General features: G+C 46.7%; 2 protein-coding genes, 1 long non-coding RNA gene and 1 pseudogene across 4 annotated transcripts; 2 read left to right on the forward strand and 2 right to left on the reverse strand.

Annotated features, from left to right (window-relative positions):
• Positions 1-24129: 24129 nt before the first annotated feature.
• Positions 24130-24268, reverse strand: LOC123088966 (uncharacterized; annotated as a pseudogene).
• A 4300-nt stretch (positions 24269-28568) lies between these two features.
• Positions 28569-31492, forward strand: LOC123082638 (uncharacterized). Of its 2 annotated transcripts, none has more exons than XR_006439083.1 (5): positions 28569-28834; positions 29120-29220; positions 30425-30489; positions 30890-30955; positions 31214-31492. It is a non-coding gene; the product is annotated as an uncharacterized lncRNA (long non-coding RNA). The 2 variants fall into 2 exon arrangements; XR_006439082.1 differs by having other exon boundaries at positions 30428-30489.
• A 10937-nt stretch (positions 31493-42429) lies between these two features.
• Positions 42430-44232, forward strand: LOC123087609 (uncharacterized). The gene is made up of 4 exons (XM_044509647.1): positions 42430-43096; positions 43317-43387; positions 43492-43590; positions 43701-44232. Exons 1-4 carry the CDS (start codon positions 42505-42507, stop codon positions 43806-43808), a joined length of 870 nt encoding a protein of 289 aa, XP_044365582.1. The 5' UTR covers positions 42430-42504; the 3' UTR covers positions 43809-44232.
• Positions 44233-48996: 4764 nt separating this feature from the next.
• Positions 48997-55874, reverse strand: LOC123084075 (aspartokinase 1, chloroplastic). Its single transcript, XM_044505867.1, has 11 exons — positions 55597-55874; positions 55445-55527; positions 55260-55342; positions 54999-55144; positions 53880-53996; positions 49954-50058; positions 49762-49860; positions 49547-49672; positions 49337-49453; positions 49115-49177; positions 48997-49002 (listed from the first exon to the last, which is right to left on the reverse strand). The coding sequence occupies exons 1-11, from the start codon at positions 55723-55725 to the stop codon at positions 48997-48999; spliced, it is 1074 nt and encodes a 357-aa protein (XP_044361802.1). The 5' UTR covers positions 55726-55874.
• Between the last annotated feature and the right edge of the window lie 15360 nt (positions 55875-71234).

Below are 71234 nucleotides of genomic sequence, written 5' to 3' on the forward strand. Positions count from 1 at the left end.
CAAAATTCTTAATGGTACTTTCAAATGAGCACATACCTTGACATGATCTTGAAGGTGTTCAAGATGGACCAGTCAAAGAAGGAGTTCTTGCCTGAGTTGTAAGGTATGAAGTTAAGACTTAAAGCTCGACCACGGCAGAAGAAAGAGGAAGGACGAAGGTCGTCCCCTATGCTTTTGTCATAGGCTCTATACGGTATGCCATGCTGAGTACCGCACCTGATGTGTGCCTTGCCACATATCTGGCAAGAGGGTACAAAGGTAATCTAGGAGTAGATCACCAGATAGCGGTCTAAATTATACTTAGAGGAACAAGGATATGTTTCTCGGTTATGGAGGTGATAAAGAGTTCGACGGAAAGAGTTACGTCGATGCAAGCTTAACACCTATCTGGATAGCTCTGAGTAGAGATACCGGATATGTATAATGGAGCAACAATTTAGAATAGCTCCAAGTAGAACAGTTATTTGAAATGGCTCCAAATATAGCATAGTAGCTGCATCTACAAGATGACATAGAGATTTGCGAAGTACAAACGGATCTGAAAGATTCAGACCCGTTGACTATAACATCTCTCACAAGCATAACATGTTCAAACCCAGAACTCATCGAGTGTTAATCACATGGTAATGTGAACTAGATTATTGACTCTAGTAAACTCTTTGGGTGTTAGTCACATGGGGATGTGACCTTGAGTGTTAATCACATATCGAGTGAACTGGATTATTGACTCTAGTGCAAGTGGGAGACTGTTGGAAATATGCCCTAGAGGCAATAATAAATTAGTTATTATTATATTTCCTTGTTCATGATAATCGTTTATTATCCATGCTAGAATTGTATTGATAGGAAACTCAGATACATGTGTGTATACATAGACAACACCATGTCCCTAGTAAGCCTCTAGTTGACTAGCTCGTTGATCAATAGCTGGTTACGGTTTCCTGACCATGGACATTGGATGTCATTGATAACGGGATCACATCATTAGGAGAATGATGTGATGGACAAAGACCCAATCCTAAGCCTAGCACAAGATCATGTAGTTCGTATGCTAAAGCTTTTCTAATGTCAAGTATCATTTCCTTAGACCATGAGATTGTGCAACTCCCAGATACCGTAGGAGTGCTTTGGGTGTGCCAAACGTCACAACGTAACTAGGTGACTATAAAGGTACACTACAGGTATCTCCGAAAGTGTCTGTTGGGTTGGCACGAATTGAGACTGGGATTTGTCACTCCGCGTAAATGGAGAGGTATCTCTGGGCCCACTCGGTAGAACATCATCATAATGTGCACAATGTAATCAAGGAGTTGGTCACGGGATAATGTGCAAAATGTGATCAAGGAGTTGATCACGGGATGACGTGTTACGAAACGAGTAAAGAGACTTGCCGGTAATGAGATTGAACAAGGTATCGGGATATCAACGATCGAATCTCGGGCAAGTATCATACCGCTAGACAAAGGGAATTGTATACGGGATTGATTAAGTCCTTGACATCGTGGTTCATCCGATGAGATCATCGTGGAACATGTGGGAGCCAACATGGGTATCCAGATCCCGCTGTTGTTTATTGACCGGAGAGTCATCTCGGTCATGTCTGCATGTCTCCCGAACCCGTAGGGTCTACACACTTAAGGTTCGGTGATGCTAGGGTTATAGAGATATTAGTATGCGGTAACCCGAAAGTTGTTCGGAGTCCCGGATGAGATCCCGGACGTCACAAGGAGTTCCGGAATGGTCCAGAGGTAAAGATTTATATATGGGAAGTCTTGTTTTGGTCGCCGGAAAAGTTTCGCGCATTATCGGTATTGTACCGGGAGTGCCGAAAGGGGTCCGGGGGTCCACCAAGGGGGTCCACCTGCCCCGGGGGGCCACATGGGCTGTAGGGGTGTGCGCCTTGGCCTATATGGGCCAAGGGCACCAGCCCCAAGAGGCCCATGCGCCAAGAGATAAGGGAAAGAAAGAGTCCTAAAGGGGGAAGGCACCTCCTAGGTGCCTTGGGGAGGATGGACTCCTCCCTGGCCGCACCCTTCCTTGGAGGAAGGGCCAAGGCTGCCCCCCCTTCTCCCTTGGCCCTATATATAGTGGGGGGAAGGGAGGGCAGCCGCACCTAAGCCCTGGCGCCTCCCTCTCCCTCCCATGACACATCTCCCTCCTCCCGCAGCGCTTGGCGAAGCCCTGTTGGAATCCCGCTACTTCCACCACCACGCCGTCGTGTTGCTGGATCTCCATCAACTTCTCCTCCCCCCTTGCTGGATCAAGGAGGAGACGTCGCTGCTCCGTACATGTGTTGAACACGGAGGTGCCGTCCGTTCGGCGCTAGGATCATCGGTGATTTGGATCAGGACGAGTACGACTCCATCAACCCCGTTCTCTTGAACGCTTCCGCGTGCAATCTACAAGGGTATGTAGATCCACTCCTCCCTCGTTGCTAGATGACTCCATAGATTGATCTTGGTGATATGTAGAAAATTTTGAATTATTGCTACGTTCCCCAACAGAGCGTTGGCAGAATAAGATAAGGCACTTAAGAAGTTTCTTGCATGGGTGGGCTAAGCATCTTAGTGGGATTTATAAGGTTGAAAAGTAAAGGCTCCTTACACTTATTCAGTCCCTAGATCTAAAAGCCGAGTCCATGATTCTTCAAGCCAAGCTTAATGCAAAACTTGAGGCGGAGATGAGATTGAAAGAGCTTCTCCATGAGGAGGAATTGAAGTGGGCGCTGCGGGCTAAGGTTCGCAAAGTCATCCAGGGGGACGCAAACACTCTATTCTTTCACATGATCGCTAATGGCAAGCATAGAAAGAAGAGAATCTTTCAGCTTGAACAAGATGAAGGGACAATTCTAGGACAGGAAAACCTAAAACTTTACATAGCTGAATACTATAAGCAGTTGTTTGGACCGCCGGAGGATAATTGTGTATCCCTGGATGAGTCTAGGATTGAGGATGTTCCTCAACTGGCTGCTGATGAGAATGAAATTTTGACCGCCCCATTTTCAGAGAAGGAGGTGTTTGAAGCTATTTCTCAGATGAAAAATAATAAGGCTCCAGGGCCCGATGGATTTTCGGCGGAGTTCTATAAAAAGTGTTGGCATATTATTAAGGGGGATTTGTTACCGATGTTCCATGATTTATTCTCTGTGCAGCTTCAGCTTTTTCACCTGAATTTTGGAACAATAACCCTGCTTCCTAAGAAAACAGAGGCTGTGAGGATTGAGCAGTTCAGACCGATCTGTCTTCTTAATGTTAGTTTTAAATTTTTTACCAAGGTTGAGACTAATAGGCTCACGCAGATTGCGCATTCTGTGGTGCAGCACTCCCAAACTGCTTTCATGCCGGACAAAAACATCCTAGAAGAGTTTGTGGTCCTTCATGAAACGCTCCACGAAATCCACTCAAACAAACTACATGGAGTGCTTTTTAAGGTGGATTTCCAGAAGGCGTATGATAAAGTCAAATGGCTTTTCCTTCAACAAGCCTTACACATGAAAGGTTTCAATGAAGCCTGGCGACTCCAGGTAGAATCTTTCACACAAAAAGGGAGTGTTGGAATTAAAGTGAATGACGACATATGTTATTATTTCCAGACACATAAGGGCCTGAGACAAGGTGACCCGATGTCTCCCATTTTGTTCAACATTGTAGTGGATATGTTGGCAATTCTAATAGGAAGACTAAGGAGGCTGGTCAGGTGGGTGGTTTACTGCCTCACCTAGTGGATGGAGGTGTCTCTATCCTACAGTACGCTGATGATACGATCATCTTTATGGATCATGACTTGGCGAAAGCGAGAAATATGAAGCTGGTGTTATGCTTATTTGAACAATTGACTGGGTTAAAGATTAACTTTCATTAAAGCAATTTTTTGTTTTGGAAGAGCCAATGACGAACTGAGGGCTTTACCTTTTACATATAAGCAATTGATTGCGTGTGAATTGAGGGCTTTACCTTTTACGTATTTAGGTATACCAATTCACCATCGTAAGCTGACAAACAGAGAATGGAGGTGCATCGAGGATCGATTTGAGAAGAAGCTGAGTTGCTGGAAGGGCAAGCTCATGTCATACGGAGGCCGATTAATTCTCACTAATTCGGTTCTCACGAGTATGCCTATGTTTCTCTTGTGTTTTTTCGAGGTTCTAGTTGGAGTAAGGAAAAGGCTGGACTTCTATCGATCCCGCTTCTTTTGGCAGAGTGATGAGCTAAAAAAAATACACGTCAAATGGGATATCATTTGTCGACCAAAAGACTAAGGGGGTCTTGGTATTGAAAATCTTGAAGTCAAGAACAAATGTCTTCTCAGCAAGTGGCTGTATAAGTTATCTGTTGAGACTGAGGCCACATGGGCGCAGATTCTCCGCAGTAAGTATCTTCAGTCCAAAACATTGTCCCAGGTGACAGCGAGGCCAATGGACTCGCCTTTTGGAAAGGGCTCATGAGAGTTAAAGCAGCCTTTTTCAATAGGACAAAGTTTATTATCGGAAATGGCGCCAACACACGGTTCTGGGAGGATACTTGGCTAGGAGAGACACCCCTCGTGCATCAATACCTGTCTCTTTATAGTATTGTTCAACGACGCGATGCTTACGTTGCAACAGTACTTCAGTCGCTCCCCCTTAATATTCAATTCAGAAGGACACTAGTCGGCAATCATTGGGAAGCGTGTCTCCATTTAGTGAGTATACTGATGGAGGTTCAGCCGTCTCAACAGCCTGATAAGTTACGCTGGAAGCTTACTAGGACTGGGGAGTTTACAGTTAAATCAATGGATCTTGATGTTATCAATTCTAGCTCCATTCCTAGTTCCAAATATGTTTGGAAAGTCAAGGTTCCATTCAAAATTAAAGTGTTTATGTGGTTTGTGCATAAACAAGTCATCTTAACTAAGGACAATCTGGCAAAGCATAACTGGACATGACCAACTAGGTGTAGCTTCTGTGATCGGGATGAAACTATCAAACACCTCTTTCTGGATTGCCCGTTGGCCAAGGTTCTATGGCAGACGGTGCACATAGCTTTTAACATTACTCCTCCGAGTTCTGTTAGCTCGTTATTTGGATTGTGGCTTAATGGGATAGAGTCCGAAACAGCGAGCCACGTTCGCGTAGGAGTATGTGCTTTATTGTGGGCAGTCTGGAACTGCAGAAATGATTTGGTATTTAACAGAACATCAACTATTCATTTTTTTGCAGGTTATCTTTAGGGCCACTGCGTTGATCCGTATGTGGTCGCTACTCACTCCGACGGAGGCCAGGGAGCGTTTGGTTACTGGATCTGTCCGGTGGGAGATGGTAGCACGGGATATCTTCAACCAGTTTGGATGGCGGTCATGTAATAGGATAGGCAATTAGTTTTCCTATCTTTCTTGTGTCAGCCAGTTTTGGCTTTTTTGTCCTGTTTATTGGCTCTCTATGAGCTTTTCTTTACCTGTTTCGAGACTTTAAGACCTTATTGAACCTATTTGCTTTTTATAAAGGTGGTTGTATGCATCTTTTTGACACAGAGGCCGGGGAGCCCCCCTTCTAAAAAATAGTTGAACAGACTAAGCGCTTGCCTTGTGGATAGCCTCCGAGCGGGAGCGGGGGGTGCACCTCCCCTCACCATTGTGCTTCTTGCTGAGCACGTGGAACTTGCGGCGCGACCAGATGTCCTTGAAGAAGTTGCTCCGCTCTGCCGCCGCAGCCCCGCGCGTCTTCATGGCCACGGCCGCCAGGCCGTTCTTCTCTTTCTTGTTGTGCTTCCTGTCCGTTACCATGATTGGCTTCGTCTTCCCCATGGCCGAGACGGAGGCCTGTTCTTTTGGGTTGCGGCTTGGGTAGGCAGCTGCGTGGGGCGAGAAACACCATCAAGAGAACGCGCGCGAGAGAACACAAGCTGAAAACAGGGCCAGCTCTACGACATAGGCGGGAGGGGTGAACGCCTAGTGTCGGTGTCAAAACCGGCGGATCTCTGGTAGGGGGTCCCGAACTGTGCGTATAAGGTTGATAGTAACAGGAGACAGGGGACATGAAGTTTTACCCAGGTTCGGGCCCTCTTAATGGAGGTAATACCCTACGTCCTGCTTGATTGATATTGATGAATATGAGTGTTACAAGAGTTGATCTACCACGATATCGTAATGGCTAAACCCTAGAAGTCTGGCATGTATGACTAAGGTATTGAGTATCCCCTATCCGGACTAAGTCCTCCGGTTTATATAGACACTGGGGGATCTAGGGTTACATAGAGTCGGTTACATAATACGGAATCTTCATAGTTGTTCGCCAAGCTTTCCTTCCACGCCAAGGAGAGTCCCATCCAGACACGGGCACCATCTTCGGTCTTCATATCTTCACAGACCATCAGTCCGGCCCATAGATAACAAGTTGGACGCCCGAGGACCCCTTAGTCCAAGACTCCCTTGGTAGTACCCGAACCAGTCTTCAATAGCGAGGTGTTCGGCACACGGATTATCTTCGGTATTGCAAGGCGGGTTCTTCTCTTAAGTAGTGTATTCGACCGTAGATTCGATGTCTCCCCTCGGCTTCTGCGCGCTTAATGTTCTCGTTTTCCACGTGTCGAGCGAATGCGTACAGTCAGGGTATTTTTTGCAAATAACACCCCAGCCCTGTAAGGAAGAGTATTTATTTAAAGAGATTAGATCTCAGATCCCTTTGGCACCAAGCGGAGAAAATCCTCAGAGACTGCCAGGCAGGACCATTCCAACATGGCCAACAACCCTAGATCCTCTTCCCGTTCCAACCTAGAGAGAGGCGAGTAGGAGAGGTGCTCTGTGTCCCATAGCCGATTGGCAAAGCTGTAAATGCAAGGTTTTATCCCTCCAGCATATCTGGTCCCTGTTCGAGCAGGGTTGGCCTCCTTCAATGGCAAAACCCAGGCAGAGGATTCTCCCAATCAGTCTGCGGGAGAACGGGTATGCTTCGTCCCCTATCTGCTGAGGGGAGTGGGGTTTCCAATTCACTCATTCCTCTGAGAGCTGCTGGAGTACTACGGCCTCCAGCTGCACAATTTTACCCCCGGCTCCATCCTCCACATTGCGGGTTATGTCGCCCTATGCGAACTATTCCTGGGTTGCGAGGCCCATTTTGATTTATGGAGAAGACTATTCTGCCTCGTCCCTCGCAATCAAGGTGGATCAATCTTTGAAGTGGGAGGAGCCAAAGTGTGGCGCATTGCCGAGACCGGATATCTGTCCGACACGCCGAAGAAAGCTCCCGAAGAGTGGTCTTCTGAATGGTTCTACATTGACGACGTCGCTCTACCCGACCCCGTCCGCATAGGCCTCCCCGAGTTTTCAAATGCTCCGCTGAAGAAGCGCCATAGCTGGCGTCCTTGGGGCCTCGAGGAAGAGGATAGCGTGGAAATCAGCTTGCTACTAGGCAAGATTAAAACGCTTGCCTAGTCTGGATTGTCAATAGTCAAAGTGATGGCAATTTCAGTAACGCGGGGGGTCCAGCCACTCCAATACCGAGGACTGCCCATGTGGCACTATAACGGAGAAGACGACGCCTCATGTTATGGCCGAAAAGGGCCGAAGACCCCCGCCGCTCTAGCCAAGATCCTGGTCGAGCTGTATAAAGAGGAGAAGGAGGAGTTCAGCCACCTCCAACATCGAGACGGACTTTCCATGTACAATCCTCCTAGCTGGGTAAGGTTCGGCTTCACTTAATTTATCTTGTCCTTCGATCATTCGTTGACAGGTAGCATCTTATCTGCTCATAATAGGAATGTCGAAAGGCTATCGAGGGGATCCATGACCCTGCCCCTCAGCCGAAGAATCGCAACCAGGATCTTGACCCCAGATATGAAGAAGACCCGGACATATTCGTGGAGCTTGAGGAGGGAACGTTCTATCAGATGAGCTATGACGGTACATATGTACCTATTATCGTTGATTACCCCGGCCTCCTTCCAGCTTCACACGTATGTGATCCGATGACACCTTATTCAAAAGAAATCTCTCCTTCCTTCTTACCCACCGCACTATCCTATGCTCAAAAGGGGAAGGGTTCGGCACGACGTACCGCTCCAAGGGTACCTCCGAAGAGGGCGGCCCCTACTCCGGGCGAGTCTTCCAAGAGGAAAGCAAACGAAGACACGGCCGTACCTTCATCGAAGAGGTATGAATTTGCCAACATGCACCTGAGCAGTCACGTCCAACCGTGACCTTCCCGTTTTCCATGTGTCAGGAGAAAGGTGCACCAGACTATATCCAGAGGTTCGAGCGGCTGTAATTCCCACAGCCAAGATTCAAATCATGCCGTGAAGACGGGGGCTGATGCGGGGGCGACGCCGGACTGTCCTCCAGCCGAGGACTCGGACGATGTATCCGTCACCAACTCAGAAGTGGAGAGTGCCATGAATCATCGGCGCCGCCGGGCCATTTTACAAGACCATGGCTTTTCAGAAGAGTCGTTTAACACATTCAGCTCGGCCGATGCATACATCCGAGCTGCTCGAGATGGAATTAACAAGGCCACAAAGCAACATTTGAAAGATGTGCATGTAATTTTTTTGTCTGACTATGATAACCATATGCCAGTAGCCCTCGAGACTTAAAGGAGTTGAAACAATTGATTTAAGGATCAATGTACAACCAGGTGCTTACGGAGAATAATACCCAGCTAGCTCAGGAACTAGAAAAGTGTCAGCGCCAGTTGCTTGCTGCCAATACCGAACTGGAGAAATACAAGGCATCTCCCGGTAATATTTCCCTCTATCGAAAATTCATAATGATACACCGATAGTGTGAATCTGGGTACTTATCTTTGTGTTGGGTCGTTAGACCAAGTACGGGAGCAGCTGGACGCCGCTCGAAGCGAAGAACACGGAGCCAAAAAGCTACTAGAAGCGGGCAAGCGTGTATTGACAAAAGTGGTTGAGGAAAAAAAGAAACTCCAGGATTCGAACGCCAAACTGGGCGAAGAACTGAAAGATGTGCGAGCTCAGCTAGTGGACTCTGTGAAGGAGAACAAGAAGCTTCGAGGAGGCATATTCAGTACATGGCCGCTTTTATCTTTTAACAGTTTGGAGGTAACGGTAGCTGATATAGCTGTAATTGCAGGTGTATTGGCGAACTGCCCCAAAGATGAGGTGTCCGGATCATCAAGTGATCTTCTGCAAGGGTTGTCGCAGTTGCACGAGCAAGCTCGGCAGGCGATGCGGAGTGTAGCCAAGGCCTTATGGCCATCCGACTCCCCTCTAGGAAGCATGGAGAAGCTGGTAGAGCTGTTCAAGGGGGCGCGGTGGCGTGTCTGGCTGTGGAAGATATCGGCATGTAGAGAGGGTGCGCGAGAGGCCTGGGCCATGGTGAAGACGCGATATACCAAGCTGGATCCTAATCACATGGCTCGTGTCGGACCGCTAGGGCCAAATGGGGAAGAAATTCCCGTTAGTTTAGTATATGACCAAGTAGAGGTGCCGCCAAATATTCCCAACAGGATTGTAAATTAGATCGCCTTTTGGATGGTATAGAGGAGGAAGTGTTTGAGTCGTGAGTGACTATGTACTTTCCTTCTAGCTGGATAATAAAGACAATTGTCATCGCCGACCTTTTCGCTTCAACCTCTTGACCCGAAGGTTCGGAGTGTTTCCGGATACCGTAGCGGTAGAATATACCGGGGTATGCGTGGAAACCAGGCGTAGGGGTCATAATTGCTCAAACGGGCAATGTGTATCCGGCTAGTTATGTTATATTACATTATGTAAGAAACATCTTCCAGAGAAAATAGTTCCGTTAAGAGTTCTTTTCACTGGGCGTGCATGCATGTTAATGTGCATGTCCGAACTGTGATTGATAAAATCATAGAGTAAGTAATATCTGCGGTTCACAATGGAGTGAATGCGGAAACACCTTTAATTCGCCGACTGAATATTCCCTTAAGAACGCTAGCTTTTGGCTTCACTCAGTCTGAGGTACACATCCGGATGACCCGGCAGTAACAATTGCATAGGTGCTCCCTTTATGCCCTAGCCAAACTAATGGGAACGTAAGGCATAAGCACAGGAGCCAGGAAACCCAGCTTGGCCAAAACTTAAGTCATATCGATGCATATAGTGGCGAAGAAAAGGTACATATGGAAAAAATGAACGCATATGTGCTGATCTTGATGCTCAAAGAATAGTCGCAAGCTTCTGTACGAGAAGCCCCAGGTATAATGAACGTACATATTTAGAGATGTATGCATCGGGTAGGGATGGTCTAGCTGCACTAAAGCCGTAAGGCTAAAGAGAAAATGAAAAAATGTAGAAGACAAAAAGAGAGAAAAAATTAAATAATGGTAATAACAGGAGGGAGGAAACGAACACAGAGTTCGGCGTTAGGCGTAAAATCGTCGTAGTCTGGCCGCATTCCAGGGGTTCGGCTCCAGGTGATTATCTGACGCATCACGTAGGCGGTACGCTCCTCCAGTGAGAACTTCATCAATGATGAAGGGACCCTCCCACTTGGGCTTGAGTTTGTCCTTTTTCTTCTCCAGCAAGCGTAGAACGAGTTCACCAACGTTATACGTCTTGTCCCGCACTTCTCTGTTTTGATACCTGTGAGCCTGCTGTTGATAAAATGCGGAACGGGCTTTGGCGACGTCGTGCTCCTCCTCCAAGGCATCTAAGCTGTCCTGCCAATCAAGCTCGGCTTCTCTCTATTTGTACATACGCACTCGAGGTGAGTCATGAATAATATCGCAGGGTAACACTGCTTTCGCACCGTACACCATGAAGAAGGGCGTATATCCAGTAGAGCGGTTGGGCGTGGTCCGCAGCCCCCAGAGTACGGAGTCAAGTTCCTCCACCCGGTGCTTGTCTGATTCCTTCAAAGACCGCACTAGTCTGGGTTTGATGCCGCTCATAATAAGACCATTAGCCCGTTCGACTTGACCGTTTGTTTGCGGGTGATAGACAGAGGCGTAATCAAGCTTAATGCCTAGATTAGCGCACCAGGTTTTCACCTCATTGGCTGTAAAATTGGATCCATTATCGGTGATTATACTGTGTGGGACACCGTAATGGTGTACCACGCCGGATATGAAATCTATTACTGGCCCCGCTTCAGCTGTTTTAACTGGTTTGGCCTCTATCCACTTAATGAATTTATCCACCATGACCAGCAGATACTTTCTCTTATGGCTTCCTCCTTTAAGGGGTCCGACCATATCGAGTCCCCAGACCGCAAAAGGCCAAGTGATGGGGATTGTTTGCAAGGCAGTGGGGGGCATTTGGCTTTGATTAGCAAAGAGTTGGCATCCGACGCAATGTTGGACAAGGTCCAGTGCATATGCTCGGGCCGTCGGCCAATAAAACCCTGTATGGAAGGCCTTGCTAACAAGGGCTCGAGCTGCATCGTGGTGACCGCCGAGTCCCGCATGAATTTCAGCCAAGAGTTGGCACCCCTCTTCCTCGGATATACATCGTTGAAGAACTCCGGTGGTGCTTTTCTTATAGAGCTCTCCATCATGAATCATGTACGCCTTTAAACGCCGGACAATGTAGCGGGCCTCATTCTGGTCCTCAGGAAGCTCTTTCCTGTTAAGGTACGCCAGGAAGGGTTCAGTCCATGGGGCAATGACTGCCATGATGAGATGCGCCGACGGTGTTATTTCGGTGGCTGAGCCCCCGACGACGTCGGTGTTTCCAGGATCTGGGGTTATGTTTGGATCCGGACTAGTATTACTGTTTTCCCCCTACCACACCACGGATGGCTTAAAGAGCCTTTCCAGGAAAATATTAGGTGGGACGGGGTCGCGCTTATGGCCGATACGAGCAAGAACATCCGTCGCTTGATTACTTTCTCGAGCCACATGATGGAACTTGAGCCCTCCGAACCGGGCCGACATTTTTATGACTGCGTTACGATACGTTGTCATCTTTGGATATTTGGCGTCGAAATCTCCATTTATTTGAGATATTGCAAGGTTTGAGTCCCCGCGTACTTCTAGGCGTTCTATGCCCATGGAGACAGCCATCCGGAGACCATGCAATAAGGCATTGTATTCGGCTACGTTATTGGAGTCTATGTATAGTATTTGGAGAACCTACTGGGCAACGTCTCTGGTAGGGGATGTTAAAACAACGCCCGCTCCTAACCCTGCCAGCATTTTGGAGCCGTTGAAATACATGACCCAATTGGAGTACGTGTCGTACTCTTTAGGGAGTTCGGCCTTTGTCCATTCGGCGACGAAGTCAACCAATACTTGGGATTTGATAGCTCGATGTGGCTTATATGTAATGTCAAATGGGAGGAGCTAGATGGCCCATTTGGCAATCCGGCCCGTGGCATCGCGGTTTTTTATAATGTCATTGAGTGGTACTTCGGAGGCCACCATGATCGAACACTCCTGGAAGTAGTGACGGGGCTTTCGGGATGCCATGAAGACCGCGTATGCTATCTTTTGATAATGAGGGTACCGGGATTTGCATGGTGTAAGGACAGTAGATACATACTATACTTGCTTCTGAAGCGAGAATTCATGTCCGTCCTGTTCTCGTTCAACGATGAGTACGACGCTCGCCACCTGATGTGTTCCCGATATGTATAATAACATCGGTTTGCCGGCATTTGGTGCGGCCAGGATTGGATTGCTTGCAAGAAGGGTTTTTATTTCCTCTAGTCCGGCAGTTGCCGCGTCCGTCCACTCGAAGTGGTCGGTTCGCCGTAGAAGGCGATAGAGTGGCAGTGCATTTTCTCCCAATCTAGAGATAAAGCGGCTTAGAGCTACTACGCAACCTGCGAGCTTTTGAACTTGTTTAAGGTCTGTAAGCTTAGACAATTGTGACAAAGCTCGGATTTTGGCTGGGTTTGCTTTAATTCCTCTATTGGAAACGATGAAGCCAAGCAGTTTTCCAGCAGGGACGCCGAAAACGCACTTCTCCGGATTGAGATTAATGTCATACACGCGGAGGTTGTCGAATGTGAGACGTAAATCGTCTATTAGTGTTTCGACATGCCTAGTTTTGATGACGATGTCATCCACATAAGCTTCAACTGTCTTGCCAATCTGTTTCTCCAGGCATGTTTGAATCATGTATTGGTATGTGGCTCCGGCGTTCTTGAGCCCGAAGGGCATAGTGTTGAAGCAGAATGGCCCATATGGGGTGATGAATGCTGTTGCAGCTTGATCGGATTCCTTCATTTTGATTTGATGGTATCTGGAATATGCGTCAAGAAAACACAGTGAGTCGTGTCCTGTGGTGACGTCAATGATTTGATCGATGCGGGGGGGAGGGGGAAGGGATTTGTCCTTCTTTGGTACCATCACCAAATTTGCCAGCCAGTCCGGATGTTTTATTTCTCTAATGAATCCGACCTCGACTAGCTTGGCAAGCTCTTCCCCCATAGCTTGGCGTTTGGGTTCGGAGAAGCGCCCCAGTATTTGCTTGACCGGTTTGTGTCCCTTCAATATATTGAGGCTGCGTTCGGCCAACTCGCTTGGGATTCCTGGCATATCAGAAGGGTGCCAGGCGAATATATCCCAATTTTCGCGCAGGAATTGTTGTAGATCGGCGTCAACAGTTGGGTCTAGTTGTGCTCCTATGGATGTTGTCTTCTTGGGGTCCATTGGGTGGACTTGGAATTTGACTATTTCTTCTGCCGGCTTGAATGAGGTGGATTTGGGTCGTTTATCTAGGACCACATCATCTCTGTCCATCATGGAGCGCAACGCGATTAATTCTTCGGTCATGAGGGCTTCAGATAATGCCTCGAGGGACAGGGACGCGGTTTTATTCTCGGCGCAGAGTGCTATGTCCGGATCACTAATTAGAGTGATTATGCCGTTGGGGCCGGGCATCTTAAGCTTCATGTACCCGTAATGGGGTATTGCATGAAAGCGCATGAATGCATCTCGCCCCAAGAGGGCGTGATATCCGCTGTTGAAGGGGGCTACCTGGAAAGTTATTTCTTCGGACCGATAGTTCTCCGGCGTGCCGAATACCACATCGAGTGTGATTTTTCCCGCACATCGTGCCTCCCAACTGGGAATGATTCCTCGGAAGGTCGTGCTGCTTTGCTCAATGCGGCTCCTATCTATTTCCATCTTTCTTATTGTATCCTCATAGATGAGGTTTAGTCCGCTACCGCCGTCCATGAGAAGCTTGGTGAGTCGAAATCCATCCACAATTGGGCTGAGGACCAAGGCGGCTGGTGCTCGGACTGTCCTGTGTTTTGGTTCATCGCCAGTGTTGTCGTTCCAGGGGTTTATTGTTGCGATCTGGTAGACTTCGGCGAGTTCGCGGAGTGCCCTTAATTTTGCGCCTATTGTTTGAAGTGAATGTCTCAAAGACTGTCAGTACTCTGGGTTTGTCATCTTCTGGAGGGTGTTGCACCGGGATGTCCTTGGTGAGGATGTCCTTGCCGTTTTTGGCTACCTGCCGGAGTATCCAACATGCTCTAAGACTGTGGGTTGGTATAGTATCTGGTGTGGTGTGTATTTTGCAGGGGCCATCAAGCCATCCCTCCAGAACGGTTCCGCGCCGCGTAATGGGTTTGTATTTCTTGGCTATTGGTCTGGGCGCGTTACAGGGGTGCACCCTTTTGCCTGGAGCAGTGGTTGAGTTGGGGCCGATAGCTCCCAAACTGTGTGATCTCTCTAGGCGCTCTCCATTGCGCTATACTTCTATACAATAGTTGCCAAGTCAGCGAAGTGTAGTATGTGGCGTGGATTAATGGCGTTGAGGAGTCCTTTGTTCGTGCAGTTATTGCGGAACGCTGATATCGCGTCCTCGTCACGGCAATCCTTGACCTTGTCCTTGACAAGGAGAAATCTGGCCCAGAAGTGGTGGACCGTTTCTCGAGACTGCTATTTTGTGCTCGTGAGAGCACTTATGTCTGGGTGGGTGGGTGGAATTGGATCTGAACCCTGATCCGATCGATGATCCGGAGTCTGATGTTTTTCTAGACTGCACAGTCCGGGCTCCGGAGTGTCTTCTGTTTTTTGAAGCCTACCGTCCGACTCTAAGTTTGGAGGGCAAGGCGTGTCCTTCTGCCGGTTGGTGTCCGGCTTCTCGAGGTCGGAGATCCGCACATAATTCGTCCTCAATGTAGAGGAAGGGTTATCTTGCTCCTCGACTACCGCTATCTGGTGGGTGATTGGTGGAGAATTAATCTCTCTTTGGTCGGGTTTAAGCCCAATTCGATTGTAGTCTGTAGCGACTCCCAAGGCGGCAATGCGATCTGGGAGTTCGTTCAAAGATGATAACTCCGTCGGATCCATCTGTTTAGCGTATTCAGAATCAACGCAGATGCATTTTTCGATGACTCGAGAGGTCATCCTCGCTGGCTCAGAGGCCGAGCGGGCGATCATGGGAAAATCGCCCAGCTGGAGGGCTTGGCCCGAGGCCAGAGCTCCTCTGGAGGTAATATTTTCCTTGACGATAAGTCGACCCATCAACCTCTGCGATGACGGCACAGTGGAACTCTCAATGAAAGCACCAATGTCGGTGTCAAAACCGGCTGATCTCGGGTAGGTGGTCCCGAACTGTGCGTCTAAGGTTGATAGTAACAGGAGACATGGGACACGAAGTTTTACCCAGGTTCGGGCCCTCTTAATGGAGGTAAAACCATACGTCCTGCTTGATTGATATTAATGAATACGAGTATTACAAGAGTTGATCTACCACGAGATTGTAATGGCTAAACCCTAGAAGTCTAGCCTGTATGACTAAGGTATTGAGTATCCCCTATCCGAACTAAGTCATCTAGTTTATATAGACACCGGGGGATCTAGGGTTACATAGAATCGGTTACATAATATCGAATCTTCATAGTTGTTCACCAAGCTTGCCTTCCATGCCAAGGAGAGTTCCATCTGGACACGGGCACCGTCTTTGGTCTTCATATCTTCACAGTCCATCAGTCTGGCCCATAGATAACAGGCGGGACACCCGAGGACCCCTTAGTCCAGGACTCCCTCACCTAGGGCCAGGCCTGGTGAGGCCCCGGAGCCAACCGACATGTAAGTCCAGCAGGCAGCCCACGACGAAAAGAAAAGTCGCATCTGCGCCGCGAGGCTCAGGTTATTTTCTTATTTAGCGCATTCACCGCTGGTTACAGTATCCCGCGGCCACTATATCTCGCATTGAGCGAGATGTTAGGAAGTCTCACTGGAAGGTTCCACGGTAATCTGACCGGCCAATTTTCCTACACAATTAAAGGAAAAACAAAAGGAAAAGATGGTTGGCACTGCTAGCCACTCCACCCGCGTCTCGCTCGTGGCAGGGGGCGCGATCTACTTGAGGGGATTCATGGCGGTATTCTTTTGTTTCTTTTCTAATTTCTTCTCCATTTTTTTCCATTTGTTTCTTCGTTTTTTTAATTTTATTTTCTCTTTGGTTTACTTTTATTTTATCATTTTCATTTTTTATTTTGTTTTTCCATTCTACATCTCTTATATGTCATAAACAATTTTCTAATACATATTTAGCATTTTTACAATACAAATTTAACATTTTTTAATGCATGATAAACATTTTTTCTATGCATGTTTTTTAAATGCTCAACTAATAATTTTCAAATACAAGATTAATATTTTTTATACACATAGTCAAGATTTTTAATATACACACTTTTGAACTTTTAAAATACTTTATTAACATTTTTCAAATAAAATAGTATCCTTTTATAATACATGGTCAACATTTTTTATGCACATTTAATTTTTTTCAAATACCTGATATAATTGTTTTAAAAACAATTAATATTTTTTGAACACATGGTCAAAAAACTTTCTAAACACATTTAACATTTTCAAATGCTTGATTAACGCTTTTCAAATAATTTTTCAACATCTTTTCAAATTCTAGAATGATATTTTTATATACATGATCAATGTTTTTATCATTCTTTGAGTACATCATTTTCTATACACATTTAAAAAAATTGAAGACAAGTTTAACATTTTTTAGTACATGGTCAACATTTTTTATATATGCAATTAGAATTTTTCAAATAAAAGTTTAACATTTTTGTTATACAAGGTCAACTTTTTTTGTATACACATTTAACACTTTTCAAATACACGTTTTAAATTTTTTGAACACTTGTTAAACATTTGTTTTAACCGCTTGAATTAACATTTTTTAGGTACATGGTCAACATTTTTTTCTATGGGAAAACTTTGTTTTTGCCACTCTAGTTTTTGCCCACTTTGCTTATGCCACTCTAGAATTTAACATTTCACTTTTGCCACTCTTAGCTTTTGACATTCAATTAATCAATTTTGACCATGTGTATTACTAACATTTAATAATTTTCAAATACAAGATTAATATTTTTATTGAGTGGCAAAAGTGAGATCTCAAATTCTAGAGTTGCATAAGCAAAGTGGGCAAAAACTAGAGTGGCAAAAATAAAGTTTTCCCTTTTTCTATACACATTTCACGTTGTATATATGTTTATATTTTCTCTATACACATTTCACGTTGTGTATTTTTCTAGGAGGAACATGTTGATGGCCTTGGAATAAAGTTTTAATTCCGGGGAAATCCCTATTTGAAAACCAAATTCGCCGTCTTTGAGGACCTGAACTAGAAGATGGAGCAATCTCACAATCGCGCTTGTGAGACACTTCGAACACCACATTACCGTGCTCAGCCCCAAAAGATTTATTTACTAGACCTTGACAGTTGATAAAGTCGAGAAGGTTGAAGTCATGGCAAAGGCGAGGGCTAAATCCCATGCAGAACCTTGTCTGCTTCATTACATCGCTAGAAATGTTCTCCAAGACATAACGGGCTAGATGGAATATGAGCCTCGATGCCAACCTATGGTCATTGTGTGAGGCATATGGAATTGTTACTATAACGTTCACATGGGTCAGCCACCGAAGCTCCCACTCGCTCAACTCGACTCCTGCTCTACTCACTCGATAGCATTTTTCTTCCGCTCACTCCACTGCCATCTTCTAAAAAGCTAACTTTCGTTATATTTTGAAATAGTCCATGAATTCAGAAGATGTTCCTGGATTTTAAAAATCTTGAAGTTTTAAAATATTGAAAAATGTAGAAATAATCATGGATTTAAAAAAAATATGTGCAAATTAAAATAAAGTTTGCATATTAAAAAATGTTCAAAGCCTTTACAAATATTCACTAATTTTAGAAGTATTCATTAATTTTAAGAATGTTTGATAACTTAAAAGTAATCACTAATTTTAATAAATGTACATGAGTAAAAATGTGAAAAGCAATAAGAAAACTGAAAAACAAATGTAATAAAGAGAAGAAAAAAAAGAAACACGAACCCTCAAACATACACACCCATACAAACGAGCCCCAACGATGCCACAACTCCCGACTCACCACCGGGATTCTCCAAATCTAGATAGTTTAGTACTCCTTTTGTTCGTCTTCGTTCGTGTGGTTAAAGGTTGATCTCTCCGGTATACAACTCTCTTCATCGGCAATGGTCGCTGCTATGGTGTCTTGGTCCTTTAGGATCATAGGGGCTGTTTGGTTTGGAGCCTGCGGACGCCACGCCAAAACATCGGCGTTGACCAAGGGCAGGGCGCCCGTTTGGTTCGGAACCAATTATTTGGTCCGCCGGGGCTACATGGGCAAGTGCAGTTCATTTTTTCGCCAACGCAGGGTCAAATCACGGGCGGCCGGATGGTGCGCCAATTTTTTGGCGAGCCCGCAGTTTGGTAGGGCCAGCATGGGTAGCATCCAAACGCACCTTTAGCACGGCGACTTTTCGACTATTTACTACAACAATATTTGTCCGACTTTGGAAAGGGAGGGGTGACGAGAGCGGTGTGTCTTTGGCTCGCTTCAGCGTTTATAGTCGTCGCTAGGTGGTCCATGAATCTGGTTGTAATTTTATTATCTCTTGTGTTCTCTGTAGTGCCATGATTGATGAATAAATTAGAAAATTCTTAAAAAGACTACTCCAAATGAGTAAGGTGAGAAAAGGTGAGAAAGCTCGATGTGCTCCGGTCCAGCGATAAGGATGTACTCCACGCACAGGGCCGGAGATCCGACGGTGCTCGGATCCAGCGCCGGTCCGTACATTCGGGCTCGGGACATATCTCGGGCAGCAACTCGGGGCGAAACAAGCCAGTCTACTCGTCAGCCGGACCAACGCGCGCCACAAGAAGCAGCCGCGCCAGTTCGTCCTTATAAGCACGAAGGACGCCACCCTCTTTTCCAACAACCCAACCCCGGCCGCACTTCTCCACACTGCACCCTCCCTTCGTCGTGCAGAACTGCCGGCGACATGCCAATTGCCGGCCCCCGTCGAGCCGCTATCCCTGGTGCCCCGCATGGATCCTCTAAGGATGGCCGAGCTTCTCCGGCGCAAGGTGGCCGGAGAGCCATTCCCCTACACCTTCATCCACGAGGTGAGCCCCTACTCCGCTGCCCCCGAGGACCTCGTCCGTGGCCGGGAGCACGCTCCGGGCACCGGCCAAGCTGGCGACGGCAGAGGGATGGCGTGGTACTTCTGCAGCGCCGCCAACTGCCATGAGAGCGCGGGTGGAGCTCCAAGGCGGAACCGCCAGGTCGGCGGCGGCACAGAGAGGAGATTCTGGCACCCGGAAGGGCGCAAGAAGTCCATTCCAGGTGAGGCGTACAAGCGCACACTGTCGTACGTTTTGAAGATGAAGAACCGCCCTGGTGCTTCAAAATCATTCCGAAACAAAAGGTTGGGCTGGTGCATGCTGGAGGTTGGGCTCGAGCAGCAGGACGGCGGCGCCGGCCACCAAGATCAGTTCGTGCTCTGCAAGGTGTACAGGTCGCCTCACAGTACGGCGGATGCGCCAGAAACATCCACGGCCGCCGCCGGCGCAGTGGACGTCGTTCCGGCATATCAGCTGGAGTTGAAGACTGGATGCAGCATGTCTCCACGCAGGGGCCGCTGGGCTGCACGCTTCCAGAGGAGCCGCTGCACGCCGACATGGCGCACATATGGCCTCGCGCGGATGCGGAGACCATCGTGCGCGGCGGCGGCATGTAAAGTTTCAGAAGCGTTTCTACCTACCGTAGTAGGCCGCTGGTTGCGTGTTTATATAGGATCAGAATAGCCCTTGATCACGGCATTTACATGGAGGGATTGTTACAAAACTTGCGGTACAAGAAGATAGAGATAAGATAAATCTGAACAGCCTAGGGTTCGGTTTAGCTTTATCTTAGCTAACTGAATACATCAAGGTCTACCTCTAACAATATTCTAACATCCCCTCTCAATCACACCTTGATCAAGGTGAGATTGCGCCTAAAGTTCTCCAAGTTTCTTACAGGCAATGCCTTCGTAAACCCATCAGCAATTTGATCCTTTGAAGAAACAAACCTTATATCAAGGAGTTTGTTTGCTATTCTTTCTCTGACAAAATGATAGTCAATTTCAATGTGCTTGGTTCGAGCATGAAACACAGGATTAGCAGATAAATAAGTAGCTCCAAGATTATCACACCAAAGACATGGAATTTGTCTAGTAAATACTCGGAGTTCTTTTAGAAGTGACTGAACCCAAATGATTTCTGCAGTTGCATTGGCTACAGATTTATATTCTGCCTCTGTACTTGATCTAGACACAGTAGCATGTTTCCTGGCACTCCAGGATATTAAATTTGGACCAAAGTAAACTGCAAAACCACCTGTTGACCTTCTGTCATCAATATCACCTGCCCAGTCTGCATCTGAGAAGGCACTCAAAAGAGTAGAGGATGACTTTCTATAGGCTAATCCTAAATTCATAGTGTGCTTGACATATCTAAGAATTCTTTTAGCTGCAGTCCAATGGACTGTGGTTGGTGCATGCAAATATTGACATATTTTATTGACTGAAAAAGAGATATCTGGCCTTGTAAGAGTCAAATACTGTAATGCACCAACAATACTTCTGTACCTTGTACCATCTTCTGATGAAAGAGGCTCTCCATCATGAGCTAATAATTTTTCAGTACTAGACAAAGGTGTGGGTGCTCGCTTGCAGTCTTTCATACCCACTTTGGTTAGAAGATCCAAGGCATATTTTTCTTGTGTTAACACAATACCATCATCAATTTTCTTTACCTCTATGCCAAGGAAGAAATGCAGATCTCCCAGATCTTTTAGAGCGAAGGTTGAGCTCAAATCCTTTAATAATGCTGACACTGCTTCTTGAGAAGAGCTTGTCACAATAATATCATCAACATAAGTAAGAACAAATATGGTCACCATGGACTTATTGAAGATAAAAAGTGAGGTGTCAGCCTTTGATGGAACAAATCCTAACTACTGAAGTTTAGAGCTCAACCGAGCATACCATGCCCTTGGAGCTTGTTTAAGCCCATAGAGTGCCTTGTCCAGTTTGCACACATGAAAGGGTGAGTTTTTACATTCATAACCTGGTGGTTGCCTCATGTAGACCTCTTCTTCCAGAACACCATGAAGGAACGCGTTCTGAACATCTAGCTGTCGCAAGCTCCAACCCCTAGATACAGCAATAGATAGAACAAGTTGAATAGTAGCTGCTTTAACAACTGGACTGAAGGTATCTTCATAGTCTATACCATATCGTTGCTTAAACCCTTTTGCTACTAATCTGGCTTTATACCTATCTATGCTACCATAAGCTTTCTTTTTAATTCTGTATACCCACTTACAATCTATGATATTTTTATCACTGTTTGCAAGAACGAGATGCCATGTTTTGTTCTTCATGAGTGCTTGGTATTCTTCATCCATTGCCGTTCTCCATCTTTTATCATCCAAGGCTTCTTGAACACTCTGTGGTTCACCTGTGGAACATAACGAAGCATATTTAACTTTGAATTTTTTTTCCATATAAAACTGTACCGTCTGAAGGCAACAGTGGCTTCCGGGTCCCTGTTTGGAGTCGTGTACGCCCTAAAATAGGAGCTTCTGGAGTTGGAGAATCTTCACTTTGCACAGAAGATCCAGAAGCACTTGTCTCATGTGGCTATGGGAACGAAGTCGGGTTTTCTTGCCCAACCAGCGTGTCTTGCATAGCACCTGGTCGCCTGGCCCGCGATGGCAACAGCGCACTCATCACGGATGGAGAGGCGCGCGTGGGGCCGGCTGACGTGTCGTCCGCCTGTTGGCACGGGTGGCCAGATGAAGAGGCGCGCGCGGGACTGGCTGACCGGTCGCCCGCTGATTGCTCCGCGCCGCTGTTGCTGTTTGGTGTTGACGCGCTGCCTGTACCCATATTTGCATGGGATCGCATGCATGGACCTGGACCCATATCTGCATGGGATCGCATGCATGGACCTGGACCCATATCTGCGGACCGGATCTTGTGCCGCTGTCTCTTAGCGTGACATACGGTATAGACCCCATATTTAGTCCGTTTGGCACCAAATTTGCATCATTTTCTGCCAAATTTCCTCCTGCACTTTCTGCATCATCTGGACAACGCGGATTAGTACGAGTAATAGCCATATTATTTTGGTCATCTCCATTACTACCCCCATGATCAAAAAAGGTGGATGAGTGAAGATGATCGGGAAGGAGCAAAATTTCTTTACGTAGGAGAGCCCCAGCATTAGGATGAAGTGATGCAAATGGAAAGACAGTTTCATCAAATATGACATCACGAGAGACATATACTCGGCCAGTAGAGACATCTAGACACTTGACCCCCTTGTATCGAGGACTATAACCTAGGAAAACACATTGTTTGGAACGAAAGGCAAGCTTGCGAGCGTTGTATGACCTGAGGTTGGGCCAGCAGGCGCATCCAAACACACATAGAGATTCATAGTTGGTTTTTTTTGATATAGTCGTTCATATGGGGTGTCAAAATTGATGGCACTACTTGGCAAGATGTTTATAAGATATGTGGCAGCAAGAAAAGCCTCATCCCAAAATTTTAAGGGCATAGAGGCGTTTGTAAGAAGTGCAAGACCTACTTCAACAATATGACGATGTTTTCTCTCGGCAGATCTGTTTTGCTGATGAGCATGTGGACAAGAAACATGATGAGCAATTCCAATCTTTTGGAAAAATGAGTTTAGTTTCTCGTACTCCCCACCCCAATCAGATTGGATAGTGAGTATTTTGGCATCAAATTGACGTTCAACGAATGCTTGGAAATTATGAAAAACTTCAAAGACATCGGATTTTTTCTTAATGAGATAAATCCATGAAAACTTGGTATAATCATCAATGAAGCTAACATAATACTTGTATCTACCAACAGAAAGAGGGGCATCTCCCCATACATCAGAAAAGATTAACTCAAGAGGTTTGGTAGATACACTAGTAGACACGGGATAAGGTAATTGGTGACTTTTTGCACATTGGCATGAGTCACACACCGACTCAAAGTTTGGCTCCCCATGATAAGAGAGTTTATTATTCCTAAGCACACGTTGAACTATTTGAAAAGAAGGATGGCCAAGGCGATCGTGCCATCGCGATGAAGATATCTTGACAGCACCAAACGATTGTTTATTTGATGTCCTAGATGGAAGCAATGGATAAAGTCCTCCTCTACATCTGCCTCGATGCAACACCCTCCCCGTGGCCTGATCCTTAATAAGAAAGAAATAAGGCCAAAATTCAATATAGATATGATTGTCAAGGGTGAGACGATGAACGGAAATAAGATTTCGTGAGGCAGTAGGGGCATGCAAAACTTTGTTTAGATGAAGAGTATCACTAGGGGTATTAATAGAGGAATGTCCAATATGGCTAATGCTCATACCTGCACCATCAGCAGTGTGGATCTGATCATGCCCGCGGTACTTGTCTCGAATGGTTAGCTTCTCGAGCTCCCCGGTGATGTGATCTGTAGCGCCGCTATCTGCATACCAGTTGGTATCCACACCGTAGGAGGATGTAGTGGCCGATCCCCCCACTTTTTCTTCTGGAAGATAATCATTAGTGAACCTGTACCAGCATTCCATGGCGATGTGACCGGGCTTGTTGCAGATCTGGCAGTGGGGGCGATCATTGCGAAAACCACCACCACCGTTTGGCCCGGGTCCTCCAGGTCCGCCAGGTCCAGGGCGTCCCCCCCGATTGTTGTTGTAGACAGGAGGCGCACTACCAGGGCCACGGCTACCGCCGCCGCGGCCGCCACCACGGCCACGCGGCGCACCGCGTCCGCGCTGCTGGCCACACCCACGAGCAGCTGCGTTTGCAGACGATTTGAAGCCACCACCGGATCGTTGCAGGAGCTCAACTCTCTGATCGAAGTTGGCCATCTGCGAGTACAGTACATCGAGGGTGAGAGGTTCAGTGCGAGCATCGAGGGCGGATACCAGGGGGTTGTATTCCATGTCGAGGCCGGCCAAGATGAAGGAGATGAGCTCTTCGTCCTGGAGGCACTACAAGGATAACCCCTATAAAGCAACACATATTCTACAACATTTTGACCATAGGTTGCAAAATTCACAAGAGATACGCATATAAGCGTTGCAGCATATGCGTTGTAGACTTACATCTCATGACCATAGTGTCATACATAGATTGTAACAGATCTTATATGTTGCCTTGTATTTGTTCTATATTATGTCTGTTATAAGACTGCAAATTTACATAATTAAAAATAAAATTAGACACGCCAACAAACATAATGAATGTGGTGGCAAAAATATCTGCTAACCATTCGGGCGAAAACCAAATCGCACGTAGTCCCTTCATTTTATTCTCCGATCCACATCAGGTTAAATCCTATTCGGTTAAAGGCATCGGCACAAACGGGCGCACCCCATTGACCCTTTTTTCTGCTTAAAGAACAAAAAATGATGAGTGGCGATGGGATTGAACTCTAGACATCTTCTTTCAAATCCACACCCAGTAACCACTAGAATATCTAAATGCTTGTGCCTACTAACTTCATTTTCCCATTTTATTCTTTCTTCAGTTCAGGGAAGCCCCCGGTTTTGGGAAGCTTCCCTAGACGGGTTTTTTCTAGACCGCTTTTGTTTGTTTATTCTTTCATTTTTTCTATTTATATTTTTTAATTTTTGCAAAATGCATGAATTTTTTCAGTATCGATGGACTTTTTTCAAAATTGAGATTTGCTTCTAAATTGATGATTGTTTTTCAAAATTGATGAACTCGTTTGAAATTTGGGAAATTTTATTGAAAATTGATGAACTTTTTCCAAATTCGATGGACGTTTTTTTAATTCAATGTACATTTTTTGAAATCGATGAGCTTTCTTCAAAATTGATGAAAATTTTCATATTCGTGAAATTTTTGTCCATTTCATAAAAAGTTTCTCAAATATATGTTTTTTGTTTCCGCTAACTTTTTCCAAATCGTTGAACTTTTTTTGAAATTCATGAACATTTTTTTAAATTGATGAACTTTTTAAATTTCATGATTTGTTTAGAAAATTGTGAACTTTTCCGGAATTCTATGAACTTTTCAAAATTGTGTTAACCGTTGGCCGGTTTTTTCCGTCAATCAGAAGCACAACACATCCAAAAGAAAAAAAACAGGAGGGCTTAAGAGATGGGCTTGGAGGGAAAATAAGCCCAGTAACAGCTTACCCTGCAGATCGTCCCGGGATAAGAGATGGGCTTGAAGAGAAAGGCAAGTTGAACTCGTTGCTGTAGGGCCGAGTTCTTTTCTCCCATCGATCCAACAAGTTCTCCTTAAGAAACAAGAAATAAATAAATGTTGTAGCCATAATCATATGTACTGTAACACTAGTCTATCCTGTTGGTGATTTTCTTGCGTCCATTCTAGTAGGGTTTGTTCAAACTTCTGCATGGTTGTTTTCTGACAAATTTTTTATATCATAGGCATTAAGTTTTTTCCGCAGCAGGCGTAAATTGAAATAAAAAGCAAAATTAAGCAGCGTTAGACTATGAATTGTAGGCATATTTTTTTAGCAGTAGGGAAATATTACGAGGTCAAAAAATAGTGAGGCATGACAGAAAATAAGAATGATTTTATACGATTTTATTATAATATATTAAAGATATTAAAATGCACATATACAATTAAGCCGCGAGGCAGAATTCCCTTGAACCGGAACCAAAGCCGGGGGAGGTTTGCGGGCGTCCGTACTCGTGCTAATGTACACAGTCCCACCAGAACACTCTCCCGCGCGAACCGCTCTAGGACAAAATTTCATAATGCAAGCATAAATAGATTTTTTCCGTAGTAGGCGTAAATTGAAATAAAAAATCAAAATTAAGCAGCATTGGACTATGAATTGTAGGCATGATTGTTTTTGAGCGGCAGGGAAATATTACGTGGTCACAAAATAATGAGGCACGACAGAAAATAAGAATGATTTTTTATTATAATATATTAAAGGTATTAAAACGCACATATACAATTAAGTTCGCGAGCCAAAATCCCCTCAAATTGGAATCAAAGCTGGGGGATGTTTGCGGGTGTCCGAACTCCTGCTAATGTACGCAGTCCGACAAGAACACTCTCCAGCGTGAACTGCTCTACGACAAAATTTCATACCCCAGGCATAAATAGATCTTTTTTTGCTGTAGGCGTAAATTCCCTACTGCTAAAATGCACATATACAATTAAGTCCGCGAGGTAGAATTCCCTTGAACCGGAACCAAAGCTGGGGGAGGTTTGCGGGCGTCCGTACTCGTGCTAATGTACACAGTCCCACCAGAACACTCTCCCGCGCGAACCGCTCTAGGACAAAATTTCATAATGCAAGCATAAATAGATTTTTTTCCGTAGTAGGCGTAAATTGAAATAAAAAATCAAAATTAAGCAGCATTGGACTATGAATTGTAGGCATGATTGTTTTTGAGCGGCAGGGAAATATTACGTGGTCACAAAATAATGAGGCACAACAGAAAATAAGAATGATTTTTATTATAATATATTAAAGGTATTAAAACGCACATATACAATTAAGTTCGCGAGCCAAAATCCCCTCAAATCGGAATCAAAGCTGGGGGATGTTTGCGGGCGTCCGAACTCATGCTAATGTACGCAGTTCCACAAGAACACGAACTGCTCTACGACAAAATTTCATACCCCAGGCATAAATAGATCTTTTTTTGCCGTAGGCGTAAATTGAAATAAAAAAGCAAAAATAAGCAGCGGTGGACTATGAATTGTAGGAATTTTTTTGAGCGGTAGGGAAATATTACGAGGTCACAAAATAATGAGGCATTACCGAAAATAAGAATGATTTTATACTCTTTTGTTATAATATATTAAAGGTATTAACACGCACATATACAGTTAAGTCCAAGAGCCAAAATCTTGAAACGGAACCAAAGCTGGGGAAGTTTGAAAGCATCCGGACTCGTGCTAATGTACGCAGTTCCAACAAAACACTCTCCCACGCGAACCGCTGTAGGAACTGCGCCCGCGTATCGATGTCGGCCAGCCACTCCAGAATGGACGCGACTCGGCGGCCTTGATGTCGGTCGGAGCGACCTGACAGGACGGGAGTGTGGCACCGCTTCAATGCGGGCGCAACGACCAAGAAGCATACTCCGACCGCCGTGCCGCATTGAAGCAACATCAATCCGCCTGCCCGGGCTAATTAAGTACGGCTCCGGCATCGACCAACCCCATCTTTATCTCATCTTCGCTCCTCTCCGCACAACCATAGCATCCAATCCGATCCTCTCCTGGACCGGCAAGATAGGCTAGTCAGGCTCTTCCGGATTGTTCTCGGCGCCGGCGGAAGATCTTCCTTCAGATCGTGGCGCCGCCCACGCGTGGTCTTTTGTTCCATCATTCTCCTCTACGCCATCAAAGAAGGAGGTCGTGCTCTCCTTGGATGACCAAGAGTAGCAACAGTCACCCTCCTGGCCGATGCTGCCGCAATGGACGAGGAGTTTTAGTGACAGTTCGAGCTCCCTCCATGACCGCAATTCGGCGCCGCCCTCGCCACTGCCTTCCCCGCCTCATTGCTGATTGCCGCCCTATCGATGCCCGGTCGCTATGAAGCTGGATCCATACCTGGAGCTCACGAATGCACATGGGCACCTCGTGCCGTAGCTCAAACGCTACAACAGGAGAATGTCGCCGCGGTGCTCTAGTGACGGCCGAGTTTCATGACATGGCGCAATGCGCATCATCATGCCGTGTTCACATTGTTAGATGTTGCGCCAGACTGGGTCCTCGCTAACGCCGCGCTGGTGAAGGCCTATACCATCTACCAGTCGAAGACCACCGTGAAGATGTCTGCGCGCGGCGTTGGTGCCGCCCCGATGACCAATTGGTCATGATCGGCTTGGCCTAGCCGCTGCACTCCGCCGCCCTCGTCGCCGACAAGGGCAAGGGAAGGGCGGTGGAGCGGGGTGGTGTCCGTGGCTGACGGTACCATGCGCGCAACGACGAATGAAGTTGAGCAGAAACACCGCGAGCGGCAATTCGCGGCCAATCAGGCCCGGTTTGAGCAACAAAAATCAATATTACTTCACCCATCTTGCACTGAATTTTTACAAACATAGAAGAAGCACATTGTGTTTGGCACAAATATATGTACATGTGCGTGTCAAGGGCCAGATATGATAATAACAAAAATTATAAATTATTTCGCATAATTTTTTACTACTGGTATTCTTTTGTGATTTCGCACCAAAGTTTTCCTTTCCCTCCATTCTCTCCCGCGATAGCGAATAAGCACGCGCGCTTGATTACCATGGCCCCACCCGCCATACGAATGAAGAACGCAGACCAAAATTTGGCATCGCGAGGAGGTAACTGCGCCATCAAAATCGGAAACCTCCCCCTTCCCCATATCAACACAGTTCCCTTCCTCGTCTCATAGGATCTCTATCTTGAGGATATCAATCATGGCCTACCCTCCCTCCTGAACCTCGTAGCGCACCCCGCCGATTCATTGAGGATTTGAGGTTGAGGGCACAAGAGGCATGTCTTGTTCAGCAACTGGGATGGAAAGCAGATCAGTCCCCACCCTCGATTCATAGAAACACAAGGTAAATACTAGTACGACTTGACGATTTTGCCTCCTCCCCCCTTGGTTCAGATCTGTCCCTTCTATGCTTTCTAATTACTCTTCTCTTGTGTGAATTTGGTAGTGCACACCAAGTGTTTGATAGCTGTCCTCTGTTATTGGTTCAGAATTTTGGGGGCCTTGAGATAGAGGGGGTTGTTTCAGATTCTTCTTCTATAAGCTTACACGTTCCCTATTTGATTGAGAATAGCTTTTTAGGTTTTATTCATTATAGTGCCCTGACGCCTCCTTGTTTTGGTGTTCGTAGGTTTACTGAACATAAGAGGTGGCTTAAATCTAGTAACTATTAAGGTTTCAGGTGTGGACGCGTGCAATATTTCAATGTAGTTCTGCACCATTACTACCTTGGTGAGTTCAATCTCTTCATAGACTTTCTTCATGGAACTCCAATTCTGACTATCCTATTCTAGTTGGGTAGTACAGTTGGGTTAGTTCTTGCCTAACATTTTGCGGTTGAACACCTAGCATAGTTTCTTTCTTTCTTCGTGTGTGTGCAGACATTTGTGACCTTGTTATTTTCTTATTGCTATCATATTGTATTCTGGCTGGGGTGTCATTTGTAGAAAATGAACGATGGAGTGACTAGAAGAAGTGTTATCTTAGTCGTACCTATGGACAAATTGCAGTAAGTATCATGTAGACTAGTAAGGCCCTAATAAAATGTTAATTTTATTATGAATATCAGAACATGATCTGCAGCAGCACAACTACAAGTACAGTCTACAAAACGACACACTTGTTCTGAAAATAAATGTGAGTGAACAACCATGTGCACGATAGTGAAAACACATGTATACTCTGCAACACAATCAGCCTTGGCCCATGGGATCTCCTCACAATTCCAACTTAAAAATCTCATCAGCCTAGCTCTAATGCCTGTGCATGAACGAAACCTCCTTAAGACCAAAGAGAATGAACTTGGGTGTCCTTGAGCTTATGATCCTCTTACTATCCGTGGATAGTGTTAAACCTGAACATGTGTTCCCCCCCCCCCTGCAAAAACCAAGTTAAACATCATACCACACAAGTACAAGTTCATCTTCCCTAAGCAACTGAAATAGATCAACAGTTAAATTACTAGTATCGAAAGATAACTGCATTTTATTCATAGTAATGTTCCCAGCATAGAAAAAAACTAAAAAGCATGGGGTCATTGAAAGAGCTTCTATATGGAGTTTCATTTTGTTACTTGCTCTTTTTCTTATACACCCGATGAACAAAATAATGGACCCCTTGCAAATTTACATTTCAGAGTAACGGTTTCATGTCTTAGTTCATCGTTTTCACTATGAAATAGGAATAGCTTGATTTATTCCGAGTACCTACTTAGTACTAAATGAGTTGATATTTTGATTTGATAAGGAATAAATGTGGTAAGACTTATTTTATTGATTGTAGGGGCAGAAATTACTTCAAAATATGATTGTTTGAGCTGAAATCTGAATTAATCGTCTTCACATCTGTGGGGATGACTATCATAAGGTCGAGTAGGACCACAGAATATTGTCTTTTACATAATTTATTTAAACTTTTGGTCATTGTCATGTTGCAGCAGATATGTAATGGACAAGAATTTCAGTGCACGAGCGAAGGGAAATAGATTCTGCTGCACATAAGGTATATATCCATTCCCATATACAATATGTTCAAAATATGTTGCTCCAATGGTTATGTATCTACTGGTCGTCTTGCTAAATGTTGTTAAAAACAAGAATGTTAGTGCATGTCAGGGAGAAAAAACTTCTGTTGCAAACAAGCGGTATCCTTTCATAATCACATACAAATTTTGTTTAGACTATTTGTGGCTTGTTTAGTTGTTTATTACTTCTTTGCTATCAGTCTGTTGTCCAGACTACAAAAACAACATAAGGTGCTAATGCATGCTGTAAGAGTGCTCGAAGTGGTTCCCTGAGTTGGATGGATGCCAATGAACTATCTGTTGTGCTCAAATTCATTTCATATGTTCCCCTGTTTTGTTTCTGTCTTCTCATATGGCAACTTTTATTTTTTCTAACAGGCAGGAACTAAAGTATTCTTGAAGAGCCCGAAAAATCATAACAAGGGCGTAGCTCTAGATACAATGGTAAGTTCTGATCCTAAATTTAAACTTGATGGTCCTGAAATTAGAAATGAATTCTGGGTAGTGCATGTCGATATGGCACTAGTGCAAACTGAATATTTGGTATGAAGTTGCAAAACTGCAATACTCTCGGTAATGCATAAAAATAAAAGCTTCCATGGCCTTCAACCTTTGTACGTGACTAATATTTGCCTATATTACTATTTGCATCATGTCAAGGTATTGTGTGTTAACAGTTGAGTTTTGTTTTCTTGTTTGTAGATTCAAAAGATAAATGGATGAGTATATGGGAGCGTGGCGATTATACTGCAATGATGATGTCGATGATCCATTTCATGATGATGATGACGGATGCATTTAGTTTTAGTTATATTGTAGGGATGACGTTCTTGTCGGATGTTGTTCCTCAGTTAAGATGGATATTTTCAGTTTAAGTTTCGCGGTCAAGAAAATTGTTAGATTATGCATCACATTTGGATGATGTTCCTCCTGTAATATCCACTATTGTAATCCAACAGTTTTGATCTAATATATGATTTCTTCCTCTCGTGAGTATATTGTGTTGTTTTTCGTTCACTTGAAATACATAATTATCGCCTTTACATGGAGCATTAATTTAATTGCTAGCAATATATAATTATATATACATGTAATATTATTATTGACACTATATATGTACCAACACTTGAAACGTTGGAAATTCTCCATTGCCAAGCAATGTGATTTTGATTCATGTACATCAAGCACCAACACATAAAATTGTTGTAAAAGTCCGTTTTATCTGTTGTTCTCTTGCAACGGACCTTTTTACCAACGATAGTATAAGCATTGCATTATGCGCTAGCAACACTGGATAAGGCTACGCATCCCAAACCGTTGGTAAAGACCCTAGCAACACATATATGGACATTTAGATACGGAAAAAGGCGTTGCTATAGTGGGGGTCCTATTGTAGTGAGGGGTCTGCCTGCAGCCGCTAGCTCATCAGCAAGCGACCTCATGCGGGCAAAGTAGACGGCCACCGACTGATTTCCCTTCTCTGCGTTGGAGAGGGAGATCCGAAGATTGTTGTTGCGGGAGCGCGAATTGGAGACGAACATGTTCGTCAGGGCGGTCCATGCCGCGTGCGCCGTCTCAACCGACACCATCTATGTCAGGACTTCTTTGGAGACGGACGTCAGGAGATAGCCCAGCACTTGCTGGTCCTGAACGACCCAGGCTGCATGCTCTGGGTTTGGCAGGTTTGTGACCTTGTCATCTTTGTCTGTGGTGGATATGGTAGGCTCCGGCTCAAGGATGGATCCATCAAGGTATCCGAAAAGGGAAGCAGCACGAATCTGGGGAAGGAGTTGAGTCTTCCACAGAAGGAAATTGTCACGGGTAAGCTTTTCTGTGATCTGATTGTTCAGGGGATTGGCGGTGCTGTGGGAGGACGATGACATGGCTGCGGTTTGGGAAGGAAAGCTAGATGTATTTTGGAAGGAAGGCTCTGATACCATGTAAAGTTTCGGAAGCGTTTTTACCTACCGTAGTAGGCCGCTGGTTGCGTGTTTATATAGGATCAGAATAGCCCTTGATCACGGCATTTACATGGAGGGATTGTTACAAAACTTGCGGTACAAGAAGATAGAGATAAGATAAATCTGAACAGCCTAGGGTTCGGTTTAGCTTTATCTTAGCTAACTGAATACATCAAGGTCTATCTCTAACAATATTCTAACACGGCATGCCATGCCCAACGTGCGAATGGGATAACCAGGTGACGAAATGCAACACACCAGTACTTGTGGTACTTCCATGCTGATTTAGCAAGAATGATTTTTCTACTGTTCTGAATACTAACTCACATCACATCACATATATAAACTTCTGCATCCCAGTTAATACAAGAAGCTATAGACGCTGACAGACAGTAGAGTTGCAGACTCGTACATCTCTGAGATATCTATGACTAGTCAAACAACGAGGCAGGCTTGTTGCATAACCTATTTTTTCCGGAAGTGTTCGTCGAGCAAGACTAATTAACTCGTCCATTCTTCCACCTGCAAGAACTGTTCTACTAGTCCTTGAATGCATGTTGAGTAAGACTAATTAACTCGGGGGAAATACCTATTGGTTCATGGTGTATATACACCCGGGAATTGGAATTTTCTTTATAAAAAAGGTTCAGAAGTTCTTTTGAAATAAACTTGATTTTCTTTTGCACTGGTATATAATTTTCCGCCAACAAAAACCGAGCGTCGACTTCCGTGCGGAAAAAAACAAAAACTTCCTTCAAAATAGTGTGAATAGTGTCTTCTATATAGCGATAATTTTTATTTTGCTCTGAAGTCAACACTGCCATTTTTTGACGGAAAATTACATACTAGTGCAGAAGAAAGTCAAGTTTATTCTAGAAAAACTTCTAAAGTTCTTTGACTTTTTTGTAATTACTAAATTAGTTTCCAATTCCTGGGTGTACACACACGAACCAAAGGTCCACGCCCACGAACTCGTCCACTCTTCCACCTGCAATAACTGTTGTACTATCCTTGAATGCATGTTTTTTTTGTCAGAGTATATTGAGCCGTATTGAGTTGAAACAAAATGTTACCATTCTGGACATAGAGAAGACACATGTGTCCCGCAAAACAAAAAATATGTATATTCTTTATTATGTATTTCTTCTTTGTTTTGAGTTCTGCTGGTTATCTTGTTATGTTATTTGTGCAGGCCATCTCAATATTTCGAAATGTTGAATATCTGGGCTTGTATGTGGATTGGGAATCTACTAGGGAAGGCAAGATGTCACTTGCTCTAGTTCCATCTGAAATGTTGAATCAGGAATCGATTCGGCTGGTAAACATTTGAATCATCTTTCACGACGGTCACCAGGTGGGTGACAAGTGGGGACCTGATTTCCCTCTAATCGGGTTTAAGCCCAATTAGATCATAATATGTTGCGACCCCTAGGGCGGCGATGCGATCTAGCAGTTCGTTTAAAGACGAGATATCTGCCGGATCCATCTTATCGACGCTTTCGAGGTTGACGCAGAGATGGTTTTTGGCAATCTGGGGGCCTGCTTTGGGCTTAATGGCCGGGCGAGCGCCCATGGTGAAAACTGTCGATCTGGAGGATCTGCCCAGGAACTAGGGCCCTTCCAGAGGTGATTTTGTCGTCGATGACAAGGCGAGCCATCGATCCTTCTGTTGGCGACATAGAGAAGGTCTCAATGAAAGCACCAATGTCGGTGTCAAAATTAGCCGATCTCGGGTAGGAGGACCCGAACTGTGCGTCTGAGGATCGAGGGTAACAGGAGGCAGGGGACACGATGTTTACACAGGTTCGGGCCCTCTTAATGGAGGTAGTACCCTACCTCCTGCTTGATTGACTATGATGAATATAGGGATTACAAGAGTTGATCTACCTCGAGATCGTAATGGCTAAACCCTAAATGTCTAGCCTGTATGATTGTGATTGCCTCTACAGACTAAACCCTCGGTTTATATAGACACCGGAAGGGCCTAGGGTTGTACAGAGTCAGTTTATAGAGAAAGATATCTTCATATCCGAACGCCAAACTTGCCATCCACACAAAGGAGAGTCTCATCGGGACACGGGGGAGGTCTTCTACCTCTCATCTTCACAACCCATCAGTCCGGCCCATGTCACATAGCACGGACGCTCGAGATCCCGCAAAAAAAAGAAAGAATCAACTTCCATGTGTAACCATGTTTTTGTCTATCGTCCTATTGTGTTTGTTAAAAATAAATGATTCTGGTTCTGATGATGTGGCAGATGCTTGACAGTACATTTGAAGATATTGAAAAAATTGCAACTGTTGATCAAGTACATGACAGATCAGTCATCTCACTGATAGGATACCCGCACATGTCAATGGCCATTGTTGGAAAGGTGAGAACCACACACACACACACACACACACACACACACACACACACACACACACACACACACACACACACGATTAGCAACTGAAATTAAGTGTGGCGTTTTCAAAAAAAAAGAAGCTGAATTTTGACGTAACAATGTCGAAGGTCACTTGTGATGCACTGTTGTCACATTTTAATCACTTATGAAGAATTAGCTCATTAAATCTTTTAGCTGGGTATGGCTGGTCATTTTTTTCATCTCATCATTATTCTTAATTATTTGTTGGTGCATACCAGGCGCTGAATGTTCTAGAGAGCTGTCATGTTCCCGCCGAGAGGTTTTCGCCAGTGTCGGTCAATGTATCACCACTTTCATACAAAAAAAACATGATTTATCTCTGTGTGGCATTAACTGGAACTGACTGAGCTAATAATTGTTCATAAGCAGATGAAAAAGGTTTCCTTGGTGGTCCATGACAGTGTGGTACATGTCCTCCGTTCAGCCTTTGAGATCAATCTCGTCAACGGAACAAGTATGGACAACATGTGGCCGCCGCCGCCGCCGCCGCCGCCGAAGCCGTGTGGGATGGCGCCGCCGCCATATCCAATGTGCGCCAAGCCGGGTGCGGCCAAGCCGGTTTTGGACGAATGCAGTCCTGATTTCGATTCTGAGAGTGAAGTCGAATCACCGGCTTTGGTCGAACGTAGTGCTGAATTCGATTCTGACGGTGAAGTTGAATCAGAGGAGGAGCAGGAACTCGCCGAGACGGCCGAGAGCGGCAATGAGCTTGGCAGTGCTACGGAAGAGATGGAGGAGCGCACTCGTCGGGAAAGCACGACGAACCACGACGGCGGGGATCTGTGTGGGTCCTCTCAGGCCGGTATCTGGGAGATATGTGGCTGGGTTCGTCGCCTGGCGATCGCCAAGCCGAGCCTGCCAGGTGCTGGGCGCGCCAACACCGACAACCTTTGCTCCCGGCTTGCCGTTTGGCTGACAGGGATTTGCGCCTAACAGAAGTCTGCGGAGTAAAGAAATTAAGAGTGCACGTCGGGACTACTATTTGGAATTTTTATAGCAAGTTGTTGTGGGAATTTGATCGGAAGTCGTCTGTGTCTCTTGTTTGGTTCCTGGGTTTATACGAATATAAATAAAACGATGGTTTTATACCACTTGTTCCTTGCCCAGTTGCTACGTGCGCAATCGCTCTGTTTTTACTTTGTTCTTTCTTGAAGAAGAAAAATGATGCTCTTCCTTTCTTAATAAGGATCAAATTTATTATAAAAGTTCACCGGAAATACAAAAGCATCCCAAACATAATAAAAAATACATCAAGATTCCAAGACCATTAAACAATCACTATTGTCACTAGAACGAGCTGCCGACGCACCCATAAAGACGAGTGACATGGAGCCACGGTTATCATCGTTGAACCCTTGCATAGATCTGAAGCAACTGACACCAAATCTCGCCATTAGACGAGAAATCCCAACCTCACCGCCTCAAGAAGATAGCATGAATTTACACCGTAGCTCCGTCGATTAAGTCCAGAGAGGATCGAAACCCGAAAGACAAATTCGAAAAACAAGCACCGCCACCCACCCGAGCGCCGCGCCTGCAAACATAAATGTTATCATTTCGAACCTGTGCTGCACCAAAACGAGGACACTGTGCCATGATTTATCTCTTGTGTGTATATGCAATAAAGTACTCCACTCGTATATATTATTACTAAACATATGCAATAATGTACTCTATTTTATCTATAATGAATAAGTTTTGATTCCCAAAAGAAAACATTATCCAATAATGTAAACTCACCGCGTTGAGACAGAGCGAGCGAATCAGTTCAGGGATGCAAAGCTCTAGCTAGCATCTTGCTCTGGAACTTCCAGAACCCCCGGGATTGGTTGGCCATCCACATCCAGTGAAACTTTTTTTTTTTTTTGAACAATCACCGGGGGGAGAGCATCCCCACATCCAGTGAAACTTTGTAAGATTCAACCGACCTGGCTCAAGAAAATCATGTGGGTAATCATCTTTCCAGCAATGCAAAGCAATCTCTAAGTTTTTTAACGACGTTTTACGCGAAAGTCATTTTCTAGTGGGTGTGCATGTAATGCCTGCTGGCTGACGTATCTTTCGATGAGGCGCTTTCGTGCTGCCCATCAGTTTGAGCCGGTGTTTGGATCCATCCGGCGCCTCGGTCTCTATATACGGCGGCAGTTTGAATAAATCTCTTGGCTCACTAGTTGAGAGTTGAGACAACGATTTTCCATTGCTGAACGAGGAGTGTGCTAAGAGCCGACAGCCGAGGGTTCAAGGAGAAGAAGGTCAGCGGAATGTGGACACTACCCAAGATTCGCTTGCCGCCCACGAACCAACAAGCGTCAACCAATCACGTTCACGAATGCAAAAAAGTAAAAGGCAATCACGTTCACACGTAGGTTGGAAGTTTTCATTATTTTTCTTCTTGCAAATTTCTTGAGAACAAAACCCTACATGGTGCGATCGGACCCCAGCCCGCCCTCTCGCACTCTCCCCAAAACCCCTTGTGGTTTCCAAGACACTGGCCGCAACTGCTTCCATCTTCACTATCGCCCATTGTTGCGTCCATCCTTGCCATCGCCCACCTATATGCGTCAATCCAGCTTGAGCTTGGTTCGATCACATCTCCAGGCTGTTGCGGTGCCTCTCATCAACTACCGACGACCACAATGGTTGGGTCTTCTACAAGTGTGTCAAACACAGTATAAGTCCCCGCCGATGTGCTTTGCTCAGTTTGGTCCATGTTTTATGAGAAATTTGTCATTTTTTTTAGATTTTTGGTTGATGCATACATGTGATTTCTGGCAATAGGAATTGGAGTATGTGGGCTATCTTGTTGATCACTATATCCTCGTCGCTAATGATGTGGTTGATGCACTTGGCGCAACAGAGGAGTCCTCAAGAATGTTGCAACAAGGTTTCTTTCGAGTCCTCAATAATGTAACTGGCTACTCACAAGCTATCATATGGATCATGATCACTGGAGGAAATGATATGATAAACAATTTAAACATACAAATCTTTCACCAATTAGACCTCTAAGCATCAACTACAAGCAGTAATTAACATCAGGAAGCGATCTCAACAACAGATCTAAAGTAGATGATGATGGAGTTGGTGCCAGTGGTGATGAAGATGGCGATGATGATCTCCATGATGAACAGAGTATTGGTGGTGCCGATGGCTTCAAATTCCCCCGGCAGGAGGGGAAGGATCCCGGAAGATCAGACTTCTAAGAGCCAAAAAGAGTTCAGCTCTGGCTTTCGAAAAATAAGACCAGGGTACTGAAGAGAGGCCGGGGAGAACCTTGTGGGTCTCACAAGCCCTAGGGCCTGGCCGCATGGGCCCAGAGGGGGCCTCTTGGCCCAAGTATGCCCATTGGCTCTCTTCTTGTGAGAAACTGCGAATTTCTTTCTTAATTTTTTCTGCCTTTCGAAAAATATTTTCTTTATTGTTCCCTATTTTGCCCCTCTTTTGCAACTTTCTCGGTAACTCCCCTCCTTCGTCGCACCATGCAAACTAAGAGGGGAAAATCACAAGAATAGTGTGATAATACATTAAACATGCATAATAATGAGCAATTGATAATGAGAAATAGTGATGTAAAATGGGTGTATCAAAGCTTGTCTAGATTCTCACATAACCTCGACCTATATATGGGGGACAAGGCTGGGCCTACCACTCGGGGATCCTGTTGTCAATCTGGTTCTGGAAGCTTCCATCCGGTTTTCCCCTTTCTTCCTTGTTCTTTCAATGACTGTATTGGTTTTCTTTTGGTCTTTCGTATTGTAACATTTTTCTATTTTTTTCTCTTTTCTGCTTGTTATTTTCTCTTTCCTTTCTCCTTTACCATTTTAATTCATGAATCCTTTTTAAAATTCAGTTTTTTCAAATTCATCAATTAATTTAATTTGGGTTATTAATTTTCAGAAAAAATATATAATTCATGAGTGTAGAAATTTAAGAATATGTTTTTAAAATGTGAAAAATTCACGGAAGTTTCTAAAAAAATAATTCATGAGTGTAAAAATTTAAAAATTCATGGGTGTATCAACTTAGACAACACCTTTTCTAGTTCTGGAACTTCTTCTAAAATTCTTGATTAATTTTTAATATGTGCAAACATTTTTGGAATGATTTTCTATTCATGAGCACTTTTTTTAGTTCAGAAAAATGTTAAATTCAGGAATTTATTAAAAAAACTTTCTCGGACATTTTCTAAAACTTTGGAACCTGGTTTAGCTTAGCGATATCATTGGAAGACCTTTATATTAATTCATGATTTTTTAACAAAAATTCCAAATGTATTCGGAATGTGTGAGCATTTTTAATGCTTTAATTGTTTTTTTAATTCAGGAATACACTAACAAATTATTTAACCTGCTAACTGAACGAGGCAATTGGGCCAGCCTATCATGGGCATGAGCACACACTCACTATTCGCGCTACAAAAACAGTATCTCGCTTAATGTAAGGGGACGTAGGTTCTGGACTTGCGGTACAGGCGCAGGTTATTCTTTTGAAAAACACATATGTGCATCCATTTAATTCTTTTATTTTGTCTAAAAAATTGATTGTTTTATTTTTGTCTTTTTATTTTTTCTTCTTTTCATTTCCTTTGTATTTTCTTTTGTGCTTTTCTATTATGTTATTTCCATTTGTCCCCTCTTTTTTTTACTTATTTCCTATTTTCATTTTTTTATTTCATTTTGAATTGTTATTTAATTCATATTTACTTAACTATCTTTTTTTGTTTGTAACCTAGATGGTAAAATGTTTATAATGGTGTTAGGAAATGTTTGTTGTATATGTAACAACAATATCATAACAGTTTTAGAAATTATCTTGAATGTGTAATTAAAAATTTCATTGTGAGTTTTTTTTCTGTTTGTGTATTTAAAAGGGGTTGATCGCATAATTTTCATCTTGTATTTTTTTGACAATATACATCATGAATTAAAATGGTCTGCCTTATATCCAGAAATGATTTATCGAGTATTTATACAATTTTCATCAACCCTCTTTTCGTAATACTCAATGGACATTATTTTAATTTCATGAACACTCTTTAGAAGTACATGAATAATTTTAAAAATGTCTGTGAACACTTTTTATTATACCATATTTTATTTTGTAAAATACCCGTCGATTTTTTTAGGACATTAATAAAATACAGACCACTTCAATAAAGATTCATGATTAATTTTTGAAACAAATACATGAATATATTTTCGAAACATGTGGACACCTTTTAAAAAAGTCCATGAGCATTGAAAATACAAAGATAAAAAAATACGTGATGGACGGATGGATATTGTGGGCCGGCCCATCGACGCCGCCTCTTCCACCCCGATAAAAACGTTTTTGTACATAAATACTGTTGGCCTCTTACCATAGTCCTACATGGCCCCCTTTACATATTCATTTTGAGTTTACACACGAATGTTGCAAAAAATTTACCGAGTATATTAAAAAATATCATGTCTTCGACATTTCAAAATAGTTCAATGTGTGTTTGAAAATTTTGTGATATTTCTGAAATAATAGACGAATAATTTATATGATTTGAAAAATACATGATGAACAATTTTTATTACACTGTGAACACTTTTAAATGCACGATACAGATTTTTTTAATATATAACGGACATTTTCTTACTCAATGGATATTATTTTAATGTCTTGAACCTTCTTTCGAGTTACATGAACAATTTTAAAACTTTCGGTGAACAAGTTTTACAATACCATATTTTATTTGAAAATACCCTTTTAATTTTTTTAGGATATTGGTAAAACACACACCACTTTAATAAAGACCCATGATTAATTGTTGAAACAAATACATGAATATCTTTTAGAAACATGTGGACACATTTTACAAAAGTACATGAACATTTAACATAAAATAAGTATTCACATTTCTCTCAAACATAAATGAATATATGGGTTCAAGAGAAAAAACGTTGTTAGGAAGAAAAGAATGAAGCGAACAGAAAGAATAAAATAAGTGCATGGAACGAGACCATCTTGTTTTCTCCTGGGCCGGCCAAATTTTTGTCCATCCAGGCATAAATAAATTTTCATGTTGGGCCTTCAAACCGTGCAGTCAAGGAGCCTGTTCCGCATCTTCTTTTCTTCACCGCGTGTAAAAAGAATCAAAAATTTAATCACCACAGGATGAGATCCGAACCCTAAACCATCCATTGATTAGGAAGGTACTAGCCAGTCCACCAGGCTTTTTTTGTACATAGATTTAGAGATAAAATAAATATATATGTGATGGACGGATAGATCCTGTGGGCCGGCTCATCCACGCTGCTTCTTCCGCCTTGATAAAAATTGTTTTTGTACATAGATATTGTGGGCCTCTTACCATAGTCCTACATTGATCTGTACATCAAATCCTTGCAATTTATATACATTTTTGAGTTTCCTCGGGAATGTCGTAACAAGTTTTCTTTCAAGTCTTCAAGAATGTAACAACCTACTCATAAGCCATCATGTGGATCATGATCAGTGGAGGTAATTATATGATAAACAATCTAGACATACAAATATTTCACCAATTAGACCTCCAAACATAAACTACAAATTGTAATTAACATCGGGAAATGGTCTCAACAACAATTGAGCTTCTAGTTCATAGATTGAAAATTATGGTTTGAGATAGATAGATGATGGAGGTGGTGCTATTGGTGATGGTAGACGTCGGAAAGCATGTACGGGGAAGGTGGAGGGCCAGACGAAGGGGATGGAAGCCCTATGCAAGACGCCTTGCATGCCGGCTGCCGTGCTCTGGTAGCCCCACAACCTTTCAGCAGATGTCACTGTTCCCACCACCCAAGGGGCTTGACTTTGATGGGTCAGAGGATAGGGCGGCGTTTTGAGCGGGAGGGTGGCGCGACGTGCGAGCTGGATGATAGCAGGGATGGAGTGCGAGTGGGATGGTGGCGACGACGCCATCGAGTGGGACTGCAGGAGTATGACGACGGCGAGGGTGGTGGCGGTATGCGAGAGGGATTTGACCTAGCACTCGCTCGGGAAATTGGACGAGAGAAAAGAAGTGGCTGGCCGACGTTTGATTTGGTAGAAAAGAAGTGGGCTGAAAGAAAAATCGATGGGAGGGGGATCGACGAGGCCGACGACGTGAATGGATGAAGGGCTAACAAACGAAACGGACCCCTTTAACAATAGAGATGCCTCTCACAATATAAAACAGTAGCCGTTCAGTCTTTCAGATGAGATTAGGGATCGGTCCAATGCTTTTACTTCATGTAATATAATCCATGAGTTTAGGAGCTCGAATACCGAGGCTCGCAATCTCGCTAAGCATGCTTTAACACTAGGTTCCGGCCGTCATGTTTGGCTTGGACAACCTAGTGATCTTCTTTTCCTACCTGTAACTGTGGAGATGATATGAATAAAGCTTAGCGAGTTTGTCTCAAAAAGAAAAAAGATAAGAAAAAGGAAATGGAGCACACGCCGTTGGATCCAGAACAGAGATAATATCCTCACCGTCCGCGAAGCCTACGGCCAGCACACACTCACTGGAACCCACCGGAAGCCACACCGGAGAACCACCCCACGAAAAAAATCCCCCGAGAATACCAAACCGAACTCAGCAACCTCCACCATGTCCATGTCCATGGCCACCACCGCCCTCCTCCGGCTCGCGCCGCTGCCGCCGCACGCCCGGCTCCTCGCCCCGAGCTCCAAGAAACCCTCCCTCCTCCTCGCGCCCCTCGGCAGCGGCCGCCGCGCCCTGCGGCTCGCGAGGGCCGCCGGCGACGGGCTCGCGGACCAGACCGTCTACAACGGCGTGTACGGGCCCTGGTCCGTGGACGACGCCGACGTGCGGGAGGTGCTGCTTTACCGGGCCGGGCTGGTCACGGCCGCCGCGTCCTTCCTGGTGGCCGCCTCGGGGGCGTTCCTGGCGGAGGGGAACGCGGTCGGCGACGCCGTCCGGCAGGGCGCCGACCTCTTCTACGCCGCCGGGGCCGGGGGGCTCGGGCTGTCGCTGGTGCTCATCCACATCTATGTCACCCCCATCAAGCGGTTCCTCCAGGCGCTGTGGGCGGTCGGCGTGCTCGGCTCCGTCGGCACCTACGCCCTCGCCGCGCGGCCGCTCGACGAGGGGCTCGTCCGGTACGTGCTCGAGCACCCCGGGGCGATGTGGTTCGTCGGGCCCACCTTCGCCGCGCTCACAGGCCTCGTCTTCAAGGAGGGTACAATTACTGTCTCTGCTTATGACTGAACTGTGGAACAGATTGGTTCATCTTAGAATCCTTGTACTGATTGTGTGAGCTGATTTCATCAAAAGCTGAGATATTTATACTGTTCACTGGAAGCATTCTGATTGATTAGTTCATTGGCTGAATCCTTGCAATGAATGATTGAACAGTTCAATTTGTGAAATGTGTCTTGACAAAAAATGTACTCTCACAGGTCTCTGCTATGGAAAATTGGAAGCTGGTATCTTGACGTTTGTTATCCCCATCCTTCTTCTTGGACACCTGGTAAATTAGACGCATGAGATTTAGCATCTCAACTGAATCAGACCAGACGGAATGCAAAGATTCACCTCAATTTTCTTACACTTGTTCTCTTAACATATTTGCAGTCTGGCTTGATGGACGATGGAACAAAATTGAGCCTCTTAGGAGTGTGGATGTCACTCTTCACTGTGTTCGCCGCTAGGAAATTCCAGCAGCCCATTAAGGTATCATCTAATTGCCTTCCACTGACAAGGATTTAGCATTAGCTGTAGCTGTTACAGGTTTTCTTGGTTGAATCTTATAATTCTGTTCTGTTCTGTTGCTGACAACGAAGGACGACATCGGCGACAAGTCCGTTTTCATATTCAACGCCCTCCCCGAAGAGGAAAAGAAGGCTCTGCTGCAGAGGCTCGAGGCGCCAACTGAGCAGAAGTTTGAGTAGCTGGTATCATCGAGCAAGCATGACCACGGTAGCTAGTCGATGGACGCCTGTACAGGTGCCCTCCCGAGGAGGAAGACAAAATTCTGCTAGCGAGGCTTGAGGGCCAGGCTGAGCTATAGTTGTAGCAGGCACAACGCTGATAGATAGCTAGTGGATGGATGCCTGCAACAGTAAGTGTATTTATATGGTAGATTTGGAAATCTGAGCATACAGAGATGACAATACAGTAAATGTGATGTAGTCACAGATCTATGAGGTTGCATGTAAAATTTGCCAGCCGCTGGGGTCGGGAAATTTCATAATTAGAGGCTGCAACCCTGAAACTCTGAAACTGAAGCATCTGTTTCTTCAGTTTCATTGCTACATTGCCGGTTTGCATCTGTTTTAATGAAACAAAGGGAAAGCCAGTAGTTCTTTCAATCAAGATAACAATTTATGCACTTGCTGTGGTACTTGCATGGCTTGAGAAAAGGGACATGAAGTTGTAGCCCAAATTGATGGTTCAGAGCGCGCTATATCGTTTAGAAGAGGTCCTGCGCTAAGGGTCTTTGGTCCAAACACATGAACAAAATTTTAAATATAGCATTGCTGTAGCATTTGAAAGAGGTCTGCCGCTAACACCTGTAGCGCGCTATTTAAAACTATATTCAGACGAAAGAACTATGCCCCAAAACCTTCTCGCTTCTGCTCTAAAACTATACGAGCAATGATTCAGTACACACACACACACACACACACACACACACACACACACCCCCTCACAAAACGTATAAAGGGTAGTATGGACTTTTGACAAATTGTACTCGCTTTTAATCAAAAAAGAATAGATGCCCTCGGCTGGATTCGAACTACAGCCGTCACAGACTATATGTGGCCACACAAACCATCTGAGCTGCATACCTGATTTGCCTACAAACCTTGTTTTTCTCTTCTTGTTTGAGAGACATAACGCCAAGAAAAAAAACACACCACCTTCACTCTTTGGTTTATGTTTCTTTTTTTTTTGCACGGTTTTCGTTAGGGTTTCTAGCTAGCTTTCCTGTTTTGTTCTAAAATACTAATATTTGTTTTTTAAAAATTGTACATAAATTTCAGAAAAAATGTTCATGCCTTTCAAACTTGCTCAGAATGTCAAAACACGAACAGTTTTTTTATAAGAGAACAAAATTTTAAACATGAACATTTTTGGAAAATCAGTAACAATTTGGAATTCCAAAAAAATATGAACAAAATTTGAATTCTGAAAAAAAAATTATGAGGAAAATTTTCAAATCCATGAATATTGTGTAAAAAATTGATGAACTTTTTCAAATCCGTGAGCTCTTGGACCGGGCCCACACGCGCCCGACGGGAGCAATGTCGTCGCCTAGTTAGGCGAAGGCCTAACTGTTTTATTTTCTTTTCTATTTTTTCATTTCATTTCTAATTTTGTTAATTCACTTTTCTCTTTTTTCAATACCAAAATACACCATGTTCAATGAAGATTATTCGGTAAGGTTAGAACGGTTCGTCTGAGAGCACGTTATTTTTCAATATCTTTGAAATGGCCCCAACTCCCCAGCAAAAAAGAAGAAGAAATGGACCTAATTTTTTTCATGGCCTTTTATGAGCAATTCGAGGAACCATGCCAAATTGATTTGGTTTTCGACAAATTCTGCATTTTCTGGAGTTTTCTTAGTAAAAGAAGTCCGATAAAATGGCCGAACATGTCGCAACTTGCATATGGTGTCGGAAATTGTTAAACCTAGCATGGTTGCCTACCATGGGCATGCCCATCCGGGTGCACCCTCCATTGAACATGGTCTACTTTTGATTTTTTTTAAATGATCCCAACGTTTGCAGGCAGGGGGGCATGCCCGTGGTAAGGATCCATGCCAGGTTTGAACGATTTTCGACAAAATATGCAAGTTGTGACATGTCCTGTCATTTATCTGTCTTTTTTAACCGAGAGAACTCCAGAAAAGATCAGATTTGTCGAAAACCTAAACAACTTGGCATGGTGCGTTTAATCGGTCATATAAGATCATGGAAAGATTTGCGGTGAGTTAATGGATGCCGCAAAAACATGCCCGCAAATGGACTCTTCTCGCTTACCCGAACACAATCTGTTGAACATGATATACATGAAATGACCCCAACCTTTTCCAGTAGGTGGGCATGCCCATGATAGGCATCCATGTCAGGTTTGAATGAATTTCCCACACCATATGCATGTTGTGTCACGTCCGGCCATTTATCAGCCAGTTTTCACCGAGAAAACTCTAAAAAATGCAAGAATTATCAAAAACTTAAACAGCTTGACATGGTGTCTTGATTTGATCATAGAAGGAGGTGGGAAAAATTAGGCCATTTGAAGGATGTTGAGAAACAATGTACCCTCAGGTAGAGTCTTCTAGCCAACCCGAACATCCTCCATTAAACATGGTCTACTTTTGGACATTCTTAAAATGACCCCAACCTTTTCAACCAGGTGGGCATGACCATGGTAGTCATCCATGCCAGGTTTGAACGATTTCTGACACCGCATGCAAGTTGTGACACGTCCGCCCATTTATCGGGCGTTTTTGACCGAGAAAACTCTGAAAAATGCAAAACTTGTCGAAAACCAAAACAACTTGGCATGGTGCCTTGAATTAGTCATACAAGGCATGAAAAAAAATATTAGGGCCATTTCAAGCATGTCCGGAAACAACGTGCTCTTAGATGGAGCCATCTCGCCTACTCACCTCTGTTGATCATGGTCTAAGTTTTTCTTTTTCAATTTTTTGTAGTGCGTCAAATATAACGCTAAAAAGAAAGACTCTGGTTTTCCTTTTCAACCGGGCTGGTTTTTTCTTCGGTTTTTACATGGGTTTTTATATATTTTTGTTTTTCTTGCTTCTTTTTTTATTTTGAAAAAAGTTCATAAAAAATTCAAAATAAGTTTATCGATTTTGAAGAAAAGTTCATTGATTTGGGAAAAAATCACAAATTTTAAAAAAATCATTGATTTAGAAACAAAGTTCATCAATTTTATAAAAAAGTTCAACAATTTTCAAAAACAAATAGCCAATTTGCGAAATAGTTCACGAATTTGTGAAGAAAACTGATCAATTTTGAAAAAAAAGTCACTGATTTGGAAGAAAAATTCAAGAATTTGAAATTTTGTCGTCATTTTCGAAAAAAATCATGAATTATAAAAACTTCACGCATTTAAGAAAAAAAAGAAAAGGAAAATAGGAAACAGAAAATGTTGCGCTTTTCCAGTATTCTATTTTAAGTGTTAAACAATATTCATAACATTTGACGTCCGGTTACCCAGTTGGTTAGAGCGGCTGTGGTAATTCTTGGAGGACCTAGGTTCGAATCCTGCAGCACGTATGATTTTTTGCGGTTTCATAAACAAAAGGCTGAATGGGCCAGCCCAGCGCGGCAGGGTGTGCACGTCGTTCATGTACACCGTATACGTGTTTAAAAAAAACAGCACATACGTGAAAAGTTTATAAAATATGAGTATCATGCCCTTACTTATGAAGAGGTATGATTTTTTGCGGTTTCATAAACAAAAGGCTGAATGGGCCAGCCCAGCGCGGCAGGGTGTGCACGTCGTTCATGTACACCGTATACGTGTTTAAAAAAAACAGCACATACGTGAAAAGTTTATAAAATATGAGTATCATGCCCTTACTTATGAAGAGGTATCGGCTAATCTGAGTTGTCCTTATGTTTAGGGGGGGTGTACCTTTTATATCAGCTATTAAAGATGTTCTTAGGACAAGGGACCTAGGAGTGGGGAATTGAGAGATAAGGGTACTCGATTGAAGAATTTCTTCAATGGTAATCTTGATCTTTGTTCGTGGTTCACCGACCTACGATCAGGCCATTCACCAAATGAGATGATTGATATGTCCTGTAGTTAGCAAACATCTCCATTATTTTGAAGGTCTTTAACCACCTTGTCAAGGCCCTGTTACATCATGAGAACAACCGAATGTCTCAGATTTTGAAGGTCTTTATTGGTTGGATCAATTCCTGACTCAACAGTTTTGATGGTGGAAACGACATCTTGCCTTCACTTGTAGCCACCAAATTGATATAGATCCCCAGAGCCACCAACATTCAATAAGTAGAGATGACCTGCACAAATAACTCAATCACATTGTTTTTGATAAACCAGGCAAATTTAACTAATCACATAACCAAAAGAACTCAAGAAATAAACCGCACAAATTTAAAAGCTAAAAGTAATGGGTTATGTGGTGTCAGTTTACTCCTTTAGACTTTGCAGTTTGCAATATGTATCGTACTAGTATAGCATACTTTACTGCTATAAAACAGTAGGTTTGGAAGGATGTAGACAGTGTGTTGATGTGTAATCCTAAGGTTTGTGCAAATGCTATCCTAAGGTCTGTGCAAATGCCCTACTTGACATCTAATTAAGCACTTTCATGAACATGTCTTGTCATTTTTTTCGAAATTTCTTTTTTGTTTTGTGGCACAGGTGTTGGCTGGGCTTATGGCATATATAATTTTTTTTCACGGGGGATACGCATATATAACTTCTTTTGTTATACGTAATATTACCGGAGTTAAACCAAATCAAAAGTTTCTAGATAGGTTCTCCTACAAGCCGAATTACTAGAAAACTAAAGAAACAGGCATAGCTGACCAACCAGGAATACTTGCAAGGACACCCTCTGAAATCGCCTCCACTTGCACTTGGAAAGAAAGTTGGTGGAAGTCCACCCAATCACATATCCTCAAATCCGAAGTAGCCATCGAATTCGAGTACATCGGCGGTCAAGGCCTGATCATCGTTGTAGTACACTCCTATGTTGTCGCTAGACACACTGTCAAAGAACTCGGTTGGATCCCCGTCCTTGTCCGACAACAATGTGCGCTTCAAATTTTCGAGAACCACGCGTTCCGTGACCATCTTTTCCCGATGCACGCCCAGTGGAGCCTCAAGGTGGTCAGCATCCGCCTTCCTCTTGTTGCCAGAGCTGGATGAGTTTACTAGGGCTCGGGTGTCGTCGTTAAGCTCAAAGAATGCCGAATGGAGGGCTTGCACACAATGGTTTGCCACAGTGTCATGGACCACCAAGGAAACCTTCGTCACCTGCTTATGAACCTTTGTTTAGCACCGTCACTCATCTTGCCTAATAAAGAACATTTCTTTCTCTTCTATAATAATAACAACCGCAAAAGTTCAACTCTGCATCCGTACAATACATTTTAGAATAGAAAGAGCACCTGAATACAGAGTTCCAATATTGCACAAAAACAAAAATGAAAGACATCATGCTCATTTTATGCAAGTGGAATACCTTGGACACCCCTTGTGAGACCTTCTCGACTGCAACATCCCTGCTTTGTAGAATACTTAGCGCCTGGCTTGCAACAACATATAAGAATGATAAGAATCAAAATGATCAGTCATTCAATGATACTACTGGCTGCAATAATGATGCAAAATCACAAGTCACCTTCAACATCGTCAGGACACCACATAGAGTTTAAGTGCTAAGTGTCGTATATGTGGTTCGTACCTTTCCAAGAATGTCTATCGACCTCCCCGGTTTCCCAATTAGGGATATGACTGACATGTCATGTAGTCGGTGAACATCTGCAATAGTTTGAAGCTCTTGAACTGACATATCAAGAGCCTGTCACACCACCAGAACAATCAAATGTATCTGGATAAGTTTATTTATTTTTATTTTTTGATAAACACAATATGTAGCAGGATAAATATTTACCGGTTGGATCAGCTCTCGACTCAACAGTTTTGATGGAACTAATGTAAACGACACCTTGCCTTCACTCGTAGCTATCCAATCAACTGAGATGCTCAAGTATTCAAAATTTTGAAAAATTGAGATGGCCTGCACAAATAACATAATTGGATAACCAATGGGGCTCAAGCAATAAGTACACAAATAAAAGAGATCGATACAAGTTGTTGCTATAGTACCTTTTCTACAAAAGCATTCTGGTCCAAGTCCAACGTACTTGTCCTCTCTATGTCCAGGATGGTAATATTTGATTTCAACGCAATGCTGGTTAATATACTCTAAAAAGATACATTCAAGGATCAATAATAGTTATTGCACATGGAATAATGGAAGGATCAATCATAATATATTGATATGGTTATGCAACAAACCTTGCTCATATCTGTTGTTTCAGTAATCACAGTACCACGTGCTTGAGGGTTGTACGAGTTCTTAACTGTTACTTTTATGCCACCTTCCACAGCTATTTGCATTGTCTGGGATGCATAAGTTTATATATGTAAGTGACTAATTGTAACAAGAAGTTCATCTACGCTTGATAAATTAGCAGGGAAGTATCACAAGTATCTGTAGCAATACATATAACATAAGAAGTTATCTATGCCAGTAAGTTCACTGCCTAGCCAACACTTGAACCACATCTGCTTCGGCGAAACCTCAAATTACTTTTATTTGCATTTGAGGAGCTCTCTGATCTCAAAGTTAACTTCCATAAGAGCGAGCTTTTGTGCTTTGGCGGTGTTGCAGACTCCGCATCTGAGTAAGCTGAGACTTTCGGCTGTCAGCTCGGGCAGTTTCCGATTAGGTATCTAGATATTCTGATTCACTATGGGCGTTTAACTACCGCTGAGTGGAAGCACTTGAAAGAAAGACTTGAGAAATGCCTAGCCAGCTGGAAGACTAAACTCTTGTCGTATGGGGGGCGGTCGATTCTGATCAATTCTGTCCTCTATAATAGGGTTCTATACATGTTGTCATTCCTTCACTTACTGAAAGGGGTTCTTCAGCGTCTCGATTATTTTAGATCCAGATTTTTCTGGCAGTGTGATAATGAATTCAAGAAATATCGGCTGGCTAGTTGGACTATATTATGGCGACCTAAAAGTCAAGGGGGCCTTGGAATTTAGGATCTTGAGAATAGAACATCGCTATCCTGAGTAAATGGGTATACAACCTACTCACCGAGAATGGAGTGTGGCAGGAAATCATTCATAACAAGTACGTGGGGTCTAAAGCTATTTCTTAAGTTCTTTGAAAACCGGGTGATTCATATTTTTAGAGTGGCGTGGTGAAGGCCAAGGAATTGTTTTTTCCAATTTGGGACTTTCTCGGTTAGGGATGGTCTTGTTGGAAATATGCCCTAGAGGCAATAATAAAAGCATTATTATTATATATTTCCTTGTTCATGATAACTGTCTTTATTCATGCTATAATTGTGTTATCCGGAAATCGTAATACATGTGTGAATAATAGACACCAACATGTCCCTAGTAAGCCTCTAGTTGACTAGCTCGTTGATCAACAGATAGTCATGGTTTCCTGAGTATGGACATTGGATGTCATTGATAACGAGATCACATCATTAGGAGAATGATGTGATGGACAAGACCCAATCCTAAACATAGCATAAAGATCGTATAGTTCGTTTGCTAGAGTTCTTCCAATGTCAAGTATCCTTTCCTTAGACCATGAGATCGTGTAACTCCCGAATACCGTAGGAATGCTTTGGGTGTACCAAACGTCACAACGTAACTGGGTGACCATAAAGGTATACTACGGGTATCTCCGAAAGTGTCTGTTGGGTTGACACGGATCAAGACTGGGATTTGTCACTCCGTATGACGGAGAGGTATCACTGGGCCCACTCGGTAATGCATCATCATTATGAGCTCAAAGTGACCAAGTGTCTGGTCACGAGATCATGCATTACGGTACGAGTAAAGTGACTTGCCGGTAACGAGATTGAACAAGGTATTGGGATACCGACGATCGAATCTCGGGCAAGTAACATATCGATTGACAAAGGGAATTGTATACGGGATTGCTTGAATCCTCGACATCGTGGTTCATCCGATGAGATCATCGAGGAGCGTGTGGGAGCCAACATGGGTATCCAGATCCCGGTGTTGGTTATTGACCGGAGAGTCGTCTCGGTCATGTCTACATGTCTCCCGAACCCGTAGGGTCTACACACTTAAGGTTCGGTGACGCTAGGGTTGTAGAGATATGAATATGCAGTAACCCGAAAGTTGTTCGGAGTCCCGGATGAGATCCTGGACGTCACGAGGAGTTCCGGAATGGTCCGGAGGTGAAGAATTATATATAGGAAGTGCAGTTTTGGCCATCAGGAGAGTTTCGGGGTCACCGGTATTGTACCGGGACCACCGGAAGGGTCCCGGGGGTCCACCGGGTGGGGCCACCCATCCCGGAGGGCCCCATGGGCCAAAGTGGGGAGGGGAACCAGCCCATAGTGGGCTGGTGCGCCCCCATAGGCCCACCCCATGTGCCTAGGGTTGGAACCCTAGGGGTGGGGGGGCGCCCCACCTTGCCTTGGGGGCTACTCCAGCCCTGGCCGCCGCCCCCCTAGGAGATCCCATCTCCTAGGGCCGGCGCCCCCCCTAGGGGAGCCTATATAAAGGGGGGGAGGGAGGGGGCAGCCAGACCTTGAGTCTTGGCGCGTCCCTCTCCCCTGCTACACCTCTCTCTCTCGCAGTACACGGCGAAGCCCTGCTACTGTGACGCCCTGCATCCACCACCACGCCGTCGTGCTGCTGGATCTTCATCAACCTCTCCTTCCCCCTTGCTGGATCAATAAGGAGGAGACGTCACGCTGACCGTATGTGTGTTGAACGCGGAGATGCCGTCCGTTCGGCGCTAGGATCTCCGGTGATTTGGATCACGTCGAGTACGACTTCCTCATCCCCGTTCTTTGAACGCTTCCGCGCGTGATCTACAAAGGTATGTAGATGTAATCCAATCACTCGTTGCTAGATGAACTCATAGATGGATCTTGGTGAAACCGTAGGAAAATTTTTGTTTTCTGCAACGTTCCCCAACAGGTCTCAGTTTCGATTCTGGGAAGACACCTTGGCTGGGGGCCACTCCACTTATGGTGCAATACCCTAGCTTGCATAGGGTCGCCAGACATAAATTCGTCACGACGAAACAAGTATTGGGACAAGAAAACCCCGATATTTCTTTCTGCATTGACCTTTTTGGGCCTCACCTGGTAGCAGTGGCGTAGCCAGCCCAATAAATCAGGGTGGTCCATCAATAGAAATATTTACATACGTTTATTTATTTTCAAAGAAATATTTTTTTACTACACTATATACAAGCTATGGGGAAATTCCAGGGTGGTCCATGGACCACCCTGGCCACCCCCTAGCTACGCCACTGCCTGGTAGTATGGAATGAATTACTCATTCATCTGGAGGACATTCAGCTGTCAGGTGAACCAGACAAGTTTTGATGGAATTCACATCAGAACGATAGCTTTTCAGTCAAATCCTTGTATGATGCAATGGTTCACATTGATGTTCCAGTTGATAATAAGAAATTGTGGAAGCTCAAAATTTCCCTAAGAGTGAAGATATTCCTCTGGTTTCTAAATAGAGGGGACATGTTAACTAGAGATAACCTGGCATGACGCAACTAGCAAGGTAGCAAAACATGTGTCTTTTTGCCAACATGACGAGTCCATCAATCACTTATTTTTTGAGTGTAAATTTGCTCGTGCAGTCTGGGCCATAGTTCAAATAGCTCCAAATCTATACCCCCACGCAGTGCATGTAACATGTTCGGCAATTGGTTGCGGGGGTATCGATAAACAATTTTCTGCACATCTACTTGTGGGGGCGGCTGCATCATGTTGGGCAATGTGTTTTACCAGGAATGATATAATTTTTAACAATAAATGTGTTTCATCTCCTGTGCAGGTTATTCATGCGTGTATGTGATTGCTCCGTACTTGTGGTCTATCCTGCAGAGACCGGAGAACAGATACCTTTTTATGATGGTGTCTACACGGCTGGTGCATACAGGCAGGAAGGTTTTCTCCCAACATGGATGGCAGTGTAACTCCAGATAGGATTTGCCTTACCCTAGGCTGGACTGATTTACTTTTGCTGTAAAATGATATTTATTTTTAGGCTTATTAGACTCGTTGGATGTGTGCATCGCGCTATGAAGAGGCTGGTCATTCTTTCAATCCGGTTGTATCACCTCGATAAATCAACTGAATGAAATGTTCTTTATCGAAAAAAAACACTTGAACCACAAAAAAAAAGCACAATACCTGTTCACTGATGCACCTAAGCTCAACTCCCTCATCAAAAGTCAAGGAGGGTATATGTATAGCATTTCCACAAACGTTAGGATCACACGTGAACATACTGTCTACATCCCTCCAAACCTATTGCATATGAGGGTAGTTAGTTATAATATCACCAAATATACTGAAAATCTAAAGGAGTACACAGACACCAGACAACCCATTATTTTTACTCCCTCCTTTTATTTTTTACTACAGGTATAAGATTTGTCTGAAGTCAAATTATGCAAAGTTTGACCAAGTTTGTATTAAAAATTATCAGTGTGAAAGTTAATTTCATAATGCATCTAATGATATTAATTTGGTATTGTGAACATTGATAATTTTTTCTGTAAAGTTGATTAAACTTTATAAAGCTTGACTTCAGACAAATTTTACAAGCAGGAAACGGAGGGAGTAGCTTCTACAGACACCAGGGGCTGGTCTATAGTTGGTCCAGTTTTTAGTTCGAGAATGGAGTTGATTTGGTTAAGCATCTCAGGGCCTAAAAGCAGCAACCAGACTTTCAACAGGTAATTTATGCAAAATTAGAGAACATGCATGTATTTCTCTTAACCCCAAGGATCTGCCAGTGGTAGTCCTAGTCAAGTCGCCACCACTCCTTCCAAAATTAGTGATGGAACACAATTCCCATTCCTGAAATTTTTATATGCACTTTCACTATTTCACTACCAAGTTTGCTTGCCAATTTGACTGAATACATATTTAAGGTTCACATTTCTGTTCTAGTTGTAAGAAAAAAATACTTAGTTTTCAGACATAATATGTATATACTTCTCTATAAATCAAATAGTCAAAAAATGAATGTAGAGAAGCAAAACTCCAAAGATGTCGACATTGTTCTGTTATCTTGAAAAGAACATACTCCTGTAATCTACTGGTCAGTTCCTACGGCAGCAAGATATTGATAAACCTTTTTGGAAATCGTCTACTCCTACCTAATTGCTCTACCTTTCACAGGTCCATACATAATGTGACAAAGAAAGATCAGAAAAACGTCTACTCTCTAGATAGAGAGGAACAATGACCAGAACAAAGTTTTAGTTAAACTACCAAATGATTGCATTTGCTCGAATCGTGTACCTGTTTCCCAAGTTTATTTAAGTAACCAGAAAACATTTTCGTAGACGCGCGTTCACCAAAGGAAACAAGGTAATCTTTAGTGCTAGGAGTCAGCTCTTTGGTCATGGCAACATACTGAAGATGTTGTTCCAGCTCATCCAATGGACCTGTCGAGTTTAAAAACGAGAAATGTATTTTCACTGAAGACAAAAGAATGCCAAGTGCTGAATTAATAAGTAAGCATGCCACATGTTTCTTTTTTTCCCAGCACCATTAATTTACCCAACGGGCGACACACAAGAGATAGAAAATGAAGGAACGTACCTGAAACAGTTGACCTATCTAATCCAAGCTCATCAATCGTCCTGAGCAGAGCAGAAGCAGAGGAATAAGTATACATCAGGACCAGATGCACACGAGAAGCAGAGGAAATTAAGAACAACGCGCGCGCGCGCACACATACACACCTGAGATGCAGCTCCTTTATGATGGCGAGCTCGTCGATTTCGCTTGCCTTCCGGGCGCCGCATCTCAGAGCCTTCCATGCGGCCTACACAACCACCTTTAATTAGCATGCAGTAATGGATTATAATGCTACTAAATCTGAGATAAATGTTACCAGGCGAATGTTGGTGTTGGTGTTCCCCATGGCGGACAATACAACCACCGGATTCTGCGAGACGAGGACGAGCTTGGCCATCTCTTTCATCCGCTCCGCCGATGGTATCGATGAACCACCGAACTTCATCAGGATTGTTGCCTCCACCGACGCAGCAGCATTGGACTTGTTCACAATAGCCAGAGTCCGGTGCTTGGAGGCGGGGCCGATGAGGAGAGCTGGCTTCCGGGCCAACCCCAGGGAATGGAGATTGTAGTCATACGAACCAGGCGCCGGCTCTGGAGGACATGGCATGCCGCCGCCTGCCACGCCCTGCAGCGTTGAGTCATGCAGCCCGTCTTCAACTCCAGATAAGCCGGTACCAGCAGGCGCCGGACCGACGTCCTCCGCGCCGGCGGTGGTCGTGCATGATTCGGCTGGATCCGCCGTGCTGCGAGGCGACCTGTACACCTTGCAGAGCACCAAGTGGTGGTGGTGGTCGAGCCCTATCTCGATCATGCACCAGCCTAGCCTTGTGTTTCTGAATGATTTTTTGGCACCAGTCGGATTTTTCGTCTTCAACACGTACGAGAGCGTGCGCCAGTACGCCCCAACGGGTTTCCTGTCCCGGCCTAGAATGGGCTTCTTGCCCCCCTCCGGGTGCCAGAACCTCCTCTCTCGGCCGCCGCCCACCTGGCGGTTTCGCCTCGGCGCGCCACCCGCGCTCTCGTGGCAGTTGGCGGCGCCGCACAAGTACCACGCCATCTCTCTGCCGTCGGTGCCCGGAGCGGACGAGGTCCTCCGGGGCAGCAGAGTAGGCGTTCACCTCGTGGATGAAGATGGGCAACGGCTCTCCGGCGACCTTGCGCCGGAGAAGCTCGGCCAGCTCGAGGAAATCCGGCTGGGTCGCCAGGGGCTGCAGCTCGCCGGTGGCCAACATGTCGCCGTCGGTTCTTGACCGAGGAAGGGAGTTGGCGTGCGGGGTTGGAATTTGGAAAGGCAAGACAAGCGCCTGCTTCTTGTGGTCCGGCTGACGAGTAGACTGCCGTGTTTCGGGCTCCAGTTGACCGAGATATGTCCGAGCCCGAATGTACGGATCAGAGCATCCAGCTTCCTCTGCTTTCCTCTGAAGCAATACGGCCACAATTTCTAGAACGGAGCTCTAAAAATCAGTCGACTGGCCAGCCGTTCGATCTCCTAGTTGCCTGTAGATTCGCGTTGGGCGCTTTGTCTTTTGTTTCGGCCTGTGTGATGCGTCGATCGGCCCGTTTACTTTGTTTTTTTGTTGTTGTTGTAGCATCGTCTAATACTTGGGGCCGGCAAACCCTATTTGGCGCTGCAGGCGCCCATTAACGTGTATTTCGCAAACTGCAGGGTAGGCGTTCACCTCGTGGATGAAGATGGGCAACGGCTCTCCGGCGACCTTGCGCCGGAGAAGCTCGGCCAGCTCGAGGAAATCCGGCTGGGTCGCCAGGGGCTGCAGCTCGCCGGTGGCCAACATGTCGCCGTCGGTTCTTGACCGAGGAAGGGAGTTGGCGTGCGGGGTTGGAATTTGGAAAGGCAAGACAAGCGCCTGCTTCTTGTGGTCCGGCTGACGAGTAGACTGCCGTGTTTCGGGCTCCAGTTGACCGAGATATGTCCGAGCCCGAATGTACGGATCAGAGCATCCAGCTTCCTCTGCTTTCCTCTGAAGCAATACGGCCACAATTTCTAGAACGGAGCTCTAAAAATCAGTCGACTGGCCAGCCGTTCGATCTCCTAGTTGCCTGTAGATTCGCGTTGGGCGCTTTGTCTTTTGTTTCGGCCTGTGTGATGCGTCGATCGGCCCGTTTACTTTGTTTTTTTTGTTGTTGTTGTAGCATCGTCTAATACTTGGGGCCGGCAAACCCTATTTGGCGCTGCAGGCGCCCATTAACGTGTATTTCGCAAACTGCAGGGTAGGCGTTCACCTCGTGGATGAAGATGGGCAACGGCTCTCCGGCGACCTTGCGCCGGAGAAGCTCGGCCAGCTCGAGGAAATCCGGCTGGGTCGCCAGGGGCTGCAGCTCGCCGGTGGCCAACATGTCGCCGTCGGTTCTTGACCGAGGAAGGGAGTTGGCGTGCGGGGTTGGAATTTGGAAAGGCAAGACAAGCGCCTGCTTCTTGTGGTCCGGCTGACGAGTAGACTGCCGTGTTTCGGGCTCCAGTTGACCGAGATATGTCCGAGCCCGAATGTACGGATCAGAGCATCCAGCTTCCTCTGCTTTCCTCTGAAGCAATACGGCCACAATTTCTAGAACGGAGCTGCTAAAAATCAGTCGACTGGCCAGCCGTTCGATCTCCTAGTTGCCTGTAGATTCGCGTTGGGCGCTTTGTCTTTTGTTTCGGCCTGTGTGATGCGTCGATCGGCCGTTTACTTTGTTTTTTTGTTGTTGTTGTAGCATCGTCTAATACTTGGGGCCGGCAAACCCTATTTGGCGCTGCAGGCGCCCATTAACGTGCATTTCGCAAACTGCAGGGTAGGCGTTCACCTCGTGGATGAAGATGGGCAACGGCTCTCCGGCGACCTTGCGCCGGAGAAGCTCGGCCAGCTCGAGGAAATCCGGCTGGGTCGCCAGGGGCTGCAGCTCGCCGGTGGCCAACATGTCGCCGTCGGTTCTTGACCGAGGAAGGGAGTTGGCGTGCGGGGTTGGAATTTGGAAAGGCAAGACAAGCGCCTGCTTCTTGTGGTCCGGCTGACGAGTAGACTGCCGTGTTTCGGGCTCCAGTTGACCGAGATATGTCCGAGCCCGAATGTACGGATCAGAGCATCCAGCTTCCTCTGCTTTCCTCTGAAGCAATACGGCCACAATTTCTAGAACGGAGCTCTAAAAATCAGTCGACTGGCCAGCCGTTCGATCTCCTAGTTGCCTGTAGATTCGCGTTGGGCGCTTTGTCTTTTGTTTCGGCCTGTGTGATGCGTCGATCGGCCCGTTTACTTTGTTTTTTTGTTGTTGTTGTAGCATCGTCTAATACTTGGGGCCGGCAAACCCTATTTGGCGCTGCAGGCGCCCATTAACGTGTATTTCGCAAACTGCAGGGTAGGCGTTCACCTCGTGGATGAAGATGGGCAACGGCTCTCCGGCGACCTTGCGCCGGAGAAGCTCGGCCAGCTCGAGGAAATCCGGCTGGGTCGCCAGGGGCTGCAGCTCGCCGGTGGCCAACATGTCGCCGTCGGTTCTTGACCGAGGAAGGGAGTTGGCGTGCGGGGTTGGAATTTGGAAAGGCAAGACAAGCGCTTGCTTCTTGTGGTCCGGCTGACGAGTAGACTGCCGTGTTTCGGGCTCCAGTTGACCGAGATATGTCCGAGCCCGAATGTACGGATCAGAGCATCTAGCTTCCTCTGCTTTCCTCTGAAGCAATACGGCCACAATTTCTAGAACGGAGCTGCTAAAAATCAGTCGACTGGCCAGCCGTTCGATCTCCCAGTTGCCTGTAGATTCGCGTTGGGCGCTTTGTCCTTTGTTTCGGCCTGTGTGATGCGTCGATCGGCCCGTTTACTTTGTTTTTTTGTTGTTGTTGTAGCATCGTCTAATACTTGGGGCCGGCAAACCCTATTTGGCGCTGCAGGCGCCCATTAACGTGTATTTCGCAAACTGCAGGGTAGGCGTTCACCTCGTGGATGAAGATGGGCAACGGCTCTCCGGCGACCTTGCGCCGGAGAAGCTCGGCCAGCTCGAGGAAATCCGGCTGGGTCGCCAGGGGCTGCAGCTCGCCGGTGGCCAACATGTCGCCGTCGGTTCTTGACCGAGGAAGGGAGTTGGCGTGCGGGGTTGGAATTTGGAAAGGCAAGACAAGCGCCTGCTTCTTGTGGTCCGGCTGACGAGTAGACTGCCGTGTTTCGGGCTCCAGTTGACCGAGATATGTCCGAGCCCGAATGTACGGATCAGAGCATCCAGCTTCCTCTGCTTTCCTCTGAAGCAATACGGCCACAATTTCTAGAACGGAGCTGCTAAAAATCAGTCGACTGGCCAGCCGTTCGATCTCCCAGTTGCCTGTAGATTCGCGTTGGGCGCTTTGTCCTTTGTTTCGGCCTGTGTGATGCGTCGATCGGCCCGTTTACTTTGTTTTTTTGTTGTTGTTGTAGCATCGTCTAATACTTGGGGCCGGCAAACCCTATTTGGCGCTGCAGGCGCCCATTAACGTGTATTTCGCAAACTGCAGGGTAGGCGTTCACCTCGTGGATGAAGATGGGCAACGGCTCTCCGGCGACCTTGCGCCGGAGAAGCTCGGCCAGCTCGAGGAAATCCGGCTGGGTCGCCAGGGGCTGCAGCTCGCCGGTGGCCAACATGTCGCCGTCGGTTCTTGACCGAGGAAGGGAGTTGGCGTGCGGGGTTGGAATTTGGAAAGGCAAGACAAGCGCCTGCTTCTTGTGGTCCGGCTGACGAGTAGACTGCCGTGTTTCGGGCTCCAGTTGACCGAGATATGTCCGAGCCCGAATGTACGGATCAGAGCATCCAGCTTCCTCTGCTTTCCTCTGAAGCAATACGGCCACAATTTCTAGAACGGAGCTGCTAAAAATCAGTCGACTGGCCAGCCGTTCGATCTCCTAGTTGCCTGTAGATTCGCGTTGGGCGCTTTGTCTTTTGTTTCGGCCTGTGTGATGCGTCGATCGGCCCGTTTACTTTGTTTTTTTGTTGTTGTTGTAGCATCGTCTAATACTTGGGGCCGGCAAACCCTATTTGGCGCTGCAGGCGCCCATTAACGTGTATTTCGCAAACTGCAGGGTAGGCGTTCACCTCGTGGATGAAGATGGGCAACGGCTCTCCGGCGACCTTGCGCCGGAGAAGCTCGGCCAGCTCGAGGAAATCCGGCTGGGTCGCCAGGGGCTGCAGCTCGCCGGTGGCCAACATGTCGCCGTCGGTTCTTGACCGAGGAAGGGAGTTGGCGTGCGGGGTTGGAATTTGGAAAGGCAAGACAAGCGCCTGCTTCTTGTGGTTCGGCTGACGAGTAGACTGCCGTGTTTCGGGCTCCAGTTGACCGAGATATGTCCGAGCCCGAATGTACGGATCAGAGCATCCAGCTTCCTCTGCTTTCCTCTGAAGCAATACGGCCACAATTTCTAGAACGGAGCTGCTAAAAATCAGTCGACTGGCCAGCCGTTCGATCTCCTAGTTGCCTGTAGATTCGCGTTGGGCGCTTTGTCTTTTGTTTCGGCCTGTGTGATGCGTCGATCGGCCCGTTTACTTTGTTTTTTGTTGTTGTTGTAGCATCGTCTAATACTTGGGGCCGGCAAACCCTATTTGGCGCTGCAGGCGCCCATTAACGTGTATTTCGCAAACTGCAGGGTAGGCGTTCACCTCGTGGATGAAGATGGGCAACGGCTCTCCGGCGACCTTGCGCCGGAGAAGCTCGGCCAGCTCGAGGAAATCCGGCTGGGTCGCCAGGGGCTGCAGCTCGCCGGTGGCCAACATGTCACCGTCGGTTCTTGACCGAGGAAGGGAGTTGGCGTGCGGGGTTGGAATTTGGAAAGGCAAGACAAGCGCCTGCTTCTTGTGGTCCGGCTGACGAGTAGACTGCCGTGTTTCGGGCTCCAGTTGACCGAGATATGTCCGAGCCCGAATGTACGGATCAGAGCATCCAGCTTCCTCTGCTTTCCTCTGAAGCAATACGGCCACAATTTCTAGAACGGAGCTGCTAAAAATCAGTCGACTGGCCAGCCGTTCGATCTCCTAGTTGCCTGTAGATTCGCGTTGGGCGCTTTGTCTTTTGTTTCGGCCTGTGTGATGCGTCGATCGGCCCGTTTACTTTGTTTTTTTGTTGTTGTTGTAGCATCGTCTAATACTTGGGGCCGGCAAACCCTATTTGGCGCTGCAGGCGCCCATTAACGTGTATTTCGCAAACTGCAGGGTAGGCGTTCACCTCGTGGATGAAGATGGGCAACGGCTCTCCGGCGACCTTGCGCCGGAGAAGCTCGGCCAGCTCAAGGAAATCCGGCTGGGTCGCCAGGGGCTGCAGCTCGCCGGTGGCCAACATGTCGCCGTCGGTTCTTGACCGAGGAAGGGAGTTGGCGTGCGGGGTTGGAATTTGGAAAGGCAAGACAAGCGCCTGCTTCTTGTGGTCCGGCTGACGAGTAGACTGCCGTGTTTCGGGCTCCAGTTGACCGAGATATGTCCGAGCCCGAATGTACGGATCAGAGCATCCAGCTTCCTCTGCTTTCCTCTGAAGCAATACGGCCACAATTTCTAGAACGGAGCTGCTAAAAATCAGTCGACTGGCCAGCCGTTCGATCTCCTAGTTGCCTGTAGATTCGCGTTGGGCGCTTTGTCTTTTGTTTCGGCCTGTGTGATGCGTCGATCGGCCCGTTTACTTTGTTTTTTTGTTGTTGTTGTAGCATCGTCTAATACTTGGGGCCGGCAAACCCTATTTGGCGCTGCAGGCGCCCATTAACGTGTATTTCGCAAACTGCAGGGTAGGCGTTCACCTCGTGGATGAAGATGGGCAACGGCTCTCCGGCGACCTTGCGCCGGAGAAGCTCGGCCAGCTCGAGGAAATCCGGCTGGGTCGCCAGGGGCTGCAGCTCGCCGGTGGCCAACATGTCGCCGTCGGTTCTTGACCGAGGAAGGGAGTTGGCGTGCGGGGTTGGAATTTGGAAAGGCAAGACAAGCGCCTGCTTCTTGTGGTCCGGCTGACGAGTAGACTGCCGTGTTTCGGGCTCCAGTTGACCGAGATATGTCCGAGCCCGAATGTACGGATCAGAGCATCCAGCTTCCTCTGCTTTCCTCTGAAGCAATACGGCCACAATTTCTAGAACGGAGCTGCTAAAAATCAGTCGACTGGCCAGCCGTTCGATCTCCTAGTTGCCTGTAGATTCGCGTTGGGCGCTTTGTCTTTTGTTTCGGCCTGTGTGATGCGTCGATCGGCCCGTTTACTTTGTTTTTTTGTTGTTGTTGTAGCATCGTCTAATACTTGGGGCCGGCAAACCCTATTTGGCGCTGCAGGCGCCCATTAACGTGTATTTCGCAAACTGCAGGGTAGGCGTTCACCTCGTGGATGAAGATGGGCAACGGCTCTCCGGCGACCTTGCGCCGGAGAAGCTCGGCCAGCTCGAGGAAATCCGGCTGGGTCGCCAGGGGCTGCAGCTCGCCGGTGGCCAACATGTCGCCGTCGGTTCTTGACCGAGGAAGGGAGTTGGCGTGCGGGGTTGGAATTTGGAAAGGCAAGACAAGCGCCTGCTTCTTGTGGTCCGGCTGACGAGTAGACTGCCGTGTTTCGGGCTCCAGTTGACCGAGATATGTCCGAGCCCGAATGTACGGATCAGAGCATCCAGCTTCCTCTGCTTTCCTCTGAAGCAATACGGCCACAATTTCTAGAACGGAGCTGCTAAAAATCAGTCGACTGGCCAGCCGTTCGATCTCCTAGTTGCCTGTAGATTCGCGTTGGGCGCTTTGTCTTTTGTTTCGGCCTGTGTGATGCGTCGATCGGCCCGTTTACTTTGTTTTTTGTTGTTGTTGTAGCATCGTCTAATACTTGGGGCCGGCAAACCCTATTTGGCGCTGCAGGCGCCCATTAACGTGTATTTCGCAAACTGCAGGGTAGGCGTTCACCTCGTGGATGAAGATGGGCAACGGCTCTCCGGCGACCTTGCGCCGGAGAAGCTCGGCCAGCTCGAGGAAATCCGGCTGGGTCGCCAGGGGCTGCAGCTCGCCGGTGGCCAACATGTCGCCGTCGGTTCTTGACCGAGGAAGGGAGTTGGCGTGCGGGGTTGGAATTTGGAAAGGCAAGACAAGCGCCTGCTTCTTGTGGTCCGGCTGACGAGTAGACTGCCGTGTTTCGGGCTCCAGTTGACCGAGATATGTCCGAGCCCGAATGTACGGATCAGAGCATCCAGCTTCCTCTGCTTTCCTCTGAAGCAATACGGCCACAATTTCTAGAACGGAGCTGCTAAAAATCAGTCGACTGGCCAGCCGTTCGATCTCCTAGTTGCCTGTAGATTCGCGTTGGGCGCTTTGTCTTTTGTTTCGGCCTGTGTGATGCGTCGATCGGCCCGTTTACTTTGTTTTTTTGTTGTTGTTGTAGCATCGTCTAATACTTGGGGCCGGCAAACCCTATTTGGCGCTGCAGGCGCCCATTAACGTGTATTTCGCAAACTGCAGGGTAGGCGTTCACCTCGTGGATGAAGATGGGCAACGGCTCTCCGGCGACCTTGCGCCGGAGAAGCTCGGCCAGCTCGAGGAAATCCGGCTGGGTCGCCAGGGGCTGCAGCTCGCCGGTGGCCAACATGTCGCCGTCGGTTCTTGACCGAGGAAGGGAGTTGGCGTGCGGGGTTGGAATTTGGAAAGGCAAGACAAGCGCCTGCTTCTTGTGGTCCGGCTGACGAGTAGACTGCCGTGTTTCGGGCTCCAGTTGACCGAGATATGTCCGAGCCCGAATGTACGGATCAGAGCATCCAGCTTCCTCTGCTTTCCTCTGAAGCAATACGGCCACAATTTCTAGAACGGAGCTGCTAAAAATCAGTCGACTGGCCAGCCGTTCGATCTCCTAGTTGCCTGTAGATTCGCGTTGGGCGCTTTGTCTTTTGTTTCGGCCTGTGTGATGCGTCGATCGGCCCGTTTACTTTGTTTTTTTGTTGTTGTTGTAGCATCGTCTAATACTTGGGGCCGGCAAACCCTATTTGGCGCTGCAGGCGCCCATTAACGTGTATTTCGCAAACTGCAGGGTAGGCGTTCACCTCGTGGATGAAGATGGGCAACGGCTCTCCGGCGACCTTGCGCCGGAGAAGCTCGGCCAGCTCGAGGAAATCCGGCTGGGTCGCCAGGGGCTGCAGCTCGCCGGTGGCCAACATGTCGCCGTCGGTTCTTGACCGAGGAAGGGAGTTGGCGTGCGGGGTTGGAATTTGGAAAGGCAAGACAAGCGCCTGCTTCTTGTGGTCCGGCTGACGAGTAGACTGCCGTGTTTCGGGCTCCAGTTGACCGAGATATGTCCGAGCCCGAATGTACGGATCAGAGCATCCAGCTTCCTCTGCTTTCCTCTGAAGCAATACGGCCACAATTTCTAGAACGGAGCTGCTAAAAATCAGTCGACTGGCCAGCCGTTCGATCTCCTAGTTGCCTGTAGATTCGCGTTGGGCGCTTTGTCTTTTGTTTCGGCCTGTGTGATGCGTCGATCGGCCCGTTTACTTTGTTTTTTTGTTGTTGTTGTAGCATCGTCTAATACTTGGGGCCGGCAAACCCTATTTGGCGCTGCAGGCGCCCATTAACGTGTATTTCGCAAACTGCAGGGTAGGCGTTCACCTCGTGGATGAAGATGGGCAACGGCTCTCCGGCGACCTTGCGCCGGAGAAGCTCGGCCAGCTCGAGGAAATCCGGCTGGGTCGCCAGGGGCTGCAGCTCGCCGGTGGCCAACATGTCGCCGTCGGTTCTTGACCGAGGAAGGGAGTTGGCGTGCGGGGTTGGAATTTGGAAAGGCAAGACAAGCGCCTGCTTCTTGTGGTCCGGCTGACGAGTAGACTGCCGTGTTTCGGGCTCCAGTTGACCGAGATATGTCCGAGCCCGAATGTACGGATCAGAGCATCCAGCTTCCTCTGCTTTCCTCTGAAGCAATACGGCCACAATTTCTAGAACGGAGCTGCTAAAAATCAGTCGACTGGCCAGCCGTTCGATCTCCTAGTTGCCTGTAGATTCGCGTTGGGCGCTTTGTCTTTTGTTTCGGCCTGTGTGATGCGTCGATCGGCCCGTTTACTTTGTTTTTTTGTTGTTGTTGTAGCATCGTCTAATACTTGGGGCCGGCAAACCCTATTTGGCGCTGCAGGCGCCCATTAACGTGTATTTCGCAAACTGCAGGGTAGGCGTTCACCTCGTGGATGAAGATGGGCAACGGCTCTCCGGCGACCTTGCGCCGGAGAAGCTCGGCCAGCTCGAGGAAATCCGGCTGGGTCGCCAGGGGCTGCAGCTCGCCGGTGGCCAACATGTCGCCGTCGGTTCTTGACCGAGGAAGGGAGTTGGCGTGCGGGGTTGGAATTTGGAAAGGCAAGACAAGCGCCTGCTTCTTGTGGTCCGGCTGACGAGTAGACTGCCGTGTTTCGGGCTCCAGTTGACCGAGATATGTCCGAGCCCGAATGTACGGATCAGAGCATCCAGCTTCCTCTGCTTTCCTCTGAAGCAATACGGCCACAATTTCTAGAACGGAGCTGCTAAAAATCAGTCGACTGGCCAGCCGTTCGATCTCCTAGTTGCCTGTAGATTCGCGTTGGGCGCTTTGTCTTTTGTTTCGGCCTGTGTGATGCGTCGATCGGCCCGTTTACTTTGTTTTTTTGTTGTTGTTGTAGCATCGTCTAATACTTGGGGCCGGCAAACCCTATTTGGCGCTGCAGGCGCCCATTAACGTGTATTTCGCAAACTGCAGGGTAGGCGTTCACCTCGTGGATGAAGATGGGCAACGGCTCTCCGGCGACCTTGCGCCGGAGAAGCTCGGCCAGCTCGAGGAAATCCGGCTGGGTCGCCAGGGGCTGCAGCTCGCCGGTGGCCAACATGTCGCCGTCGGTTCTTGACCGAGGAAGGGAGTTGGCGTGCGGGGTTGGAATTTGGAAAGGCAAGACAAGCGCCTGCTTCTTGTGGTCCGGCTGACGAGTAGACTGCCGTGTTTCGGGCTCCAGTTGACCGAGATATGTCCGAGCCCGAATGTACGGATCAGAGCATCCAGCTTCCTCTGCTTTCCTCTGAAGCAATACGGCCACAATTTCTAGAACGGAGCTGCTAAAAATCAGTCGACTGGCCAGCCGTTCGATCTCCTAGTTGCCTGTAGATTCGCGTTGGGCGCTTTGTCTTTTGTTTCGGCCTGTGTGATGCGTCGATCGGCCCGTTTACTTTGTTTTTTTGTTGTTGTTGTAGCATCGTCTAATACTTGGGGCCGGCAAACCCTATTTGGCGCTGCAGGCGCCCATTAACGTGTATTTCGCAAACTGCAGGGTAGGCGTTCACCTCGTGGATGAAGATGGGCAACGGCTCTCCGGCGACCTTGCGCCGGAGAAGCTCGGCCAGCTCGAGGAAATCCGGCTGGGTCGCCAGGGGCTGCAGCTCGCCGGTGGCCAACATGTCGCCGTCGGTTCTTGACCGAGGAAGGGAGTTGGCGTGCGGGGTTGGAATTTGGAAAGGCAAGACAAGCGCCTGCTTCTTGTGGTCCGGCTGACGAGTAGACTGCCGTGTTTCGGGCTCCAGTTGACCGAGATATGTCCGAGCCCGAATGTACGGATCAGAGCATCCAGCTTCCTCTGCTTTCCTCTGAAGCAATACGGCCACAATTTCTAGAACGGAGCTGCTAAAAATCAGTCGACTGGCCAGCCGTTCGATCTCCTAGTTGCCTGTAGATTCGCGTTGGGCGCTTTGTCTTTTGTTTCGGCCTGTGTGATGCGTCGATCGGCCCGTTTACTTTGTTTTTTTGTTGTTGTTGTAGCATCGTCTAATACTTGGGGCCGGCAAACCCTATTTGGCGCTGCAGGCGCCCATTAACGTGTATTTCGCAAACTGCAGGGTAGGCGTTCACCTCGTGGATGAAGATGGGCAACGGCTCTCCGGCGACCTTGCGCCGGAGAAGCTCGGCCAGCTCGAGGAAATCCGGCTGGGTCGCCAGGGGCTGCAGCTCGCCGGTGGCCAACATGTCGCCGTCGGTTCTTGACCGAGGAAGGGAGTTGGCGTGCGGGGTTGGAATTTGGAAAGGCAAGACAAGCGCCTGCTTCTTGTGGTCCGGCTGACGAGTAGACTGCCGTGTTTCGGGCTCCAGTTGACCGAGATATGTCCGAGCCCGAATGTACGGATCAGAGCATCCAGCTTCCTCTGCTTTCCTCTGAAGCAATACGGCCACAATTTCTAGAACGGAGCTGCTAAAAATCAGTCGACTGGCCAGCCGTTCGATCTCCTAGTTGCCTGTAGATTCGCGTTGGGCGCTTTGTCTTTTGTTTCGGCCTGTGTGATGCGTCGATCGGCCCGTTTACTTTGTTTTTTTGTTGTTGTTGTAGCATCGTCTAATACTTGGGGCCGGCAAACCCTATTTGGCGCTGCAGGCGCCCATTAACGTGTATTTCGCAAACTGCAGGGTAGGCGTTCACCTCGTGGATGAAGATGGGCAACGGCTCTCCGGCGACCTTGCGCCGGAGAAGCTCGGCCAGCTCGAGGAAATCCGGCTGGGTCGCCAGGGGCTGCAGCTCGCCGGTGGCCAACATGTCGCCGTCGGTTCTTGACCGAGGAAGGGAGTTGGCGTGCGGGGTTGGAATTTGGAAAGGCAAGACAAGCGCCTGCTTCTTGTGGTCCGGCTGACGAGTAGACTGCCGTGTTTCGGGCTCCAGTTGACCGAGATATGTCCGAGCCCGAATGTACGGATCAGAGCATCCAGCTTCCTCTGCTTTCCTCTGAAGCAATACGGCCACAATTTCTAGAACGGAGCTGCTAAAAATCAGTCGACTGGCCAGCCGTTCGATCTCCTAGTTGCCTGTAGATTCGCGTTGGGCGCTTTGTCTTTTGTTTCGGCCTGTGTGATGCGTCGATCGGCCCGTTTACTTTGTTTTTTTGTTGTTGTTGTAGCATCGTCTAATACTTGGGGCCGGCAAACCCTATTTGGCGCTGCAGGCGCCCATTAACGTGTATTTCGCAAACTGCAGGGTAGGCGTTCACCTCGTGGATGAAGATGGGCAACGGCTCTCCGGCGACCTTGCGCCGGAGAAGCTCGGCCAGCTCGAGGAAATCCGGCTGGGTCGCCAGGGGCTGCAGCTCGCCGGTGGCCAACATGTCGCCGTCGGTTCTTGACCGAGGAAGGGAGTTGGCGTGCGGGGTTGGAATTTGGAAAGGCAAGACAAGCGCCTGCTTCTTGTGGTCCGGCTGACGAGTAGACTGCCGTGTTTCGGGCTCCAGTTGACCGAGATATGTCCGAGCCCGAATGTACGGATCAGAGCATCCAGCTTCCTCTGCTTTCCTCTGAAGCAATACGGCCACAATTTCTAGAACGGAGCTGCTAAAAATCAGTCGACTGGCCAGCCGTTCGATCTCCTAGTTGCCTGTAGATTCGCGTTGGGCGCTTTGTCTTTTGTTTCGGCCTGTGTGATGCGTCGATCGGCCCGTTTACTTTGTTTTTTTGTTGTTGTTGTAGCATCGTCTAATACTTGGGGCCGGCAAACCCTATTTGGCGCTGCAGGCGCCCATTAACGTGTATTTCGCAAAATGCGGGGTAGGCGTTCACCTCGTGGATGAAGATGGGCAACGGCTCTCCGGCGACCTTGCACCGGAGAAGCTCGGCCAGCTCGAGGAAATCCGGCTGGGTCGCCAGGGGCTGCAGCTCGCCGGTGGCCAACATGTCGCCGTCGGTTCTTGACTGAGGAAGGGAGTTGGCGTGCGGGGTTGGAATTTGGAAAGGCAAGACAAGCGCCTGCTTCTTGTGGTCCGGCTGACGAGTAGACTGCCGTGTTTCGGGCTCCAGTTGACCGAGATATGTCCGAGCCCGAATGTACGGATCAGAGCATCCAGCTTCCTCTGCTTTCCTCTGAAGCAATACGGCCACAATTTCTAGAACGGAGCTGCTAAAAATCAGTCGACTAGCCAGCCGTTCGATCTCCTAGTTGCCTGTAGATCCGCGTTGGGCGCTTTGTCTTTTGTTTCGGCCTGTGTGATGCGTGGATCGGCCCGTTTACTTTGTTTTTTTGTTGTTGTTGTAGCATCGTCTAATACTTGGGGCCGGCAAACCCTATTTGGCGCTGCAGGCGCCCATTAACGTGTATTTCGCAAACTGCAGGGTAGGCGTTCACCTCGTGGATGAAGATGGGCAACTGCTCTCCGGCGACCTTGCGCCGGAGAAGCTCGGCCAGCTCGAGGAAATCCGGCTGGGTCACCAGGGGCTGCAGCTCGCCGGTGCCAACATGTCGCCGTCGGTTCTTGACTGAGGAAGGGAGTTGGCGTACGGGGTTGGAATTTGGAAAGGCAAGACAAGCGCCTGCTTCTTGTGGTCCGGCTGACGAGTAGACTGCCGTGTTTCGGGCTCCAGTTGACCGAGATATGTCCGAGCCCGAATGTACGGATCAGAGCATCCAGCTTCCTCTGCTTTCCTCTGAAGCAATACGGCCACAATTTCTAGAACAGAGCTGCTAAAAATCAGTCGACTAGCCAGCCGTTCGATCTCCTAGTTGCCTGTAGATTCGCATTGGGCGCTTTGTCTTTTGTTTCGGCCTGTGTGATGCATGGATCGGCCCGTTTACTTTGTTTTTTTGTTGTTGTTCTAGCATTGTCTAATACTTGGGGCCGACAAACCCTATTTGGCGCTGCAGGCGCCCATTAACGTGTATTTCGCAAAATGCAGGGTAGGCGTTCACCTCGTGGATGAAGATGGGCAACGGCTCTCCGGCGACCTTGCACCGGAGAAGCTCGGCCAGCTCGAGGAAATCCGGCTGGGTCGCCAGGGGCTGCAGCTCGCCGGTGGCCAACATGTCGCCGTCGGTTCTTGACCGAGGAAGGGAGTTGGCGTGCGGGGTTGGAATTTGGAAAGGCAAGACAAGCGCCTGCTTCTTGTGGTCCGGCTGATGAGTAGACTGCCGTGTTTCGGGCTCCAGTTGACCGAGATATGTCCGAGCCCGAATGTACGGATCAGAGCATCCAGCTTCCTCTTCTTTCCTCTGAAGCAATACGGCCACAATTTCTAGAACGGAGCTGCTAAAAATCAGTCGACTGGCCAGCCGTTCGATCTCCCTGTTGCCTGTAGATTCGCGTTGGGCGCTTTGTCTTTTGTTTCGGCCTGTGTGATGCGTCGATCGACCCGTTTACTTTGTTTTTTTGTTGTTGTTGTAGCATCGTCTAATACTTGGCGCCGGCAAACCCTATTTGGCGCTGCAGGCGACCATTAACGTGTATTTCACAAACTGCAGGGTAGGCGTTCACCTCGTGGATGAAGATGGGCAACGGCTCTCCGGCGACCTTGCGCCGGAGAAGCTCGGCCAGCTCGAGGAAATCCGGCTGGGTCGCCAGGGGCTGCAGCTCGTCGGTGACCAACATGTCGCCGTCGGTTCTTGACCGAGGAAGGGAGTTGGCGTGCGGGGTTGGAATTTGGAAAGGCAAGAAAAGCGCCTGCTTCTTGTGGTCCGGCTGACGAGTAGACTGCCGTGTTTCGGGCTCCAGTTGACCGAGATATGTCCGAGCCCGAATGTACGGAGCAGAGCATCCAGCTTCCTCTGCTTTCCTCTGAAGCAATACGGCCACAATTTCTAGAATGGAGCTGCTAAAAATCAGTCGACTGGCCAGCCGTTCGACTCCTAGTTGCCTGTAGATTCGCGTTAGGCGCTTTGTCTTTTGTTTCGGCCTGTGTGATGCGTGGATCGGCCCGTTTACTTTGTTTTTTTGTTGTTCTTGTAGCATCGTCTAATACTTGGGGCCGGCAAACCCTATTTGGCGCTGCAGGCGCCCATTAACGTGTATTTCGCAAACTGCAGGGTAGGCGTTCACCTCGTGGATGAAGATGGGTAACGGCTCTCCGGCGACCTTGCGCCGGAGAAGCTCGGCCAGCTCCAGGAAATCCGGCTGGGTCGCCAGGGGCTGCAGCTCGTCGGTGGCCAACATGTCGCCGTCGGTTCTTGACCGAGGAAGGGAGTTGGCGTGCGGGGTTGGAATTTGGAAAGGCAAGACAAGCGCCTGCTTCTTGTGGTCCGGCTGACGAGTAGACTGCCGTGTTTC

Source organism: Triticum aestivum, chromosome 4A, assembly GCF_018294505.1.
Source record: "Triticum aestivum cultivar Chinese Spring chromosome 4A, IWGSC CS RefSeq v2.1, whole genome shotgun sequence".
Taxonomy (NCBI): domain Eukaryota; kingdom Viridiplantae; phylum Streptophyta; class Magnoliopsida; order Poales; family Poaceae; genus Triticum; species Triticum aestivum.

What these genes read in the sequence shown, in the direction of transcription:
- LOC123087609 (XM_044509647.1), top strand. Translation starts at nt 42,505, where the DNA reads ATGTCCATGTCCATGGCCACCACCGCCCTCCTCCGGCTCGCGCCGCTG. An exon ending in AGGCCTCGTCTTCAAGGAGG is followed by an intron (nt 43,097 to 43,316) that starts GTACAATTACTG and finishes GTACTCTCACAG; the next exon opens with GTCTCTGCTATGGAAAATTG. An exon ending in TCCTTCTTCTTGGACACCTG is followed by an intron (nt 43,388 to 43,491) that starts GTAAATTAGACG and finishes ACATATTTGCAG; the next exon opens with TCTGGCTTGATGGACGATGG.
- LOC123084075 (XM_044505867.1), bottom strand. Translation starts at nt 55,725, where the DNA reads ATGAAGTTCGGTGGTTCATCGATACCATCGGCGGAGCGGATGAAAGAG. An exon ending in ATAAAGGAGCTGCATCTCAG is followed by an intron (nt 55,343 to 55,444) that starts GTGTGTATGTGT and finishes TGCTCTGCTCAG; the next exon opens with GACGATTGATGAGCTTGGAT. An exon ending in TCTTGTGTGTCGCCCGTTGG is followed by an intron (nt 55,145 to 55,259) that starts GTAAATTAATGG and finishes TAAACTCGACAG; the next exon opens with GTCCATTGGATGAGCTGGAA.